The 72,089-nt window shown below is 36.6% G+C and overlaps 4 protein-coding genes and 2 long non-coding RNA genes across 7 annotated transcripts in view; all 6 read right to left on the bottom strand.

Moving 5' to 3' along the window:
• LOC113310222 overlaps nt 1–12,421 on the bottom strand; it is a 23,438-nt gene extending 11,017 nt beyond the window's left edge. Inside the window, exons 1-7 of one of the 2 annotated variants that reach the window (XR_003341024.1) lie at nt 12,316–12,421; nt 12,169–12,215; nt 11,843–11,961; nt 11,567–11,651; nt 11,174–11,265; nt 10,596–10,681; nt 10,340–10,404 (exon numbers count right to left, since the gene is read on the bottom strand). This is a non-coding gene — a long non-coding RNA (uncharacterized LOC113310222). Of the gene's footprint in view, nt 1–10,085; nt 10,405–10,595; nt 10,682–11,173; nt 11,266–11,566; nt 11,652–11,842; nt 11,962–12,168; nt 12,216–12,315 lie in introns of those variants that run through there. The other variant, XR_003341023.1, reaches the window with a different exon arrangement.
• A 10,006-nt stretch (nt 12,422–22,427) lies between these two features.
• Nucleotides 22,428–23,816, bottom strand: LOC113311160. Its single transcript, XM_026560011.1, has one exon. The coding sequence runs from the start codon at nt 23,814–23,816 to the stop codon at nt 22,428–22,430; it is 1,389 nt and encodes a 462-aa protein (XP_026415796.1).
• A 2,942-nt stretch (nt 23,817–26,758) lies between these two features.
• Nucleotides 26,759–29,078, bottom strand: LOC113308163. Its single transcript, XR_003339547.1, has 7 exons — nt 28,987–29,078; nt 28,839–28,885; nt 28,513–28,631; nt 28,238–28,322; nt 27,847–27,938; nt 27,269–27,354; nt 26,759–27,077 (listed from the first exon to the last, which is right to left on the bottom strand). It is a non-coding gene; the product is annotated as an uncharacterized LOC113308163 (long non-coding RNA).
• Nucleotides 29,079–36,566: 7,488 nt separating this feature from the next.
• Nucleotides 36,567–38,387, bottom strand: LOC113311158. Its single transcript, XM_026560010.1, has 3 exons — nt 38,139–38,387; nt 37,481–38,035; nt 36,567–37,118 (listed from the first exon to the last, which is right to left on the bottom strand). The coding sequence occupies exons 1-3, from the start codon at nt 38,385–38,387 to the stop codon at nt 36,567–36,569; spliced, it is 1,356 nt and encodes a 451-aa protein (XP_026415795.1).
• Nucleotides 38,388–39,931: 1,544 nt separating this feature from the next.
• LOC113311157 lies at nt 39,932–41,320 on the bottom strand. Its single transcript, XM_026560009.1, has one exon. It carries the CDS (start codon nt 41,318–41,320, stop codon nt 39,932–39,934), a length of 1,389 nt encoding a protein of 462 aa, XP_026415794.1.
• Nucleotides 41,321–55,032: 13,712 nt separating this feature from the next.
• Nucleotides 55,033–56,923, bottom strand: LOC113313583 (protein INVOLVED IN DE NOVO 2-like). Its single transcript, XM_026562374.1, has 4 exons — nt 56,795–56,923; nt 55,817–56,419; nt 55,569–55,712; nt 55,033–55,420 (listed from the first exon to the last, which is right to left on the bottom strand). Exons 2-3 carry the CDS (start codon nt 56,388–56,390, stop codon nt 55,585–55,587), a joined length of 702 nt encoding a protein of 233 aa, XP_026418159.1. The 5' UTR covers nt 56,391–56,419; nt 56,795–56,923; the 3' UTR covers nt 55,033–55,420; nt 55,569–55,584.
• Nucleotides 56,924–72,089: the final 15,166 nt, after the last annotated feature.

Raw genomic sequence — 72,089 nt, 5'->3', positions numbered from 1 at the left:
AACCAAACGGAATAGGGACCAAAATGCTTAACGGAATAAGGAGAGTTTGGTTAATAAATCCGAATATGGACTGAAATGCCTAACAGAATAATGACTTAAAATTAATAATATGTGAAATTGTTTATTTACAGAAATGCCATTTTTATAAAAATGTTGACAAATATTTTCAAACTTCATATCTTCCAAATGGTACGTCGGATTTTTGTGAATTTCATATATTTGGAAAGCTCTTGAAATCACATAAACAACAAGTATAAACAACTATATCAAATTTTTACTTTTTAATATATTTGTAGTTCTCAAAAAAAAAAGCTATAATTTAAAGGTAAATTGAAAGAGCCTATACACTTTTTACATGTTGCCAATATGATGCTCAAATACTTCATTGATATACTATAAAATTACTTATAAATATTAGTTTCGGATACAAAATATTTCCTCTATTTCATTAAAAATGATATTTTAATTTTTTCGCTTTTACCTAATAAAACCAAATTTAAAAATAAAATGAAAGTACTTCTTTTCAGAAATGGAAGGAAAAATTAAGAAAAAGTAATGTTGTCGACGTGCATCACACGTGCTCACTACTTGTATATATAAACACTATTCCTTAATTGATTTTTTGTTGGTTTTTGGATGACGTATATGACTAATTTTACGGTGTATGTATAGACATTATTTTGGCTTGAAACTAAACGAAACTATGGAACATGATTGAAATGCCGGGAAAAAAAATTACACGAGTCATACATCAGACACGGGTTATTTCTAATATAACGATGATCCAACTAATACAAGGGTTTCTCAGGATAAAATGTACGACATGTTTCCTCCCTGTAATGATGAATTTAAATGCTTAATTTAGAAAGAGTAGAAATGAGTGTGGAATCTTATATGTTGTTGTTCCTCGTGTTTATGGTAACGAGTAATTTTATGAGGTTATTTGATATCAAACTAAATTATCATAATGTTGTTGTTCTTCTGCTGCATTCTTAGCTTTGGACTAGTGCATTCATTCATAGTAAGGATATTCTGTCAATACTTTTCACGATCAATTTTAAATATTGGATTATATGATAAAAAAAATTTTAAGTGTTTATCGACTATGCACTCAACTTGCATGCATGTGCGTCAATTTGACTTCATTAGTGCTTTGTCCTTTTTACATTAGCAAATTAGTGTTTAGGTCGTGAATTTTGGGTTCATTTTGAGTTTGAGTCCTCACTTTGTTCTTTGATGGTTTTGGATCGTTTGACCGTTAGTGGACCAGTCAACAATTACAAATTATGATCAGTAAATTGAAGAATTTCCAGTAGGTCTACATAACCCTAATTAGGCTAGCGATAGCCAACTGTTAATATCGATTAGAATTGAGACGTTAACCAAGTTGAGGATAGATGGACGGTAATTCTGTAAATAAGTAGTCCACATACTCAACAGTTGACTGGTCAACTAACAGTCAAACGATCCAAAACCGTCAACGGACAAACTTAGGACCCATATTCAAAATGATACCAAAATTGACGACCCAAAAATCAGCTCTTTTACATTTAATATACTTGCATATGTAACTGAATATTGTGTGGATTCCATATAATTGCTGGTAGACTGCATAAGTGGGTTAAATGAACGGATAGAGCTAAGAGCTGCTTGGGTGGTAGACTTAATGTTCCTTGCACGGAGGTTGTTAGCGTACTATAAAAAATCTTCGTCTCATAATAAGTTATCCTTTCACTTCGCCCAGTGTAGATGAATCAACGAATTCATATTCTCTTTTAGGTTTGCGATTTCTCACGTATGGTCAATAGTAGCATGGTAAACCTTTAATAGATTTTCAGAATTATGTTTCTATACCTTCCCAAGAGTTATTGGGTTTCATTTACTCTCCCTCTGTTTCAAAAAGATAGTCTGTTTTGACAAAATATTAAGGAGACCATAATATTTTACTTGACTACCCTTAATTATTTACCTATTTTATGTTAATAAAAATGCAAGTATTAAAAACTGCCTAAAATTGTTAAAGGGATTGTAAATAGGAAATAAAAAAAAATCGAATTTATGGATTACAAACTCTTTGTTGAATTTAATTCTTGGAGCCAAATATATTGTGTTTTAAAATGAATGAAAGATATATTTGTTTCCTTAATTGTATAAATTTCTTTAATATTTTGGGTTAGGTCCCATTAATATGCATTTATGAATATAAAAAATTAAAGGCTATATAGAGAGTTTATTCGAAAAAAAACGCCTATAAACAGAAGTTGGACTTTGTGAGTGAGAGCATACGTTGCCAGCGAATGAGCAGCTTTATTTGCTGGTTTCGGGACAAAGCTGTAAGCACCACTGTTGTTTAGGGCGGTCATCTTGTGGATGATATCATCCTTTAGACTCCAGATTCTCCATGAGATTTTCCGCAGTTCTCCTTTTAGGCTCTTCACGACGATCTGGCTATCTCATTCTATCAAAATGTTGTTCAAATTCAGCCGTGATGCTAAGTCAACAACTAGATGAAATCCAGTAGCTTCTACAAAAATAACTGAGTCTGATCTTCCCAGCAGGTACCAGCACCGTGACAGTGACCAGTGTGGTCTCTAGCAACCGCTGCGCGCAAAAGCTCCATCTCTCCAAGCAGCATTGACGTTGATCTTGATGGTGGGGTGGTCCGGAGGAGTCCAGGTTACGTTGGTCGGTACAACTGCAGTCTGGTGGTTGCTTTCCATCCCATTAAGTTCTTCATCCCCATTGTAGTTGTGATAGATATTGAACCAGTAAAGGGCTATTGTCAGAGCATCATGAACATTCATGTTCTTTTGATCAAAAACTTTTGCATTGCGGCATTTCCAAATGTCCCAACAGATGGCCATTCCTAGAGCAAGAGAAGAGTTGTTGTCGTTTGCACTGAAAAGGGATTCCATGAGACTTGTGAGGGCCAATTGATTGCTCTCTTGAAGACGGAGGCCGAGAGGAGAGGCGAACCATACAGCTTGGGCGAAGCTGCAGTGATGTAAAATTTGTTTTACTGACTCTTCATCATTATTGCATATGCTGCAAATGGTTGAAACTCCGTCGATGGATCTGCCGATTCTCTAAGACACGGCCAAACCTTTGTGTATAGATCTCCATAGGAACGTCTTTATTTTTGGGGCAACAGTCTTTACTGCCGAAAATTTCTTCCAAGGGAAGATATTTTCACCAGATTTAGAAGTCTCTCCTTGGTGTTCTTGGACCTTTTTCTAGAAAGACTGTGGTGTGAAATCACCATGGTTAGTGAACTTCCAAATCAGTTTGTCATCAGAATGAGGATTGGGGGTGATTTTTTTGATCTGATTGCAGGCATACTGATCTATGACGTTCTGGAGAACCGTTAGGTTCCATTGGCCTGTTGAGCTATCAATTAGATCACTTACCTTCTTGTGCTTGTTATTTCCATCTACAAGCTTCTCTGGCACAAAACCTGGAAGAGTATGAACCCATGGATCTGAAAAAATATTGATAGATTGCCCGTTCCCCACGAGCCAGATGCAGCATTTCTTCCGTTGTTCTCTATTGTCAAGCATTGCGTCCCAAGTTGTTGAACAGTTAGTTATCTTCTTTACCTCCCAGAAGGAACTGTCCCTTAGGTATTTCGCACGCAGAATTTGAGCCCATAATGCATCTTGTTCTTTAAGGAACCTCCAAACAAGCTTGGCTACAAGAGCTAAGTTAAGATCATAAAGAGATCGTAATCCCAAACCTCCCTTCTCTTTTGCAGATTGAACCACTCCCAATTTAAGTGATGCATTTTTCTCTTCTTCCTGTCGTGACCCCGCCAAAAATTCCCGAATATCTGTGTCAACTTGTTTAAGACGGTTTTTGGTATCATTTTCGTGGCCATGTAGAAAACTGGGATGAGTGAAAGTACTGACCGAATGAGCACTGTACGACCAGCATGGGATAAATTGTTCTTTCTTCTTCCTGCAAGAGCTGTATCAAATTTGTCAATGAGGAAGTTAAAGTTTGATATCTTGTTTCCTTGTTGCCGTATATGAACTCCGAGATATTTCTCCTCTTTTTGCATTATCTTAACCCCCAATTGTTGAATGATCTCTTCTACATAAGTATTTGAGACACTTTTACTGAAGTGAATGGAGCTTTTTGAGTAATTAACCAGCTGGCCTGAGATGTGGTTATACTGTTGTAAGACTAAGGTGATAGAGTTTATTATTTTAGTATCAGTATTGCCAAAGAGCATCACGTCATCTGCGAACATTATATGTGAGACGCTTGGAGCCCATCTATTGATCTTGTAGCCGCTGTAGATCCCTTCATCTTCCATTTTATTGATAATGCCTGAAAAAAATTGAGCACAAATGATAAATAAGTATGGCGAAAGAGGGAAGCCCTGCCTTATGCTTCTCTCCCAGACGAAAAATCCTTCAGGCTGGCCATTACGGATTATTGAGAAGGAAACGGTTTTCCCACAGCTCATAATGGGGTCATGTGCCCTATCTGTGATTCCAAAATTCGAGAGAGATTTATTCAAGAAATGCCAATCTACTATGTCATATGCTTTGCTCATGTCCAGTTTCAGTGGAAAGGACCCTTGAGAAGTGTTGGAGTTGTCCATGGAGTGAAATAGTTCTTTGGCCACCACAATATTGTCTATGATCTGTCTCCCAGGTACAAAGGCCGACTGGTTCTTTTCGATGAGGTTTTCAAGGAATGGACTGAGCCTGTTTGTGATAATCTTTGTGACCACCTTGTAGAGAACGTTGCAGAGAGCAATTGGCCTGTAATCTGCAGCAGTTTAAGCGTGTTTCTTTTTGGGAATCAACGCTAGATACATGTGATTTAAACCGGGAGGGATAGTCGAGTATCTGAAACAATCTTGGATTAGATGCACTACACCCAGTGTGATACCCTTTATTCTGGCGAAACAGAAACCTACAAAAATTACGATGGCGTCTTCACAGGTAGCAATGCTTACAACTTGAGGTACGAGACAGAGGAAAAAGCTCTCTGATGCGCAAGTGCTATAAAAATACTATGATAATAAGTGATTGTATACTCTCTCTATATATACCAATATTGTGTATCGTGTGCCTGTTTGTAGTCTTTAAATTAAGAGAGGATCTGATGTTTGTGGTTTATTTTTTCAACGTAGTTTAGGTTTTAATTCTTTCTGATTTGTAGTTTTGTTTTTTCAATATTTTTATTTCCTCATGCATATAATATTGTAGAACCAATTATACGTTGGTAAGTGCCTTTACAAAAACTCTTATTTCACAAAGGATCATTTCCACCGATAGAAATGGGGGTTTCATCAACATTTAACATGTAAGCTTATATTGAGTTTTAAAAGCTTACTTGGAAAGCAGCCTAGGTCCATCTATTACTTAATTTATTTACATTAATCAAACAAATAACACCAACGGTAACACATGAAGGATTAAAAATCAAATCTTCCCAATCCTTTTTCGGGTTCTTGCCATTTCTAATGAAGTTTTGAACCAAAAATGCAATTTCTTGAGGATTCGACTAATGATTGTTCGTTATTTTTGGGTCACTCGACTTTATAAGGGTTGGCAAAAGTCATCCATCAAAGCACATGTTCAAAACACTGATAGAATAAAAGAATACATACATGCCCCTTTTCGTAAGGAAAACGATTGCATTTAGCATATGCAATAAGCCTTTTAAACCTTTTTTAGAGGACGAGTGAAGTCTCGTGAGGGTTTTCTAGTGACGTTAAATACCCACAAACATCAGATCCGCTCTTAATTTAAAGACTACAAACAGGCACACGATACACAATACTGGTATATATATAGAGAGAGTATACAATCACTTATTATCATAGTATTTTTATAGGACTCGCGCATCAAAGAGCTTTTTCCTCTGTCTCATACCTCAAGTTGTAAGCATTGCTACCTGTGAAGACGCCATCGTAATTTTTGTAGGTTTCTGTTTCGCCAGAATAAAGGGTATCACACTGGGTGTATGAGAAGGGCACGTCGCATTTTCCTTTTGTAGCTAGGAGGCTCACCTTCACACTTGTATGAGGGGACATTAACTGAATAAACAGTCTCAGCTAACCTTGTAGTTGTAGTAGTTGATGCATATTGAAGGCCTACGGTAATGGAACCTGAAACTTCGATCCCTTCATTAATGATTTCAGGTATGCCGGCTTCGATGGAAAATCCTCCACCCAGCGTCAACGAAGCACTGAAATTCCAACCCCAAGTCCGGGTGTCTTCATAAGAAAGCTTTAAAGCAATGGTATCCTCGAGGTTGGTCTGGTTTACAACTTCTCCTGATGCCACTTTTACATCCATCTCGTCATAGATCCTACCGTCCGTCTCACGAAATTGGACGTTATAGATACTCCTTGACAGCACAGCTTCTTCCACCTCGAAACGCGCTTCCCGATTGATGGTGGGCACATCAGCTTTGAGATAGTACTTGTCTCCGTCCTTGACGCTCCTGCAGAATTTGTTGTTAGCCAAGCATCGGAGAGCGATGATGTGGTCGGCGACTCTAATCGGCTGAAACAAGTTAGCACTACTGGAACTCTTGGAAGCCCGGATGCAACTATCATCATCTTGATGCCAGTAGTTGTCTGTCAAATTTGATTTTAAGTGGATGCTTCCGTCGCGAGTGGTAACGATCTGTTGCCCCACTGTTGGATATCCAACATCTTTAATGGAAACTGACGAAAATCCGACGCGATAATCATCACAAGTGTGGACTTCTAGGCACTGTCCGTCATTTCTCTTGAACGCAACATGCTTTGGAAGTACCATCAATGATTCCCAGTTGACAACATTAAAATATGATGGCTCCCCATCGCATGGGCGAACTTTTATGCAATTTTGACCAGCTTCATATACAATCACCTGTCTATCAAGGTAGGCATGTTTAAACTGAACTCTCCCATCACTGTTAAAAATGGGCTCAAACAATGTACATGACGGATCGGTTTTATCTTCCACCGGCACTGTTGCCCTTGGAGAGATCCGGTCACCGTTATCATTATCTAATAGAACCAGGTACTTGTTGTTGTAGCAGCATCTTATGTGGACCAGACCTTTGTCGTTGTCATCCATCTTGTCGGGCATCTCGGCCTCGAATTTGGTGCACGGACTCACGACTTCCTCACCTGTGCATTTGGTATCGGGCTTGTTTTCATCATCTCCCTTCTCGTGCCTCAGATACTTTGAAACATCAACCGATTCAAGTGCAAAGAACCATGGCAACTCCATCACCATTGTCATGTTTTGTTTTTGTTTTTGTTTTTTTCTTTTCTTTTCTTTTCTCGCAAAACAAAATACAAGTACAACTCGAGAGTGCACTAAGTAAGATGTTTGTAGTTAGCTAACCTTACAGATGAGTTCCCATTTATATAGAAAAAACAAGAGCAAGAGCCTCAATATTGTGACCCTACTGAGTCAGGGATCACTAGGAAAAAAAATATTCTCCCACCCGGAATTATTGAAATTATGGACAAGGCGTACCAAACATGTAAAAATGGGATTGGTTCACATTCTTTCCTCGTCTGGCAAGGCATTCCAAAGTGAAGCCCAACAGTGACCTCCTTTGCTAAAGAAGAGAGATTCTAAATGAAAGCCAGATAGTGACCTCGAAGGAACGATTTTTTGGGACCATAGTTTTTTTTGGGACCATGGTTTTATTTTGGGTAAAGACATTAGAAATAAATATAGGTCACCCCTTATCTAGATATTTATATTAATACCTAAATTACCCTCCTGATTAATTTTGGGTGATGATTAGTTAGTGTTAATAATAGTTAGTGTAATGATTAGCGAGATGATTAAGTTAAAGATAATTAGTGAGATTAAAAAATCAGATGGTCTTTTTTTAAAGAAGTAGAATTATTGAGAGAATAAAGTTAGAGAAGCTGAAGAAGGAAAACATGAAAAACGATGGATTTTACCAACCACAACCGGAGGAAGGGTATTTGGATACCCAGATAGGCGTCAAATTTAGATAATGTTGGTTGAATTGCTCCAAACTTTCAAAAAAAATGAATTTTTTTATGTAGATTTGGGCCAGTTCGGTTACCATATGTCAAGAACATGTAATCGAACACACCTGAAAGTGTAGTTTGGTTACGTTTTCCAAACACGCAGGTTACCGAACTCGCTCATTAATGGAGGTTTTGGTCGTACAGTGTAATGCTCGGTTACCTAGGATAAAATGGTAGGTAACCGAACTTTGAACTTAACAATTTATTTGGGTACATCTTGTGTGTTCGGTTAGTTCGCAAACTTCAGCGCAACCAAGTTCCCAACCGAACTGCAGGTTAAAAGTAACCTAGTGTTAGAAGTTCGATTAGTTCGCAAACTTCAACATATTTTGCAAATCAACCAAACTGGGCTTATATATGCATATATGCAATTAGGAAAACGTTCGGTTAATACGAAATTTATTTCTTGGAGAATTAGGTAGAGTTCGGTTACGAAGTTTCAAAGGTAGAGTTCGGTTACAAAGAAAACTTAACATTTTGCGAACGAACCGAACTTGTGGACTTCTCATTATTTTCGTAAACTAAAGTTCGGTGATATCCTTATTTTGCGAAGGAACAGAACTTATGGACTTGTGTTGTTCTAATACAAGGAGTTCGGTTAAAAGTATTTTTTTGTGAATCAACCGAACTCTAAGTTCGGTTAAGAAAAAATTAATTCTTGATAACCGAACTTTTCTCTGAAAAAAAACCCTCCATTAAACTTCTCTGCAACTTCCATTTTTAATTCATTTTAATGATTACTTCTCATTTATTCAACCAAAAACGAATGACAATTAATTGGTTTGTGAGAATATCTTTATTATGTTTTAAATTAATTGGTTTGTGTGAATATATATATATAGTGGTGGTGGTGGTTGGTGGTGGTGGTGGTAATCGGAGGTGGTAGTGGTACTCGGTGGTTGGTGGTGGTGATAATCGAAGGAGGTGGTGGTGGTAATCGGCGGTGATGGTGGTTGGTGGTGGTGATAATCGGAGGTGGTGGTGGTGGTAATCGGCGATGGTGGGAGGTGGTGGTTATATATATAGGTGGTTATTGGGTTGGTTTTACATTAAATTAGGTTAAGGGTAGATTAATCATTTTAATGCTTTAGGACATCCCTTATAACTATAGGGTAGGTGGCCTAATAGGATCATTGTCCCCAAAAAAACCATGGTCCCAAAAAATCGTTCTTTACTAAAGAAGAGAAATTCTAAATTAAAGCCCAATAGTGACCTCCTTTACTAAAGAAGAGACCGAGACATGCCAAATTAAAGCCCAACAGTTACCTTACCTCAATGCTTAAACAAAGAATCATTTTATTATGATGAGATGATTATATGAATACCCCGTTATGACTCGCCTCATCTCCTTTTATTTTTGAAAATTCTTTGCGCATATAGCAAGTACATGTCGACATGGCATCAGACATTCATTCAAAGCAACTCTACGTTATTTTTTTTTGACGACTGGACCAAGATATCCAATCTTCTTAGAATACCTGATAAACTCTGGAGTGGCTACCTCATCCATACCTGTTGGAGTGTAAGTGAAATTAGTTATTGCGGGAGTATCCATATGGAAAAATTAAACCCTCAACATTCATAAACAACGAATGTTTCGTGTAATTGGTGGACATCTATAATACAAAACATAACGAGATTTGGAGGTTTTGACGTTCGGATAACATTTTGAGAGATAAATATTATTTGGTTATTTTATTACGATGAGATGATTGTATGAATACCCCGTTATGACTCGCCTCCTCTTCTTTTACTTTTGAAAATTGAGATTTGCTGAAATGCCTGTATGGCTAAATCAGAAATAATCTGACTACATCAAGGTCAAGTCAAGTCAAGTCAAATGGAAGTCAAGCCGAAGTAAAAAAAAAAAAAACCAAGCTGAAATTCAAATGGAACTTAAAATTTAACTCAAATAGAGAATTCAACATTCATTCATTTTATCCATTGGATTTAAAATTACACAAAAAAGGATTACAATTCTGAGTTCCGAACAATACTTGTCAAGCTAGCTAATAAGTTCTAATTAAGGTGTACTCCATACATGGCTTCATCTCAAGCCCTGAGTTCAGAACAATACACAAGCCCTAGTTAGCTAATAAGAAAACACTTTCCCTAGTGTCACAATCTAGAGCAGCTTCAGCTGAACTCATGTTCCCCACCATACACTTTTCTAGATGCAGAACCAGACACAAGATACTTAAAGCATACAGATGGGGGCATAACGTAAACATGTGAAAAATCAGGTGCGCTCTCTAAGTAAATGCAAGTTGCTTGCCTAGACTAAATATACAAAAATAGGTAAAATAAAAATACCCTTCTTTCAGAGTCAAAATAGTTGTGTGAATATCATCTTCAAGCTCCATATCATCAGTGTGTACCTACAATGAGAAGAAAACTTAAACAACTTAGTAAGGCTTGGATCCACGTGATGCTTGTCAAAAAATTTCCTAGTTAACCATAGAACCATAAAAATACATAATGCCTGTCAAAAATACTGCAATTCATTAGAGCAATTGCTCTATGCGATTTCCAACTTCAAATCAACAAACAATTTTATCCAATCAATTACCTCTTCTCAAGAAATGTCTTAGTATTAGAGACATTTTCACCCATTGCTGATGTTTTCCATGAAAATTATGAACCTGATGGATCCACCTAACGCATGACACAAACAAACTCAAAAGATGGTTCGAACAACACAAAAGTAATGACAAGAAAACCACACGTCAAGGAGGTATCAATACTTTGTATAATCTGTAATACTGTTGCGCCTGCTTCCTAATTTTATAAACCAAAACTCGATAATCGTGACCCATCCCTGAAACCAAAACCGAATGCACTTAGGCAAGAAAGAGCATTTGATTACAGCATATTGAAGATAGTAAAGCAACAGACAAACATTCCCCGTTGAATGGAAATGCCAGTTTTAACTAGTTTGTTGTAGCTCTAAATTGACATTAAAATATACATGTGCTCTGTTATAAGCATATATGAGACTCCCAAAAGATAGTTATGTAAACTCCTGCAGTACCCTTAAAATGCAGTAAATAAGTAAATACAACTGAGTTCTAATTTACACACGAAAAACTAATGAAAGATGAGAGTAATTATTGTAAAAGAAAACTTGCTTAATCCAGGTTTTCAAACCTCTCAAACAATGTGAGTCATCCCAGCCTTGTATCCTAGAAATGCAGTCAATCTACATGGCTTTGATGAATCATCCTTGGGGAAGGACTTCACTGCACACAAACATCATCAAACTGTGAGGAACAAAGTACTACAATTCCATGAACAACATGAAATCAAAAAAGATAAAGACCGAGACCATCCCTAGCTTGACATGGAAGAATAGTAATAACACAAGTAATGAAACAGATACGCATAAGGTTTCCACCATAAACAGTTTTGTTTCTTAAACCTCCAAAGATTATCATGGCAGCAAAAAATAATCAAAAGTGAATTACTGCAGCGTTGACAAGTTACTCTATTCAATTTCAAGAACGCAATGAACAAACTAAAAAGATTAGGGAAAACAAAAACCTTTTCCTCTGTGGCGTGCAGCCCTTTTCCCAGGAAGAAATCCCAACGAACCATGTCTTGGGTGCTCAAACTTACGGTGAGACATCTGCAGAGCATGTTTATTTTAATACAGGGATCTTGTTTCTTAAGCTTTATGTAAATATACTTGACCAACAAATAGATACATCATCATCACAGAAAATTCCAAAATAAATAATAGAAAAAAAAATTAGAACACACATGTAGGCATCAATCATAAATCACCCTTATCTCATCTGGAGATACTCTTGTTCTTACCCCAAATACACAAAGAAGAAAATTTAATGGCTGCACGGAGAGAAACCCTGATGGAATATCCAGTCAAACCAACGTGTTTGAAACAACGAAGATGAGCGCATCCATTCATCCAATAACACCTAGATGAGAAGCAGGGTCACCACTCAATTAGTAACACTACATGAAAAACAGATCAAACCCATAACATTACTCAAATTACAATTCCTCAATTCACCTTCATCCACAAACGTATAACCCAAAATAACAAATTTCAACATTCCATTCACAAAACCCATGTGTAACTCCCTATTGATTGAAGAATCAATTAAGAAAATTGAACAAATTACCTCATCGTTCCATTAGATTGTTTCTGAAAGCAAATAATATTCAACACCTGCAAAGAAAAATCACAAATACCAACCTGCATATAAAAATCTAGGGTTTCAAAATTCAAAAGCAAATCTAATGGAAGAGAGAAATAAAAATAATTATACTTCGATTTCAGATGTGGAAGTTGGAATAATCGGATTCTTCGTTGTTTCGATCTTAATTAACTTCTGCACTAGGAAGATGTTTTACTCTTTTTTTTACATGATATAACTTCCATCTGCAAAACACACACACATTAAAAACCTTAAAATCTAATTTATCAAAAATAACGTAAAAAAAAAACCATTGAAGTAAAGGCCCTATTTCTATTAGATCTTGGACGAACATCTCCATTAGCACTACCTTGACGCAATCTCAATCCCTTGAGGTTTCCACAAATTGAACTTCTAATGACTTCAACATCATCCTCATCAGGAAACGCCTAAATCCCAAATTGATAAATCCCTAGATTATAGCAAACTAACATCACGAAAGATAGAAAAAATGTACAGGGAAATCTTCTACATGACAATTCTTAGCTGATTTAAACCCAAGAAGATTTCCCCATACATTAATTTCTAAATCGAAAAAGTTTCTTCATACTAATTCAATTAATTTCTAAATCGAAAAATTTCTTCATACTGATTCAATTAGAGGAACCTCGAAATTAAAGGTTTCAGAGTTTCACCAGTAATAATATGATTTAATCATGGTGGGAGCTTTGTTCTTCGATTAATCTTTGTGAGAAAGCTGGGGTTTTTAGTTGTCTTCAAATGAGAAGATACAATACAAGAGAGAGACGAGAGAGATGCGAAGGTGAGGGAGAGAGAAAAAGATATGAGGTGGGGGTGAAGAGATAAGGTTTTTCTTTCGTCTAGCGGCTCACTTCAGATTGATTAATCGTGGCCATACGTAGCGTGGGCCCAACAATTCTGACACAGAACTGCCAGATCTGCATCGTAGTTTAGGGTCTCTGAATTGGAGGGCAAAATGGTAAATATATTTAGTTATTCAGAGACGGCTAAATAGGCTCTCGGATTTTTTCCGTATTTTTACCATATCAGAGACCGCTTTGTTTGGTCAACAGTCCGACTACCGTTAATGAGGGTCTCTGACGTGGGTGGTATACCACTCATTTTCCACTAGTGTTAAGCTTTGCTTGATCGAGCCAAAAAAAATTATTATCAAGTTTTGTTTAATTTGGTGTGTAATGCCTAATTCAAAGGATTATAGGGCTATCTAGTATCCTATCAAAATTGTTCTACTTCCTTTGGCGGTTTACAATGGAAGCGAGCAGACAAATATCAATGGCCAACCTTACAGAAGATCTAATCATCGAAATTCTCTTATGCCTACCATTAAAATCCATCGTAAGATTCAGGTGCGTATCCAAGTCATGGTATCAGTTACTAATTTAATAAAATAAAAATATCTAAAAATATCTATACTAGTTTTAAGATGCAACATTATTTTTCTTTTATTTTGTAAAAAATAGAAAAAAAAAAGAAAAAAGATGCAACATTATTATGATACTAGAAAGGGAAATATCAAACTCCCTCTCACAACAGCGGAATCTGGGTTTAATAAACACCCATTTGAAAAGGACTTCCATGAAGATATTCAAATTTTGGGCAGCTGTAATGGTTTGATTTCTGCACGCTACCTTGGTCATAAAGTAATTTTGGGCAAAGACATTAGAAGTAAATCTAGGTCACCCCTTATCTAGATATTTATCTTAATACCTAAATTATCCTCCTGATTAATTTTGGGTGATGATTAGTTAGTGTTAATAGTAGTTAGTGTAATGATTAGTGAGATGATTAAGTTAAAGATAATTAGTGAGATTAAAAAATCAGATGGTTTTTTTTTTAAAGAAGTAGAATTATTGAGAGAGTAAAGTTAGAGAAGATGAAGAAGGAAAACATGAAAAACGATGGATTTTACCAACCACAACTGGAGGAAGGGTATTTGGGTACCCAGGTAGGCTTCAAACTTAGATAATGTTGTTTGAATTGCTCCAAACTTTCAAAAAAAATGAAATTTTTTATGTAGATTTGGGCCAGTTCAGTTACCATATGTCAAGAACATGTAACCGAACACAACTGAAAGTGTAGTTCGGTTACGTTTTCCAAACACGCAGGTTACCGAACTCGCTCGTTAATGGAGGTTTTGGTCGTACAGTGTAATGTTCGGTTACCTAGGATAAAATGGTAGGTAACCGAACTTTGAACTTAACAATTTATTTGGGTACATCTTGTGTGTACGGTTAGTTCGCAAACTTCAACGCAACCAAGTTCCCAACCGAACTGCAGGTTAAAAGTAACCTAGTGTTAGAAGTTCGGTTGGTTCGCAAACTACAACATATTTTGCGAATCAACCGAACTGGGCTTATATATGCATATATGCAATTAGGAAACCGTTCAGTTACTACGAAATTTATTTCTTGGCGAATTAGGTAGAGTTCGGTTACGAAGTTTCAAAGGTAGAGTTCGGTTACAAAGAAAACTTAACATTTTTGGGAACGAACCGAACTTGTGAATTTCTCATTATTTTCGTAAACTAAAGTTCGGTGATATCCTTATCTTGCGAAGGAACCGAACTTATGGACTTGTGTTGTTCTAATACAAGGAGTTCGGTTAAAAGTATTTTTTTGCGAATCAACTGAACTCTGAGTTTGGTTAAGAAAAAAATTAATTCTCGATAACCGAACTTTTCTTTGAAAAAACAAACCCTCCATTAAACCTCTGTGCAACTTCCATTTTCAACTCATTTTAATGATTACTTCTCATTTATTCAACCAAAAACGAATGACAAGTAATAGGTGTGTGAGAATATCTTTGTTAATATTTTAAATTAAGCTATATATATATATATAAATATTGATGGTGGTTGGTGGTGGTGGTAATCGGTGGTTGGTGGTGGTGGTAATCGGAGGTGGTGGTGGTGGTAATCGGCGGTGGTGGTGGTGGTAATCGGTAGTTGTTATTGGTGGTGGTGGTAATCAGAGATGGTGGGAGGTGGTGGTGGGAGGAGGTGGTGGTTATATATATATATATATAGGTGGTTATTGGGTTGGTTTTAAATTAAATTAGGTTAAAAGTAGGTTAGTCATTTCAATACTTTAGGACACCCTTTATAACTATAGGTGGCCTAATAGGGCCATGGTTCCCAAAAAACCATGGTCCCAAAAAACCGTTCTTTACTAAACAGAGAAATTCTAAATTAAAGCCCAATAGTGACCTCCTTTACTAAAGAAGAGACTGAGACATGCCAAATTAAAGCCCAACAGTTACCTTACCTCAATGCTTAAACAAAGAATCATTTTATTATGATGAGATGATTATATGAATACCCCGTTATGACTCGCCTCATCTCCTTTTACTTTTGAAAATTCTTTGCCCATATAGCAAGTAGATGTCGGCATGGCATCAGACATTCATTCAAAGAAACCCGTTTTGAGGCATATTGAATTTTTTTGAGGCATACTTACTTATTATCACATCTAGGGTGGTTTTATAAGGGGTGTCTAAAGGTAGTGCAATTACCTATATATCCTTAAACGAACTAGTTACTAAAGTTCCATTATCCTCAAAAACCTAAAATCAAAAATCAAAATAACGTTTAAACTTGAACATCTTGGACTCCAGTTCAATCAAGAAATCAATCATCAAACGAAACACAATCGAAGTGAGCGATGTTGGGAGTGCGAAATCCAAATCTCAATTACTCTTAGATGTATTTTAGAATGCATTTGTAACAAACTCATCTTGTTTTTGATTGATGTTTGATCGATAAAATATGATTACAAAGATAAAATTAGGGTTTTCAGAAGATCAGTTTGGCTGATCTTGGAATATCAATTTTGAGTCGAATCTAGTATATCATTTAGAGAAATACTATGTTCGGCTAATGCGATTTTTCTAGATTTTGTTCGAATCAACCGAACCTAAATTCGTTAAATACAAAGTGAAGTTCGGCTGATAACTTGTCAGCTGAACCTCTGCTTTTTGAAAATACACCTGGGTTCGGCTAACAACGATTTTGTTCGAATCAGCCGAACCTAAATTCAGGAGTTACAGAGTAAAGTTTGTCTGATAACTTGTCAGTTGAACCTCTGTGTTTCGAAAATATACCTAGGTTCGGCTGACAAGTTGTTAGCCGAACCTAAGTATATATACCAAAAACAGGGGTTCGGCTGACAAGTTATCAGCCGAACCGTTCATCTGGTTAGTAGATCTGGGTTTTAAAAAATTCAATTTTTTGACAGATTCAACTTATAAAAAGGACACTAAACCTTATATAAAAGTCTACCTCCGATTTGAATCACACATTTTGGTCACTTCTAATCACTAAAATCTTAACACCCAAGTTTTATTTCACTTCTTCTTCTTTTTCCTCCCAAAAATCTCAACTCTCTCACATAAATTTGATTTCTCTACTAGTTTACCACTAATAAGTTAATTTTTAATCAATTCTTAAAATTCCTAATTAATCAAATTTAATCATAATCATTAACTCTAATTATGTAAGGATAATTACGCCATTATCAAGGAGTGGATAAGGGGTGATGTTATTTTTTATTTAGTGACCCTATTTTGACATTATTTAGTATGCCTCAAAAAAATTCAATATGCCACAAAACAGGTTTCCATTCAAAGCAACTCTACGTTATTTGTTTTTGACGACTGGACCAAGATATCCAGTCTTCTTAGAATACCTGATAAACTCTGGAGTATGGGCTGCCTCATCCATACCTGTTGCAGTGTAATTGAAATTAATTATTGTGGGAGTAGCCATAGGGAATAATTAAACCCTCAACTTTCATAAACAACGAATATTTCATGTAATTGGTGGACATCTATATTACAAAACATAACGAGATTTGGAGGTCTTGACGTTCGGATAAAATTTTGAGAGATAAATGTTATATTTGATTCTTTCAATCTCATCCTAGCCAAAGTTAACCTCTTTTATTGTGAATTCAAATTTATTAACTTTAATCAATAGATCACATATATAGTTTAAGATATTTAAAATTAAAATTAAAAAAAAAACATTTATAATTGGATTTAGTGGTGGTGAGGTGAATCAAACAGGATGACGCAAGTGAGATATATATATTTATAAATATATCTCCCCTTCTTTAATACAAGCAAGCTAAATCAAAAATCCTTACCCATTTTTGGTTCACCTAATGGAATTTGGTTAACCAAACGGAATAGGGACCAAAATGCTTAACGGAATAAGGAGAGTTTGGTTAATAAATCCGAATATGGACTGAAATGCCTAACAGAATAATGACTTAAAATTAATAATATGTGAAATTGTTTATTTACAGAAATGCCATTTTTATAAAAATGTTGACAAATATTTTCAAACTTCATATCTTCCAAATGGTACGTCGGATTTTTGTGAATTTTATATATTTGGAAAGCTCTTGAAATCACATAAACAACAAGTATAAACAACTATATCAAATTTTTACTTTTTAATATATTTGTAGTTCTCAAAAAAAAAGCTATAATTTAAAGGTAAATTGAAAGAGCCTATACACTTTTTACATGTTGCCAATATGATGCTCAAATACTTCATTGATATACTATAAAATTACTTATAAATATTAGTTTCGGATACAAAATATTTCCTCTATTTCATTAAAAATGATATTTTAATTTTTTCGCTTTTACCTAATAAAACCAAATTTAAAAATAAAATGAAAGTACTTCTTTTCAGAAATGGAAGGAAAAATTAAGAAAAAGTAATGTTGTCGACGTGCATCACACGTGCTCACTACTTGTATATATAAACACTATTCCTTAATTGATTTTTTGTTGGTTTTTGGATGACGTATATGACTAATTTTACGGTGTATGTATAGACATTATTTTGGCTTGAAACTAAACGAAACTATGGAACATGATTGAAATGCCGGGAAAAAAAATTACACGAGTCATACATCAGACACGGGTTATTTCTAATATAACGATGATCCAACTAATACAAGGGTTTCTCAGGATAAAATGTACGACATGTTTCCTCCCTGTAATGATGAATTTAAATGCTTAATTTAGAAAGAGTAGAAATGAGTGTGGAATCTTATATGTTGTTGTTCCTCGTGTTTATGGTAACGAGTAATTTTATGAGGTTATTTGATATCAAACTAAATTATCATAATGTTGTTGTTCTTCTGCTGCATTCTTAGCTTTGGACTAGTGCATTCATTCATAGTAAGGATATTCTGTCAATACTTTTCACGATCAATTTTAAATATTGGATTATATGATAAAAAAAAATTTTAAGTGTTTATCGACTATGCACTCAACTTGCATGCATGTGCGTCAATTTGACTTCATTAGTGCTTTGTCCTTTTTACATTAGCAAATTAGTGTTTAGGTCGTGAATTTTGGGTTCATTTTGAGTTTGAGTCCTCACTTTGTTCTTTGATGGTTTTGGATCGTTTGACCGTTAGTGGACCAGTCAACAATTACAAATTATGATCAGTAAATTGAAGAATTTCCAGTAGGTCTACATAACCCTAATTAGGCTAGCGATAGCCAACTGTTAATATCGATTAGAATTGAGACGTTAACCAAGTTGAGGATAGATGGACGGTAATTCTGTAAATAAGTAGTCCACATACTCAACAGTTGACTGGTCAACTAACAGTCAAACGATCCAAAACCGTCAACGGACAAACTTAGGACCCATATTCAAAATGATACCAAAATTGACGACCCAAAAATCAGCTCTTTTACATTTAATATACTTGCATATGTAACTGAATATTGTGTGGATTCCATATAATTGCTGGTAGACTGCATAAGTGGGTTAAATGAACGGATAGAGCTAAGAGCTGCTTGGGTGGTAGACTTAATGTTCCTTGCACGGAGGTTGTTAGCGTACTATAAAAAATCTTCGTCTCATAATAAGTTATCCTTTCACTTCGCCCAGTGTAGATGAATCAACGAATTCATATTCTCTTTTAGGTTTGCGATTTCTCACGTATGGTCAATAGTAGCATGGTAAACCTTTATATAGATTTTCAGAATTATGTTTCTATACCTTCCCAAGAGTTATTGGGTTTCATTTACTCTCCCTCTGTTTCAAAAAGATAGTCTGTTTTGACAAAATATTAAGGAGACCATAATATTTTACTTGACTACCCTTAATTATTTACCTATTTTATGTTAATAAAAATGCAAGTATTAAAAACTGCCTAAAATTGTTAAAGGGATTGTAAATAGGAAATAAAAAAAAATCGAATTTATGGATTACAAACTCTTTGTTGAATTTAATTCTTGGAGCCAAATATATTGTGTTTTAAAATGAATGAAAGATATATTTGTTTCCTTAATTGTATAAATTTCTTTAATATTTTGGGTTAGGTCCCATTAATATGCATTTATGAATATAAAAAATTAAAGGCTATATAGAGAGTTTATTGGAAAAAAACGCCTATAAACAGAAGTTGGACTTTGTGAGTGAGAGCATACGTTGCCAGCGAATGAGCAGCTTTATTTGCTGGTTTCGGGACAAAGCTGTAAGCACCACTGTTGTTTAGGGCGGTCATCTTGTGGATGATATCATCCTTTAGACTCCAGATTCTCCATGAGATTTTCCGCAGTTCTCCTTTTAGGCTCTTCACGACGATCTGGCTATCTCATTCTATCAAAATGTTGTTCAAATTCAGCCGTGATGCTAAGTCAACAACTAGATGAAATCCAGTAGCTTCTACAAAAATAACTGAGTCTGATCTTCCCAGCAGGTACCAACACTGTGACAGTGACCAGTGTGGTCTCTAGCAACCGCTGCGCAAGCAAAAGCTCCATCTCTCCAAGCAGCATTGACGTTGATCTTGATGGTGGGGTGGTCCGGAGGAGTCCAGGTTACGTTGGTCGGTACAACTGCAGTCTGGTGGTTGCTTTCCATCCCATTAAGTTCTTCATCCCCATTGTAGTTGTGATAGATATTGAACCAGTAAAGGGCTATTGTCAGAGCATCATGAACATTCATGTTCTTTTGATCAAAAACTTTTGCATTGCGGCATTTCCAAATGTCCCAACAGATGGCCATTCCTAGAGCAAGAGAAGAGTTGTTGTCGTTTGCACTGAAAAGGGATTCCATGAGACTTGTGAGGGCCAATTGATTGCTCTTTTGAAGACGGAGGCCGAGAGGAGAGGCGAACCATACAGCTTGGGCGAAGCTGCAGTGATGTAAAATTTGTTTTACTGACTCTTCATCATTATTGCATATGCTGCAAATGGTTGAAACTCCGTCGATGGATCTGCCGATTCTCTAAGACACGGCCAAACCTTTGTGTATAGATCTCCATAGGAACGTCTTTATTTTTGGGGCAACAGTCTTTACTGCCGAAAATTTCTTCCAAGGGAAGATATTTTCACCAGATTTAGAAGTCTCTCCTTGGTGTTCTTGGACCTTTTTCTAGAAAGACTGTGGTGTGAAATCACCATGGTTAGTGAACTTCCAAATCAGTTTGTCATCAGAATGAGGATTGGGGGTGATTTTTTTGATCTGATTGCAGGCATACTGATCTATGACGTTCTGGAGAACCGTTAGGTTCCATTGGCCTGTTGAGCTATCAATTAGATCACTTACCTTCTTGTGCTTGTTATTTCCATCTACAAGCTTCTCTGGCACAAAACCTGGAAGAGTATGAACCCATGGATCTGAAAAAATATTGATAGATTGCCCGTTCCCCACGAGCCAGATGCAGCATTTCTTCCGTTGTTCTCTATTGTCAAGCATTGTGTCCCAAGTTGTTGAACAGTTAGTTATCTTCTTTACCTCCTAGAAGGAACTGTCCCTTAGGTATTTCGCACGCAGAATTTGAGCCCATAATGCATCTTGTTCTTTAAGGAACCTCCAAACAAGCTTGGCTACAAGAGCTAAGTTAAGATCATAAAGAGATCGTAATCCCAAACCTCCCTTCTCTTTTGCAGATTGAACCACTCCCAATTTAAGTGATGCATTTTTCTCTTCTTCCTGTCGTGACCCCGCCAAAAATTCCCGAATATCTGTGTCAACTTGTTTAAGACGGTTTTTGGTATCATTTTCGTGGCCATGTAGAAAACTGGGATGAGTGAAAGTACTGACCGAATGAGCACTGTACGACCAGCATGGGATAAATTGTTCTTTCTTCTTCCTGCAAGAGCTGTATCAAATTTGTCAATGAGGAAGTTAAAGTTTGATATCTTGTTTCCTTGTTGCCGTATATGAACTCCGAGATATTTCTCCTCTTTTTGCATTATCTTAACCCCCAATTGTTGAATGATCTCTTCTACATAAGTATTTGAGACACTTTTACTGAAGTGAATGGAGCTTTTTGAGTAATTAACCAGCTGGCCTGAAATGTGGTAATACTGTTGTAAGACTAAGGTGATAGAGTTTATTATTTTAGTATCAGTATTGCCAAAGAGCATCACGTCATCTGCGAACATTATATGTGAGACGCTTGGAGCCCATCTATTGATCTTGTAGCCGCTGTAGATCCCTTCATCTTCTTAGGTTTTAATTCTTTCTGATTTGTAGTTTTGTTTTTTCAATATTTTTATTTCCTCATGCATATAATATTGTAGAACCAATTATACGTTGGTAAGTGCCTTTACAAAAACTCTTATTTCACAAAGGATCATTTCCACCGATAGAAATGGGGGTTTCATCAACATTTAACATGTAAGCTTATATTGAGTTTTAAAAGCTTACTTGGAAAGCAGCCTAGGTCCATCTATTACTTAATTTATTTACATTAATCAAACAAATAACACCAACGGTAACACATGAAGGATTAAAAATCAAATCTTCCCAATCCTTTTTCGGGTTCTTGCCATTTCTAATGAAGTTTTGAACCAAAAATGCAATTTCTTGAGGATTCGACTAATGATTGTTCGTTATTTTTGGGTCACTCGACTTTATAAGGGTTGGCAAAAGTCATCCATCAAAGCACATGTTCAAAACACTGATAGAATAAAAGAATACATACATGCCCCTTTTCGTAAGGAAAACGATTGCATTTAGCATATGCAATAAGCCTTTTAAACCTTTTTTAGAGGACGAGTGAAGTCTCGTGAGGGTTTTCTAGTGACGTTAAATACCCACAAACATCAGATCCGCTCTTAATTTAAAGACTACAAACAGGCACACGATACACAATACTGGTATATATATAGAGAGAGTATACAATCACTTATTATCATAGTATTTTTATAGGACTCGCGCATCAAAGAGCTTTTTCCTCTGTCTCATACCTCAAGTTGTAAGCATTGCTACCTGTGAAGACGCCATCGTAATTTTTGTAGGTTTCTGTTTCGCCAGAATAAAGGGTATCACACTGGGTGTATGAGAAGGGCACGTCGCATTTTCCTTTTGTAGCTAGGAGGCTCACCTTCACACTTGTATGAGGGCGGACATTAACTGAATAAACAGTCTCAGCTAACCTTGTAGTTGTAGTAGTTGATGCATATTGAAGGCCTACGGTAATGGAACCTGAAACTTCGATCCCTTCATTAATGATTTCAGGTATGCCGGCTTCGATGGAAAATCCTCCACCCAGCGTCAACGAAGCACTGAAATTCCAACCCCAAGTCCGGGTGTCTTCATAAGAAAGCTTTAAAGCAATGGTATCCTCGAGGTTGGTCTGGTTTACAACTTCTCCTGATGCCACTTTTACATCCATCTCGTCATAGATCCTACCGTCCGTCTCACGAAATTGGACGTTATAGATACTCCTTGACAGCACAGCTTCTTCCACCTCGAAACGCGCTTCCCGATTGATGGTGGGCACATCAGCTTTGAGATAGTACTTGTCTCCGTCCTTGACGCTCCTGCAGAATTTGTTGTTAGCCAAGCATCGGAGAGCGATGATGTGGTCGGCGACTCTAATCGGCTGAAACAAGTTAGCACTACTGGAACTCTTGGAAGCCCGGATGCAACTATCATCATCTTGATGCCAGTAGTTGTCTGTCAAATTTGATTTTAAGTGGATGCTTCCGTCGCGAGTGGTAACGATCTGTTGCCCCACTGTTGGATATCCAACATCTTTAATGGAAACTGACGAAAATCCGACGCGATAATCATCACAAGTGTGGACTTCTAGGCACTGTCCGTCATTTCTCTTGAACGCAACATGCTTTGGAAGTACCATCAATGATTCCCAGTTGACAACATTAAAATATGATGGCTCCCCATCGCATGGGCGAACTTTTATGCAATTTTGACCAGCTTCATATACAATCACCTGTCTATCAAGGTAGGCATGTTTAAACTGAACTCTCCCATCACTGTTAAAAATGGGCTCAAACAATGTACATGACGGATCGGTTTTATCTTCCACCGGCACTGTTGCCCTTGGAGAGATCCGGTCACCGTTATCATTATCTAATAGAACCAGGTACTTGTTGTTGTAGCAGCATCTTATGTGGACCAGACCTTTGTCGTTGTCATCCATCTTGTCGGGCATCTCGGCCTCGAATTTGGTGCACGGACTCACGACTTCCTCACCTGTGCATTTGGTATCGGGCTTGTTTTCATCATCTCCCTTCTCGTGCCTCAGATACTTTGAAACATCAACCGATTCAAGTGCAAAGAACCATGGCAACTCCATCACCATTGTCATGTTTTGTTTTTGTTTTTGTTTTTTTCTTTTCTTTTCTTTTCTCGCAAAACAAAATACAAGTACAACTCGAGAGTGCACTAAGTAAGATGTTTGTAGTTAGCTAACCTTACAGATGAGTTCCCATTTATATAGAAAAAACAAGAGCAAGAGCCTCAATATTGTGACCCTACTGAGTCAGGGATCACTAGGAAAAAAAATATTCTCCCACCCGGAATTATTGAAATTATGGACAAGGCGTACCAAACATGTAAAAATGGGATTGGTTCACATTCTTTCCTCGTCTGGCAAGGCATTCCAAAGTGAAGCCCAACAGTGACCTCCTTTGCTAAAGAAGAGAGATTCTAAATGAAAGCCAGATAGTGACCTCGAAGGAACGATTTTTTGGGACCATAGTTTTTTTTGGGACCATGGTTTTATTTTGGGTAAAGACATTAGAAATAAATATAGGTCACCCCTTATCTAGATATTTATATTAATACCTAAATTACCCTCCTGATTAATTTTGGGTGATGATTAGTTAGTGTTAATAATAGTTAGTGTAATGATTAGCGAGATGATTAAGTTAAAGATAATTAGTGAGATTAAAAAAATCAGATGGTCTTTTTTTAAAGAAGTAGAATTATTGAGAGAATAAAGTTAGAGAAGCTGAAGAAGGAAAACATGAAAAACGATGGATTTTACCAACCACAACCGGAGGAAGGGTATTTGGATACCCAGATAGGCGTCAAATTTAGATAATGTTGGTTGAATTGCTCCAAACTTTCAAAAAAAATGAATTTTTTTATGTAGATTTGGGCCAGTTCGGTTACCATATGTCAAGAACATGTAATCGAACACACCTGAAAGTGTAGTTTGGTTACGTTTTCCAAACACGCAGGTTACCGAACTCGCTCATTAATGGAGGTTTTGGTCGTACAGTGTAATGCTCGGTTACCTAGGATAAAATGGTAGGTAACCGAACTTTGAACTTAACAATTTATTTGGGTACATCTTGTGTGTTCGGTTAGTTCGCAAACTTCAGCGCAACCAAGTTCCCAACCGAACTGCAGGTTAAAAGTAACCTAGTGTTAGAAGTTCGATTAGTTCGCAAACTTCAACATATTTTGCAAATCAACCAAACTGGGCTTATATATATGCATATATGCAATTAGGAAAACGTTCGGTTAATACGAAATTTATTTCTTGGAGAATTAGGTAGAGTTCGGTTACGAAGTTTCAAAGGTAGAGTTCGGTTACAAAGAAAACTTAACATTTTGCGAACGAACCGAACTTGTGGACTTCTCATTATTTTCGTAAACTAAAGTTCGGTGATATCCTTATTTTGCGAAGGAACAGAACTTATGGACTTGTGTTGTTCTAATACAAGGAGTTCGGTTAAAAGTATTTTTTTGTGAATCAACCGAACTCTAAGTTCGGTTAAGAAAAAATTAATTCTTGATAACCGAACTTTTCTCTGAAAAAAAACCCTCCATTAAACTTCTCTGCAACTTCCATTTTTAATTCATTTTAATGATTACTTCTCATTTATTCAACCAAAAACGAATGACAATTAATTGGTTTGTGAGAATATCTTTATTATGTTTTAAATTAATTGGTTTGTGTGAATATATATATAGTGGTGGTGGTGGTGGTGGTGGTGGTGGTGTGGTTATCGGTGGTGATAAGGAGGTGGTAGTGGTAATCGGTGGTTGGTGGTGGTGATAATCGAGGGTGGTGGTGGTGGTGGGTAATCGGCGGTGATGGTGGTTGGTGGTGGTGATAATCGGAGGTGGTGGGGTGGCGGTGGTGTGGTTGGGGGTGGTGGGGGGTGGTGGTGGGGGGTCGGCGGTGGGTTGGGGTGGGGTGGTGGTGGGGTGGTGGGGTGGTAATCGGCGATGGTGGGAGGTGGTGGTTATATATAGGTGGTTATTGGGTTGGTTTTACATTAAATTAGGTTAAGGGTAGATTAATCATTTTAATGCTTTAGGACATCCCTTATAACTATAGGGTAGGTGGCCTAATAGGATCATTGTCCCCAAAAAAAACCATGGTCCCAAAAAATCGTTCTTTACTAAAGAAGAGAAATTCTAAATTAAAGCCCAATAGTGACCTCCTTTACTAAAGAAGAGACCGAGACATGCCAAATTAAAGCCCAACAGTTACCTTACCTCAATGCTTAAACAAAGAATCATTTTATTATGATGAGATGATTATATGAATACCCCGTTATGACTCGCCTCATCTCCTTTTATTTTTGAAAATTCTTTGCGCATATAGCAAGTACATGTCGACATGGCATCAGACATTCATTCAAAGCAACTCTACGTTATTTTTTTTGACGACTGGACCAAGATATCCAATCTTCTTAGAATACCTGATAAACTCTGGAGTGGCTACCTCATCCATACCTGTTGGAGTGTAAGTGAAATTAGTTATTGCGGGAGTATCCATATGGAAAAATTAAACCCTCAACATTCATAAACAACGAATGTTTCGTGTAATTGGTGGACATCTATAATACAAAACATAACGAGATTTGGAGGTTTTGACGTTCGGATAACATTTTGAGAGATAAATATTATATTTGGTTATTTTATTACGATGAGATGATTGTATGAATACCCCGTTATGACTCGCCTCCTCTTCTTTTACTTTTGAAAATTGAGATTTGCTGAAATGCCTGTATGGCTAAATCAGAAATAATCTGACTACATCAAGGTCAAGTCAAGTCAAGTCAAATGGAAGTCAAGCCGAAGTAAAAAAAAAAAAAACCAAGCTGAAATTCAAATGGAACTTAAAATTTAACTCAAATAGAGAATTCAACATTCATTCATTTTATCCATTGGATTTAAAATTACACAAAAAAGGATTACAATTCTGAGTTCCGAACAATACTTGTCAAGCTAGCTAATAAGTTCTAATTAAGGTGTACTCCATACATGGCTTCATCTCAAGCCCTGAGTTCAGAACAATACACAAGCCCTAGTTAGCTAATAAGAAAACACTTTCCCTAGTGTCACAATCTAGAGCAGCTTCAGCTGAACTCATGTTCCCCACCATACACTTTTCTAGATGCAGAACCAGACACAAGATACTTAAAGCATACAGATGGGGGCATAACGTAAACATGTGAAAAATCAGGTGCGCTCTCTAAGTAAATGCAAGTTGCTTGCCTAGACTAAATATACAAAAATAGGTAAAATAAAAATACCCTTCTTTCAGAGTCAAAATAGTTGTGTGAATATCATCTTCAAGCTCCATATCATCAGTGTGTACCTACAATGAGAAGAAAACTTAAACAACTTAGTAAGGCTTGGATCCACGTGATGCTTGTCAAAAAATTTCCTAGTTAACCATAGAACCATAAAAATACATAATGCCTGTCAAAAATACTGCAATTCATTAGAGCAATTGCTCTATGCGATTTCCAACTTCAAATCAACAAACAATTTTATCCAATCAATTACCTCTTCTCAAGAAATGTCTTAGTATTAGAGACATTTTCACCCATTGCTGATGTTTTCCATGAAAATTATGAACCTGATGGATCCACCTAACGCATGACACAAACAAACTCAAAAGATGGTTCGAACAACACAAAAGTAATGACAAGAAAACCACACGTCAAGGAGGTATCAATACTTTGTATAATCTGTAATACTGTTGCGCCTGCTTCCTAATTTTATAAACCAAAACTCGATAATCGTGACCCATCCCTGAAACCAAAACCGAATGCACTTAGGCAAGAAAGAGCATTTGATTACAGCATATTGAAGATAGTAAAGCAACAGACAAACATTCCCCGTTGAATGGAAATGCCAGTTTTAACTAGTTTGTTGTAGCTCTAAATTGACATTAAAATATACATGTGCTCTGTTATAAGCATATATGAGACTCCCAAAAGATAGTTATGTAAACTCCTGCAGTACCCTTAAAATGCAGTAAATAAGTAAATACAACTGAGTTCTAATTTACACACGAAAAACTAATGAAAGATGAGAGTAATTATTGTAAAAGAAAACTTGCTTAATCCAGGTTTTCAAACCTCTCAAACAATGTGAGTCATCCCAGCCTTGTATCCTAGAAATGCAGTCAATCTACATGGCTTTGATGAATCATCCTTGGGGAAGGACTTCACTGCACAAACATCATCAAACTGTGAGGAACAAAGTACTACAATTCCATGAACAACATGAAATCAAAAAAGATAAAGACCGAGACCATCCCTAGCTTGACATGGAAGAATAGTAATAACACAAGTAATGAAACAGATACGCATAAGGTTTCCACCATAAACAGTTTTGTTTCTTAAACCTCCAAAGATTATCATGGCAGCAAAAAATAATCAAAAGTGAATTACTGCAGCGTTGACAAGTTACTCTATTCAATTTCAAGAACGCAATGAACAAACTAAAAAGATTAGGGAAAACAAAAACCTTTTCCTCTGTGGCGTGCAGCCCTTTTCCCAGGAAGAAATCCCAACGAACCATGTCTTGGGTGCTCAAACTTACGGTGAGACATCTGCAGAGCATGTTTATTTTAATACAGGGATCTTGTTTCTTAAGCTTTATGTAAATATACTTGACCAACAAATAGATACATCATCATCACAGAAAATTCCAAAATAAATAATAGAAAAAAAAATTAGAAACACATGTAGGCATCAATCATAAATCACCCTTATCTCATCTGGAGATACTCTTGTTCTTACCCCAAATACACAAAGAAGAAAATTTAATGGCTGCACGGAGAGAAACCCTGATGGAATATCCAGTCAAACCAACGTGTTTGAAACAACGAAGATGAGCGCATCCATTCATCCAATAACACCTAGATGAGAAGCAGGGTCACCACTCAATTAGTAACACTACATGAAAAACAGATCAAACCCATAACATTACTCAAATTACAATTCCTCAATTCACCTTCATCCACAAACGTATAACCCAAAATAACAAATTTCAACATTCCATTCACAAAACCCATGTGTAACTCCCTATTGATTGAAGAATCAATTAAGAAAATTGAACAAATTACCTCATCGTTCCATTAGATTGTTTCTGAAAGCAAATAATATTCAACACCTGCAAAGAAAAATCACAAATACCAACCTGCATATAAAAATCTAGGGTTTCAAAATTCAAAAAGCAAATCTAATGGAAGAGAGAAATAAAAATAATTATACTTCGATTTCAGATGTGGAAGTTGGAATAATCGGATTCTTCGTTGTTTCGATCTTAATTAACTTCTGCACTAGGAAGATGTTTTACTCTTTTTTTACATGATATAACTTCCATCTGCAAAACACACACACATTAAAAACCTTAAAATCTAATTGATCAAAAATAACGTAAAAAAAAAACCATTGAAGTAAAGGCCCTATTTCTATTAGATCTTGGACGAACATCTCCATTAGCACTACCTTGACGCAATCTCAATCCCTTGAGGTTTCCACAAATTGAACTTCTAATGACTTCAACATCATCCTCATCAGGAAACGCCTAAATCCCAAATTGATAAATCCCTAGATTATAGCAAACTAACATCACGAAAGATAGAAAAAATGTACAGGGAAATCTTCTACATGACAATTCTTAGCTGATTTAAACCCAAGAAGATTTCCCCATACATTAATTTCTAAATCGAAAAAGTTTCTTCATACTAATTCAATTAATTTCTAAATCGAAAAATTTCTTCATACTGATTCAATTAGAGGAACCTCGAAATTAAAGGTTTCAGAGTTTCACCAGTAATAATATGATTTAATCATGGTGGGAGCTTTGTTCTTCGATTAATCTTTGTGAGAAAGCTGGGGTTTTTAGTTGTCTTCAAATGAGAAGATACAATACAAGAGAGACGAGAGAGATGCGAAGGTGAGGGAGAGAGAAAAAGATGAGGTGGGGGTGAAGAGATAAGGTTTTTCTTTCGTCTAGCGGCTCACTTCAGATTGATTAATCGTGGCCATACGTAGCGTGGGCCCAACAATTCTGACACAGAACTGCCAGATCTGCATCGTAGTTTAGGGTCTCTGAATTGGAGGGCAAAATGGTAAATATATTTAGTTATTCAGAGACGGCTAAATAGGCTCTCGGATTTTTTCCGTATTTTTACCATATCAGAGACCGCTTTGTTTGGTCAACAGTCCGACTACCGTTAATGAGGGTCTCTGACGTGGGTGGTATACCACTCATTTTCCACTAGTGTTAAGCTTTGCTTGATCGAGCCAAAAAAATTATTATCAAGTTTTGTTTAATTTGGTGTGTAATGCCTAATTCAAAGGATTATAGGGCTATCTAGTATCCTATCAAAATTGTTCTACTTCCTTTGGCGGTTTACAATGGAAGCGAGCAGACAAATATCAATGGCCAACCTTACAGAAGATCTAATCATCGAAATTCTCTTATGCCTACCATTAAAATCCATCGTAAGATTCAGGTGCGTATCCAAGTCATGGTATCAGTTACTAATTTAATAAAATAAAAATATCTAAAAATATCTATACTAGTTTTAAGATGCAACATTATTTTTCTTTTATTTTGTATAGAAAAAAAAAAAAAAAAGAAAAAGATGCAACATTATTATGATACTAGAAAGGGAAATATCAAACTCCCTCTCACAACAGCGGAATCTGGGTTTAATAAACACCCATTTGAAAAGGACTTCCATGAAGATATTCAAATTTTGGGCAGCTGTAATGGTTTGATTTCTGCACGCTACCTTGGTCATAAAGTAATTTTGGGCAAAGACATTAGAAGTAAATCTAGGTCACCCCTTATCTAGATATTTATCTTAATACCTAAATTATCCTCCTGATTAATTTTGGGTGATGATTAGTTAGTGTTAATAGTAGTTAGTGTAATGATTAGTGAGATGATTAAGTTAAAGATAATTAGTGAGATTAAAAAATCAGATGGTTTTTTTTTTAAAGAAGTAGAATTATTGAGAGAGTAAAGTTAGAGAAGATGAAGAAGGAAAACATGAAAAACGATGGATTTTACCAACCACAACTGGAGGAAGGGTATTTGGGTACCCAGGTAGGCTTCAAACTTAGATAATGTTGTTTGAATTGCTCCAAACTTTCAAAAAAAATGAAATTTTTTATGTAGATTTGGGCCAGTTCAGTTACCATATGTCAAGAACATGTAACCGAACACAACTGAAAGTGTAGTTCGGTTACGTTTTCCAAACACGCAGGTTACCGAACTCGCTCGTTAATGGAGGTTTTGGTCGTACAGTGTAATGTTCGGTTACCTAGGATAAAATGGTAGGTAACCGAACTTTGAACTTAACAATTTATTTGGGTACATCTTGTGTGTACGGTTAGTTCGCAAACTTCAACGCAACCAAGTTCCCAACCGAACTGCAGGTTAAAAGTAACCTAGTGTTAGAAGTTCGGTTGGTTCGCAAACTACAACATATTTTGCGAATCAACCGAACTGGGCTTATATATGCATATATGCAATTAGGAAACCGTTCAGTTACTACGAAATTTATTTCTTGGCGAATTAGGTAGAGTTCGGTTACGAAGTTTCAAAGGTAGAGTTCGGTTACAAAGAAAACTTAACATTTTTGGGAACGAACCGAACTTGTGAACTTCTCATTATTTTCGTAAACTAAAGTTCGGTGATATCCTTATCTTGCGAAGGAACCGAACTTATGGACTTGTGTTGTTCTAATACAAGGAGTTCGGTTAAAAGTATTTTTTTGCGAATCAACTGAACTCTGAGTTTGGTTAAGAAAAAAATTAATTCTCGATAACCGAACTTTTCTTTGAAAAAACAAACCCTCCATTAAACCTCTGTGCAACTTCCATTTTCAACTCATTTTAATGATTACTTCTCATTTATTCAACCAAAAACGAATGACAAGTAATAGGTGTGTGAGAATATCTTTGTTAATATTTTAAATTAAGCTATATATATATATATAAATATATTGATGGTGGTTGGTGGTGGTGGTAATCGGTGGTTGGTGGTGGTGATAATCGGAGGTGGTGGTGGTGGTAATCGGCGGTGGTGGTGGTGGTAATCGGTAGTTGTTATTGGTGGTGGTGGTAATCAGAGATGGTGGGAGGTGGTGGTGGGAGGAGGTGGTGGTTATATATATATATATATAGGTGGTTATTGGGTTGGTTTTAAATTAAATTAGGTTAAAAGTAGGTTAGTCATTTCAATACTTTAGGACACCCTTTATAACTATAGGGTAGGTGGCCTAATAGGGCCATGGTTCCCAAAAAAACCATGGTCCCAAAAAACCGTTCTTTACTAAACAAGAGAAATTCTAAATTAAAGCCCAATAGTGACCTCCTTTACTAAAGAAGAGACTGAGACATGCCAAATTAAAGCCCAACAGTTACCTTACCTCAATGCTTAAACAAAGAATCATTTTATTATGATGAGATGATTATATGAATACCCCGTTATGACTCGCCTCATCTCCTTTTACTTTTGAAAATTCTTTGCCCATATAGCAAGTAGATGTCGGCATGGCATCAGACATTCATTCAAAGAAACCCGTTTTGAGGCATATTGAATTTTTTTGAGGCATACTTACTTATTATCACATCTAGGGTGGTTTTATAAGGGGTGTCTAAAGGTAGTGCAATTACCTATATATCCTTAAACGAACTAGTTACTAAAGTTCCATTATCCTCAAAAACCTAAAATCAAAAATCAAAATAACGTTTAAACTTGAACATCTTGGACTCCAGTTCAATCAAGAAATCAATCAATCAAACGAAACACGAATCGAAGTGAGCGATGTTGGAGTGCGAAATCCAAATCTCAATTACTCTTAGATGTATTTTAGAATGCATTTGTAACAAACTCATCTTGTTTTTGATTGATGTTTGATCGATAAAATATGATTACAAAGATAAAATTAGGGTTTTCAGAAGATCAGTTTGGCTGATCTTGGAATATCAATTTTGAGTCGAATCTAGTATATCATTTAGAGAAATACTATGTTCGGCTAATGCGATTTTTCTAGATTTTGTTCGAATCAACCGAACCTAAATTCGTTAAATACAAAGTGAAGTTCGGCTGATAACTTGTCAGCTGAACCTCTGCTTTTTGAAAATACACCTGGGTTCGGCTAACAACGATTTTGTTCGAATCAGCCGAACCTAAATTCAGGAGTTACAGAGTAAAGTTTGTCTGATAACTTGTCAGTTGAACCTCTGTGTTTCGAAAATATACCTAGGTTCGGCTGACAAGTTGTTAGCCGAACCTAAGTATATATACCAAAAACAGGGGTTCGGCTGACAAGTTATCAGCCGAACCGTTCATCTGGTTAGTAGATCTGGGTTTTAAAAAATTCAATTTTTTGACAGATTCAACTTATAAAAAGGACACTAAACCTTATATAAAAGTCTACCTCCGATTTGAATCACACATTTTGGTCACTTCTAATCACTAAAATCTTAACACCCAAGTTTTATTTCACTTCTTCTTTTTTCCTCCCAAAAATCTCAACTCTCTCACATAAATTTGATTTCTCTACTAGTTTACCACTAATAAGTTAATTTTTAATCAATTCTTAAAATTCCTAATTAATCAAATTTAATCATAATCATTAACTCTAATTATGTAAGGATAATTACGCCATTATCAAGGAGTGGATAAGGGGTGATGTTATTTTTTATTTAGTGACCCTATTTTGACATTATTTAGTATGCCTCAAAAAAATTCAATATGCCACAAAACAGGTTTCCATTCAAAGCAACTCTACGTTATTTGTTTTTGACGACTGGACCAAGATATCCAGTCTTCTTAGAATACCTGATAAACTCTGGAGTATGGGCTGCCTCATCCATACCTGTTGCAGTGTAATTGAAATTAATTATTGTGGGAGTAGCCATAGGGAATAATTAAACCCTCAACTTTCATAAACAACGAATATTTCATGTAATTGGTGGACATCTATATTACAAAACATAACGAGATTTGGAGGTCTTGACGTTCGGATAAAATTTTGAGAGATAAATGTTATATTTGATTCTTTCAATCTCATCCTAGCCAAAGTTAACCTCTTTTATTGTGAATTCAAATTTATTAACTTTAATCAATAGATCACATATATAGTTTAAGATATTTAAAATTAAAATTAAAAAAAAAACATTTATAATTGGATTTAGTGGTGGTGAGGTGAATCAAACAGGATGACGCAAGTGAGATATATATATTTATAAATATATCTCCCCTTCTTTAATACAAGCAAGCTAAATCAAAAATCCTTACCCATTTTTGGTTCACCTAATGGAATTTGGTTAACCAAACGGAATAGGGACCAAAATGCTTAACGGAATAAGGAGAGTTTGGTTAATAAATCCGAATATGGACTGAAATGCCTAACAGAATAATGACTTAAAATTAATAATATGTGAAATTGTTTATTTACAGAAATGCCATTTTTATAAAAATGTTGACAAATATTTTCAAACTTCATATCTTCCAAATGGTACGTCGGATTTTTGTGAATTTTATATATTTGGAAAGCTCTTGAAATCACATAAACAACAAGTATAAACAACTATATCAAATTTTTACTTTTTAATATATTTGTAGTTCTCAAAAAAAAAGCTATAATTTAAAGGTAAATTGAAAGAGCCTATACACTTTTTACATGTTGCCAATATGATGCTCAAATACTTCATTGATATACTATAAAATTACTTATAAATATTAGTTTCGGATACAAAATATTTCCTCTATTTCATTAAAAATGATATTTTAATTTTTTCGCTTTTACCTAATAAAACCAAATTTAAAAATAAAATGAAAGTACTTCTTTTCAGAAATGGAAGGAAAAATTAAGAAAAAGTAATGTTGTCGACGTGCATCACACGTGCTCACTACTTGTATATATAAACACTATTCCTTAATTGATTTTTTGTTGGTTTTTGGATGACGTATATGACTAATTTTACGGTGTATGTATAGACATTATTTTGGCTTGAAACTAAACGAAACTATGGAACATGATTGAAATGCCGGGAAAAAAAATTACACGAGTCATACATCAGACACGGGTTATTTCTAATATAACGATGATCCAACTAATACAAGGGTTTCTCAGGATAAAATGTACGACATGTTTCCTCCCTGTAATGATGAATTTAAATGCTTAATTTAGAAAGAGTAGAAATGAGTGTGGAATCTTATATGTTGTTGTTCCTCGTGTTTATGGTAACGAGTAATTTTATGAGGTTATTTGATATCAAACTAAATTATCATAATGTTGTTGTTCTTCTGCTGCATTCTTAGCTTTGGACTAGTGCATTCATTCATAGTAAGGATATTCTGTCAATACTTTTCACGATCAATTTTAAATATTGGATTATATGATAAAAAAAATTTTAAGTGTTTATCGACTATGCACTCAACTTGCATGCATGTGCGTCAATTTGACTTCATTAGTGCTTTGTCCTTTTTACATTAGCAAATTAGTGTTTAGGTCGTGAATTTTGGGTTCATTTTGAGTTTGAGTCCTCACTTTGTTCTTTGATGGTTTTGGATCGTTTGACCGTTAGTGGACCAGTCAACAATTACAAATTATGATCAGTAAATTGAAGAATTTCCAGTAGGTCTACATAACCCTAATTAGGCTAGCGATAGCCAACTGTTAATATCGATTAGAATTGAGACGTTAACCAAGTTGAGGATAGATGGACGGTAATTCTGTAAATAAGTAGTCCACATACTCAACAGTTGACTGGTCAACTAACAGTCAAACGATCCAAAACCGTCAACGGACAAACTTAGGACCCATATTCAAAATGATACCAAAATTGACGACCCAAAAATCAGCTCTTTTACATTTAATATACTTGCATATGTAACTGAATATTGTGTGGATTCCATATAATTGCTGGTAGACTGCATAAGTGGGTTAAATGAACGGATAGAGCTAAGAGCTGCTTGGGTGGTAGACTTAATGTTCCTTGCACGGAGGTTGTTAGCGTACTATAAAAAATCTTCGTCTCATAATAAGTTATCCTTTCACTTCGCCCAGTGTAGATGAATCAACGAATTCATATTCTCTTTTAGGTTTGCGATTTCTCACGTATGGTCAATAGTAGCATGGTAAACCTTTATATAGATTTTCAGAATTATGTTTCTATACCTTCCCAAGAGTTATTGGGTTTCATTTACTCTCCCTCTGTTTCAAAAAGATAGTCTGTTTTGACAAAATATTAAGGAGACCATAATATTTTACTTGACTACCCTTAATTATTTACCTATTTTATGTTAATAAAAATGCAAGTATTAAAAACTGCCTAAAATTGTTAAAGGGATTGTAAATAGGAAATAAAAAAAAATCGAATTTATGGATTACAAACTCTTTGTTGAATTTAATTCTTGGAGCCAAATATATTGTGTTTTAAAATGAATGAAAGATATATTTGTTTCCTTAATTGTATAAATTTCTTTAATATTTTGGGTTAGGTCCCATTAATATGCATTTATGAATATAAAAAATTAAAGGCTATATAGAGAGTTTATTCGAAAAAAAACGCCTATAAACAGAAGTTGGACTTTGTGAGTGAGAGCATACGTTGCCAGCGAATGAGCAGCTTTATTTGCTGGTTTCGGGACAAAGCTGTAAGCACCACTGTTGTTTAGGGCGGTCATCTTGTGGATGATATCATCCTTTAGACTCCAGATTCTCCATGAGATTTTCCGCAGTTCTCCTTTTAGGCTCTTCACGACGATCTGGCTATCTCATTCTATCAAAATGTTGTTCAAATTCAGCCGTGATGCTAAGTCAACAACTAGATGAAATCCAGTAGCTTCTACAAAAATAACTGAGTCTGATCTTCCCAGCAGGTACCAGCACGTGACAGTGACCAGTGTGGTCTCTAGCAACCGCTGCGCAAGCAAAAGCTCCATCTCTCCAAGCAGCATTGACGTTGATCTTGATGGTGGGGTGGTCCGGAGGAGTCCAGGTTACGTTGGTCGGTACAACTGCAGTCTGGTGGTTGCTTTCCATCCCATTAAGTTCTTCATCCCCATTGTAGTTGTGATAGATATTGAACCAGTAAAGGGCTATTGTCAGAGCATCATGAACATTCATGTTCTTTTGATCAAAAACTTTTGCATTGCGGCATTTCCAAATGTCCCAACAGATGGCCATTCCTAGAGCAAGAGAAGAGTTGTTGTCGTTTGCACTGAAAAGGGATTCCATGAGACTTGTGAGGGCCAATTGATTGCTCTCTTGAAGACGGAGGCCGAGAGGAGAGGCGAACCATACAGCTTGGGCGAAGCTGCAGTGATGTAAAATTTGTTTTACTGACTCTTCATCATTATTGCATATGTGCTGCAAATGGTTGAAACTCCGTCGATGGATCTGCCGATTCTCTAAGACACGGCCAAACCTTTGTGTATAGATCTCCATAGGAACGTCTTTATTTTTGGGGCAACAGTCTTTACTGCCGAAAATTTCTTCCAAGGGAAGATATTTTCACCAGATTTAGAAGTCTCTCCTTGGTGTTCTTGGACCTTTTTCTAGAAAGACTGTGGTGTGAAATCACCATGGTTAGTGAACTTCCAAATCAGTTTGTCATCAGAATGAGGATTGGGGGTGATTTTTTTGATCTGATTGCAGGCATACTGATCTATGACGTTCTGGAGAACCGTTAGGTTCCATTGGCCTGTTGAGCTATCAATTAGATCACTTACCTTCTTGTGCTTGTTATTTCCATCTACAAGCTTCTCTGGCACAAAACCTGGAAGAGTATGAACCCATGGATCTGAAAAAATATTGATAGATTGCCCGTTCCCCACGAGCCAGATGCAGCATTTCTTCCGTTGTTCTCTATTGTCAAGCATTGCGTCCCAAGTTGTTGAACAGTTAGTTATCTTCTTTACCTCCCAGAAGGAACTGTCCCTTAGGTATTTCGCACGCAGAATTTGAGCCCATAATGCATCTTGTTCTTTAAGGAACCTCCAAACAAGCTTGGCTACAAGAGCTAAGTTAAGATCATAAAGAGATCGTAATCCCAAACCTCCCTTCTCTTTTGCAGATTGAACCACTCCCAATTTAAGTGATGCATTTTTCTCTTCTTCCTGTCGTGACCCCGCCAAAAATTCCCGAATATCTGTGTCAACTTGTTTAAGACGGTTTTTGGTATCATTTTCGTGGCCATGTAGAAAACTGGGATGAGTGAAAGTACTGACCGAATGAGCACTGTACGACCAGCATGGGATAAATTTTCTTTCTTCTTCCTGCAAGAGCTGTATCAAATTTGTCAATGAGGAAGTTAAAGTTTGATATCTTGTTTCCTTGTTGCCGTATATGAACTCCGAGATATTTCTCCTCTTTTTGCATTATCTTAACCCCCAATTGTTGAATGATCTCTTCTACATAAGTATTTGAGACACTTTTACTGAAGTGAATGGAGCTTTTTGAGTAATTAACCAGCTGGCCTGAGATGTGGTTATACTGTTGTAAGACTAAGGTGATAGAGTTTATTATTTTAGTATCAGTATTGCCAAAGAGCATCACGTCATCTGCGAACATTATATGTGAGACGCTTGGAGCCCATCTATTGATCTTGTAGCCGCTGTAGATCCCTTCATCTTCCATTTTATTGATAATGCCTGAAAAAAATTGAGCACAAATGATAAATAAGTATGGCGAAAGAGGGAAGCCCTGCCTTATGCTTCTCTCCCAGACGAAAAATCCTTCAGGCTGGCCATTACGGATTATTGAGAAGGAAACGGTTTTCCCACAGCTCATAATGGGGTCATGTGCCCTATCTGTGATTCCAAAATTCGAGAGAGATTTATTCAAGAAATGCCAATCTACTATGTCATATGCTTTGCTCATGTCCAGTTTCAGTGGAAAGGACCCTTGAGAAGTGTTGGAGTTGTCCATGGAGTGAAATAGTTCTTTGGCCACCACAATATTGTCTATGATCTGTCTCCCAGGTACAAAGGCCGACTGGTTCTTTTCGATGAGGTTTTCAAGGAATGGACTGAGCCTGTTTGTGATAATCTTTGTGACCACCTTGTAGAGAACGTTGCAGAGAGCAATTGGCCTGTAATCTGCAGCAGTTTAAGCGTGTTTCTTTTTGGGAATCAACGCTAGATACATGTGATTTAAACCGGGAGGGATAGTCGAGTATCTGAAACAATCTTGGATTAGATGCACTACACCCAGTGTGATACCCTTTATTCTGGCGAAACAGAAACCTACAAAAATTACGATGGCGTCTTCACAGGTAGCAATGCTTACAACTTGAGGTACGAGACAGAGGAAAAAGCTCTCTGATGCGCAAGTGCTATAAAAATACTATGATAATAAGTGATTGTATACTCTCTCTATATATACCAATATTGTGTATCGTGTGCCTGTTTGTAGTCTTTAAATTAAGAGAGGATCTGATGTTTGTGGTTTATTTTTTCAACGTAGTTTAGGTTTTAATTCTTTCTGATTTGTAGTTTTGTTTTTTCAATATTTTTATTTCCTCATGCATATAATATTGTAGAACCAATTATACGTTGGTAAGTGCCTTTACAAAAACTCTTATTTCACAAAGGATCATTTCCACCGATAGAAATGGGGGTTTCATCAACATTTAACATGTAAGCTTATATGAGTTTTAAAAGCTTACTTGGAAAGCAGCCTAGGTCCATCTATTACTTAATTTATTTACATTAATCAAACAAATAACACCAACGGTAACACATGAAGGATTAAAAATCAAATCTTCCCAATCCTTTTTCGGGTTCTTGCCATTTCTAATGAAGTTTTGAACCAAAAATGCAATTTCTTGAGGATTCGACTAATGATTGTTCGTTATTTTTGGGTCACTCGACTTTATAAGGGTTGGCAAAAGTCATCCATCAAAGCACATGTTCAAAACACTGATAGAATAAAAGAATACATACATGCCCCTTTTCGTAAGGAAAACGATTGCATTTAGCATATGCAATAAGCCTTTTAAACCTTTTTTAGAGGACGAGTGAAGTCTCGTGAGGGTTTTCTAGTGACGTTAAATACCCACAAACATCAGATCCGCTCTTAATTTAAAGACTACAAACAGGCACCCGATACACAATACTGGTATATATATAGAGAGAGTATACAATCACTTATTATCATAGTATTTTTATAGGACTCGCGCATCAAAGAGCTTTTTCCTCTGTCTCATACCTCAAGTTGTAAGCATTGCTACCTGTGAAGACGCCATCGTAATTTTTGTAGGTTTCTGTTTCGCCAGAATAAAGGGTATCACACTGGGTGTATGAGAAGGGCACGTCGCATTTTCCTTTTGTAGCTAGGAGGCTCACCTTCACACTTGTATGAGGGAGGACATTAACTGAATAAACAGTCTCAGCTAACCTTGTAGTTGTAGTAGTTGATGCATATTGAAGGCCTACGGTAATGGAACCTGAAACTTCGATCCCTTCATTAATGATTTCAGGTATGCCGGCTTCGATGGAAAATCCTCCACCCAGCGTCAACGAAGCACTGAAATTCCAACCCCAAGTCCGGGTGTCTTCATAAGAAAGCTTTAAAGCAATGGTATCCTCGAGGTTGGTCTGGTTTACAACTTCTCCTGATGCCACTTTTACATCCATCTCGTCATAGATCCTACCGTCCGTCTCACGAAATTGGACGTTATAGATACTCCTTGACAGCACAGCTTCTTCCACCTCGAAACGCGCTTCCCGATTGATGGTGGGCACATCAGCTTTGAGATAGTACTTGTCTCCGTCCTTGACGCTCCTGCAGAATTTGTTGTTAGCCAAGCATCGGAGAGCGATGATGTGGTCGGCGACTCTAATCGGCTGAAACAAGTTAGCACTACTGGAACTCTTGGAAGCCCGGATGCAACTATCATCATCTTGATGCCAGTAGTTGTCTGTCAAATTTGATTTTAAGTGGATGCTTCCGTCGCGAGTGGTAACGATCTGTTGCCCCACTGTTGGATATCCAACATCTTTAATGGAAACTGACGAAAATCCGACGCGATAATCATCACAAGTGTGGACTTCTAGGCACTGTCCGTCATTTCTCTTGAACGCAACATGCTTTGGAAGTACCATCAATGATTCCCAGTTGACAACATTAAAATATGATGGCTCCCCATCGCATGGGCGAACTTTTATGCAATTTTGACCAGCTTCATATACAATCACCTGTCTATCAAGGTAGGCATGTTTAAACTGAACTCTCCCATCACTGTTAAAAATGGGCTCAAACAATGTACATGACGGATCGGTTTTATCTTCCACCGGCACTGTTGCCCTTGGAGAGATCCGGTCACCGTTATCATTATCTAATAGAACCAGGTACTTGTTGTTGTAGCAGCATCTTATGTGGACCAGACCTTTGTCGTTGTCATCCATCTTGTCGGGCATCTCGGCCTCGAATTTGGTGCACGGACTCACGACTTCCTCACCTGTGCATTTGGTATCGGGCTTGTTTTCATCATCTCCCTTCTCGTGCCTCAGATACTTTGAAACATCAACCGATTCAAGTGCAAAGAACCTTGGCAACTCCATCACCATTGTCATGTTGTTTAGTTTTTGTTTTTTTCTTTTCTTTTCTCGCAAAACAAAATACAAGTACAACTCGAGAGTGCACTAAGTAAGATGTTTGTAGTTAGCTAACCTTACAGATGAGTTCCCATTTATATAGAAAAAACAAGAGAAAGAGCCTCAATATTGTGACCCTACTGAGTCAGCAATCACTAGGAAAAAAAAGTATTCTCCCACCCGGAATTACTTGGAATTATGGACTAAGGCGTACCAAACATGTAAAAATGGGATTGGTTCACATTCTTTCCTCGTCTGGCAAGGCATTCCAAAGTGAAGCCCAACAGTGACCTCCTTTACTAAAGAAGAGAAATTCTAAATTAAAGCCCAATAGTGACCTCCTTTACTAAAGAAGGAACGAATTTTTGGGGACCATGGTTTTTTTGGGGGAAGTTTTATTTTGGGTAAAGACATTCGAAGTAAATCTAGGTCTTCCTGATTAATTTTGGGTGATGATTAGTTAGTGTTAACAATAATTAGTGTAATGGATTAGTGAGATGATTAAGTTAAAGATAATTAGTGAGATTAAAAAATCAGATGGTTTTTTTTAAAAGAAGTGAAATTATTGAGAGAATAAAGTTAGAGAAGCTGAAGAAGGAAAACATGAAAAACGATGGATTTTACCAACCACAACCGGAGGAAGGGTATTTGGGTACCCAGGTAGGCTTCAAACTTAGATAATGTTGGTTGAATTGCTCCAAAATTTCAAAAAAAATGAATTTTTTTATGTAGATTTGGGCCAGTTCGGTTACCATATGTCAAGAACATGTAACCGAACACACTTGCAAGTGTAGTTTGGTTACGTTTTCCAAACACGCAGGTTACCGAACTCGCTCATTAATGGAGGTTTTGGTCGTACAGTGTAATGCTCGGTTACCTAGGATAAAATGGTAGGTAACCGAACTTTGAACTTAACAATTTATTTGGGTACATCTTGTGTGTTCGGTTAGTTCGCAAACATCAACGCAACCAAGTTCCCAACCGAACTGCAGATTAAAAGTAACCTAGTGTTAGAAGTTCGATTAGTTCGCAAACTTCGACATATTTTGCGAATCAACCGAACTGGGCTTATATATGCATTCATGCAATTAGGCTAACGTTCGGTTAATACGAAATTTATTTCTTGGCGAATTAGGTAGAGTTCGGTTACGAAGTTTCAAAGGTAGAGTTCGGTTACAAAGAAAACTTGACATTTTTGCTCACGAACCGAACTTGTGGACTTCTCATTATTTTCGTAAACTAAAGTTCGGTGATATCCTTATTTTGCGAAGGAACAGAACTTATGGACTTGTGTTGTTCTAATAAAAGGAGTTCGGTTAAAAGTATTTTTTTGTGAATCAACCGAACTCTAAGTTCGGTTAAGAAAAAATTAATTCTCGATAACCGAACTTTTCTTTGAAAAAAAAACCCTCCATTAATCTATCTGCAACTTCCATTTTCAACTCATTTTAATGATTACTTCTCATTTATTCAACCAAAAACGAATGACAAGTAATAGGTTTGTGAGAATATCTTTGTTAATGTTTTAAATTAAGCTATATATATATATATATATATATATATATATATATTGGTGATGGTTGGTGGTGGTGGTGGTAATCGGTGGTTGGTGGTGGTGATAATCGGAGGTGGTGGTGGTGGTAATCGGCGGTGGTGGGCGGTGGTGGTGGTGATAATCGATGGTTGTTATTGGTGGTGGTGGTAATCGACGATGGTGGGAGGAGGTGGTGGTTATATATATATATAGGTGGTTATTGGGTTGGTTTTAAATTAAATTAGGTTAAGGATAGGTTAGTCATTTCAATGTTTTAGGACATCCCTTATAACTATAGGGTAGGTGACCTAATAGAACCATGGTCCCCAAAAAATCGTTCTTTACTAAAGAAAAGAAATTCTAAATTAAAGCCCAATAATGACCTCCTTTACTAAAGAAGAGACTGAGACATGCCAAATTAAAGCCCAACAGTTACCTTACCTTATGGCTTAAACAAAGAATCATTTTATTATGATGAGATGATTGTATGAATACTCCGTTATGACTCGCCTCATCTTCTTTTACTTTTGAAAATTCTTTGCGCATATAGCAAGCACATGTCGGCATGGCATCAGACATTCATTCAAAGCAACTCTACGTTATTTGTTTTTGACGACTGGACCAAGATATCCCATCTTCTTAGAATACCTGATAAACTCTGGAGTGGCTACCTCATCCATACCTGTTGGAGTGTAAGTGGAATTAATTATTGCGGGAGTAGCCATATGGAAAAATTAAACCCTCAACTTTCATAAACAACGAATGTTTCGTGTAATTGGTGGACATCTATAATACAAAACATAACGAGATTTGGAGGTTTTGACGTTGGGATAAGATTTTGAGAGATAAATGTTATATCTGATTCTTTTAGTCTCATCCAAGCCAAAGATAGTTGTCCTTTTTATGACCTCTTTTAGTTGAAATTTATTAAAATTTAATCAATAGATCACATAGATCAAGATATTTAAAAAAGAAAAAAAAACATTTATAACTGGATTTAGTGGTGGCGAGGTGAATGAAACAGGACGACGCAGGTGAGATATATATATTTATAAATCAACAACATAAAAACTCAATCCCATCGTTCGCTCGAGAATAAAAGTGGCACTGGCGGAGCTTACCCTCATTCCAATTGGATGGTGAGCGTAAGCACGCGCTCTCGTTGGCTCAGAAAAAAACCATTCGGATTCGTCGGATGAAATTTTATGAAATATGATGCCTTGATCTGACAAGGTGCAGTGTAGATCGGGTAGGTGGTTGGTACACACCTGGCGGACAGTCCTCATTTTTTGTTATGCCAGCCACTGGATGGTCAAGATGTGTTTTTGGACTGCTGAGAATTTATTTTGTACTCTTAGACATGGGTTACATATTATTTTAAAATCTGTTTTGTTGAATTTTTGATTCACTCAGATCGTCGAAATTGTTCTTTCCATACATATTTGATTCCTAGAAATATTAGAAATACTGGATATTTTTTGGACAAAAAATGTTGCCGTGGCTATTATAGAAAACTACATTTATCCAGTCTGGTGCGTTAATTCCCCTTTATTACATGGCCACATCTATAATTCCTAAAAGAGTGCTTCATACATTGAACCAAACAATGAGAAATCTGGTGGGGACACACCAAGGAGGAGAGGAACATGCATTATGTTAACTGGAATTGGTTCATTGTTAGCAAAGAAAACGGTGGTTTAGGTTTGAGGTCACTTGAACACTTGAATATGGCACTTGTGGCGAAATTAGCATGGAAATTCTCTATTGACCCTTCTACATTATGGGAGAGGGGATTCTTTTTTGTAGCAGAAAATATTTAAAGAATGGTTGTTTGTGGATAGTCGGAAATGGAGAAAATATTAAGGTCTAGACCGACCCTTGGATCCCAACTTTACCAGGTCATGTTCCTCCCACTCGTCTAGTAAATCCTGTTGCAGTTACTTCTGTAAAAGATCTTATGCATAATGATGTGCCTTCTTGAAATCACGGCCTGGTTCGTCAACTGTTTGATCCATATGTTGCTGAGCATATTCTCGCCATCCCAATTCGTTCAGTGACTGTTGCTGATAAATTAATATGGAGCTTAACTGAACATGGAAACTTCACCGCCACTTCTTTTCAAAAAATGATGGTTGACCTCAATGGAGAATCTTCTGCAAGTAATGACACTCCCTGGTGCAAGTTTTGGTCGGTAAAATCTCTCGCTCCAAAAATAAACATGTTTTTATGGAGCACTAGTGGAAAATTGGATTTTTCTAACTCACATCCCGATCCTCAATGGCGGTCAATGGACTGCGGACCGGTCAAGACGGTTGAAAAATTCTTTAGCAGCTAAACACGGTCGTTGAATAACAATTTTTTATTACTATATTAATCCTCTTCAACTGCCGATATTGACCGCTGAGCTTAGATGATTCCGTTGTTCGATTTTCTCGAGATTGAGTCCGCTCACTGACGTACGGCTGTAATTTAAGTATCTTCTCTCCACATTAAAACTTAAAGAAAATTATTTCTTTATCTCTATTTATTTTTCTTCTCTCCCACCTCCTCATCTCTATCCTACCTCTCTTTGCTTTTTCTCTGGAAGTTTAATGGAGATCGAGTCTGTTCATTGGCTTCCTCTCTCACCTCTTCATTATGTCGACCTCCATCGTCTTCTTACAATATCTACAGATCCGTAAGGAAGAGTAAAAGTCAATACCCTCTAACAAATAATAGATTCCAATGGTAATTTGTTCTTTCCATAAAATTCTTTTCGCGATTAATTGGGTAATTATCTATGAATCATTCTTCTTCATCATATTCAATAGATCTTTCATTGTAATATCTTTATTTTGTGATAGATCACTACACCATTTTAAGGTATTAGCAACATACCACACTTGTTGCTAAATGGGGTCGCAATAGGCTTTTCCGTTGCTAAACACGGTGTCGCATTTTTTAGCAACGACATAAGCTCTGTTGCTAATCACGATCAGCAACGTCACTTACGCCGTTGCTAAATTTATTTTAGAAACAATATATTATTGTTGTTAATCTGTTGCTAATTGCAGGAATAACCTTATCCGGAACTAGATACTGTTGGTTTTGGTTCTAATTAATAAGTTCCGGTTCTAATTTAGCAAAAGAGCACCGACGTTGCTAATTTCTTGAAACCACAAAAAACAGGTTATGTTTATGTTTATTGACCTAGTCAAAATCCATTTCCCCCTACATTTCCCCCCTGCAATTACCCAGTTCCCCATATTCAACATCCAAACAGATATACAAACTACAATGGCGATACAAAACTGTATTGTTGAGAATCTTGTTGAGAATCACCACTAGATAATATTATCAAAGAAAGGAATTCTTCAATTGATACAAATCTACACAAGTAAATTTACTGAATCCAAAATTTTGTGACTCACATACAATATTCGATCTATGTTGATGTTCATAAATGGTTGGGTAACCTAGTTTGTGTCAACTGACAGAGTCATTGAAAAATAGGGAAAGAAAGACTAAAATATCACCAGAAGTATCACGAGACTCCTCTTGCTTAACCAATTTCCTTAGCAAATCATACGTAAATTCAGTTGCTGCTAAAATATCACGGGAGTACTGCTTTTTGACTTAAGCCCAAATACCTGCAGAATAACCTATTTGATGTTTCAGTACTGAGGTCACAAACAAAAGACTAAACCCTAGATTTTGTATAATCTGGAGAGACAAATCAAAACCATGTAGGCTTAGAAAACTTTAAAGTTCCATTTCAGTTCACTTATCCAAATGTAGTAATGATAACCAGGAGCCTTGAAAATGTAGTTAGTTCAGAGAGACAAGTTGGAGAATGTGAGAACAATAATACACTCCAAAAATCCAGCCTCAATACCATACAATCGCACAAGCAAATAGTATCACGTACGTTCAAAATTGTTTACCTAATCCTAAAGAATAGCCACAATCGAAGGGTTTGGTGTGAATTTTTAAGCAGCATTTAGTAAAAGCCCATAATGTATGGTAGTTTCTAAAAATAAGATAGTGAACACCATGGATATATATACTAGTGAATGAAATGATTGATCAAAGTAAGAAATCCAAAATGAACAAAACTACATATCTAGGAAATTCCCACACACCATATGCACACCATATGCACGACAAAAAAGAAATCCATTAAAAGAATCACACAAATTCAATATAACTTGTTGTAAACTCAATTTCACACCAAGAGAATCTTATCAAATGTTTTAAAGAAAAATAAACTCCAACACTTGAAGTCTTCGAGAAAAAAAAACTGAAATACAAATAAATGAAGTACCTTCTAATGCAAAGCAGTTCTCATTGGCTAGAGCATATAAATTATAGATGCTGCATCTTGTATGATAAAATGGAGATAGGGTCGTCCAGATTTATATGTTGATGCAACCTTTTCATAGATCCACTTGTGATAACAAGGCTTTTGCAGTGACCACACGTACAAAGGAAAAATATGTGTATAAGGTTTCATGGACCACACCTGCAAAGGAAAAAAAATGTGTATAAGGTTTCATGGGATAATCCGAGAAATGGTTAGAGAAGAAAGAAGCAAGATCATGCTTTTATTTGAGTTGTCTGGATATCATAGCAGGTTCAGCAAGGAAACAACATTTAACACCACTATCAATCAACTTTCTTGCAAGGACAGTGGCATATTCAGCCATACTACTATACTAAGCACCTTGTGAAAATACAAGGAGCGGGTGACATTCAATTGTAGGAGTACGCGCAAATACTACACTTTCCCCGTCTCCATATAGGTTAGAATTGTGAGCATTACCTGTCATCAATTAAATAAATAGATTAGTAGGTGGAGACTGAAGCTGTCTGTTTCATGTGAAGAGTAATTCCATAAGAATGATAGTGGATAAAAAAGAAGTTCGATAATCCATCATTAATTTCTTCACAGCAAACCCATCTCTGCCTTAGGTTATGTTGTTAAACCCTAGATAATGGGGACATGCATGGGAAAAGAAAAATAATGAGGGGAAATATGAGGTTAAGTGAAATACCTAACAGTTGGAATATGGATAGGTTCAATGCACATAAATCATGGTGATGCGACAAACAAAATCATGCTGACTAGAAACAGGAAAGGCCATATCATTGCTTACTTGAAACTGGGGCAGCTTTGGTGTGCTCTTTTTTCGAAGCGGCAACGTAGGAGCTTCGAGAACTTCAAAAAAGGAAGAAACAAAATGGCTCATGAGGAGATGCACGGACTAGCTGTAGCTTTCATTAAAGTCTAGCTCCTTGGAAAAGATATCTTGTCACCACACTTCAATTTGGCTATTGTAATATCTTTCTCCATGTGATCATAAAATATAAGCCCTGCAAATAAATAAGATCGTCACATGAGAAACAGAACAATTTTAAGTTAATTTCAGAGGGGAACCACGTCATTGTATGTTTCCAACCAAAACAAGGATGTTAACTGAACATTATGTTTCATCATGGAACTTTAATGTTTACTGCTTTCAAATTTATTGAACTATGCAGAGAAATAATTAGGAAAGAAAAGAGAAATCAGTGCCAGTGGCGGGATTCATGCTTTAGAGATTGAAAGTAAATAGTACCTCTGCATCTCTCATCTAAAGCAGATAGCTCTGTATCTGGAGCCATATCCATGTCTGAGTGAGTAGAGGTAGATTCTGGGTCATCCATGTCTGGAACAGGTGCTTGCACCATCTCTACCCATATAAAGCCCTAACCATAATTTTGCTACAAAGGCTGCAACCATAAAATTTTATCAAACCTAAAAATCACTACACCTTCAAAATCTGCATAAAGAAGAAAACTATAACAATCATGAGTAATTCATCAGTTCTACAAGATATACACATCACATAATAGAGACCTTAAACTGGTCCCGAATTAAAGCACTCAGTTTGAAACCATGAAGACCATTCTAAATTCCTGGTATATTTATTGCACCCCTAGGCCAGGAAAGTTTCAACCAACAAATTAAAGACATTAATACAATCATTTTGGCTCTTCTTGGTAATTTTCCAACAACCGTGAAAACGTAATTTTTCAACAACCATGAAAACAACCCTTATTAGGGTTGAACAACATAACCTAAACTAGGTGCTTTTCTTGTTCCCAATAAAAAAAACATCCACTCCAATCAGAAAAATACATCAATGACAGCGACCACGGTCTTTTATTTCTCCTCCGATTCACCCTTGATCTCTTTCTTCAGAAAATGAAACCCTAAAATCGTATTAGAAAGCCTAAAATCGAAATAGAAAGAAGAAATCGAAAAAACAGATTCACTGATGAAACCCTAAAATCGATAAACTCAAATCAAAAAAATAAAATCAAAATCCCTAAATCGAAGAATACAGATTCACAGATGAAACTCTGAAATCAAAATCTCTAAAATTGTAAAACCCTAAAATCCATAAATTGAAACGAAAAGATTATTACAACATAAAACCTAGTCGGATTTCCGCAGAAACTGCTAGCAGTTGATTTCAGTTGGTTTAGATTTAGTTTATTGGGTTTTTCGGAGCTGCAGTTCCAGAACGAAAGAGAGGAGGTTACAGAATGAAAGAGAGGCGATGAACCTTCTGTGGCTGAGAAATGACCAGGGAAAATCGAAGAAGGAAAGATTAGATATACTCCCTCTGTTCCACTTTAGATCATGTGTTTGGAGTTTTCACGCAGATTAAGGAATGGAGAGAAATATGAAGGAATGGAGAGAAATATGAAAATTTTCCACCAATACCCTTAAGAAAAGTCTTCAAGCATTAATTGTTATTAGTGCATTTAAAAATAAATTTAAAGTTTCAAGAAAAAATATAAGGGTGTAGTTGGTAGTATTTTAGAAAAATATGAAAACCTTCAAGTATTGTGGAACAAAAAAATAACCCTAAAACATCATTTAAAATGGAACGGAGGGAGTAAGTATGAAGGGTGGAAATAAAAAAGAGAAGACATGACCAAACTTTGACTTGGGCGTAAAAACAAGTCAAAATGTTCCCGACCACACTTGTGCTTCACATGCATGAACACCTAGCGGTTTTTATTCGCAAAAGAAATGTCGCGGTTGCGAAATTAACAACAACAATGTGTCGTTGCAACAAATATTAGCAAAGGAAATTTCTCAACGGCGCTAGTGTTGTTGCTACTCTGGGTTGCTAAATCCTTAAAATGGTGCGGTGCATCTCTATTTTGCAATATGATTTTCTACTGTATTTTCTTGTAATTGATCGTTATTTTTTAATGAGTTAGGGTTTTATACTTTAATGGAAGAATTGATATATTATTGTAATTGGGTTTTGGTTATTTTGCTAATTTCAGGGATTCACCAAAAGAAGAAGAAGTATCAACTGATTTACCAACAAGAAGGTAATTTAATGGTTTTTCTATGATTACTTCAATTCCTTACTTTTGATTTCGATGTAACATCGTTCGCTTTTGTTTTCAATTTTGGGTTTTTTTTATGAAACATGAAACCTAGGATTTTAGTTTGGGTTTTTTAATTTGATTTTGTCTATGTTTCACAAACAGCAGCTGGCTTAAGCTGATCTGTTTTGTGTTTGTTTTGATTTTTTTGGCTGAGATTTTTAGGGATTTATTTGATGATATGTGTTGGTGATGATTTGGGTATTGTAGGGTTAGCGAATGCAAAGACATTTTTAGTTCAATATGGAAAATATTTAGGTGTTGTTCTTTCTGCTACTAAGACTAACTAACAGAAGACCCCTTCAAGAGCGGTGCACAAAACCGTCATGAAGAAGGAATTCAGTAGAAGGGCCAAGGTTGTTGCCAACTAGGTAATTTAACAAACCCTTCTCTTATTTATCAGATTTTCTAATAGATTTTTGTGATGGATACATGGATAACTTGATATTATAGCCACTTTGACAGCACTGGTCGTGTGTTACGCAAGGGCGTGCAATGCGATATTGGGGGTACATCATATTACAAGACCTTAGTTTTAGTCGAAAGTGTAAGAATATAATACCTTATTGGTTCTCCCATTTGGTTAAGACTTGAGAATCTTTTTTACGTTAGTTATTACTTTGTTTAATCCGTTTACATTGGGATTTTTTTTTTTGTAGAAGAGATAACATTACGATCTCTCCACTATTTGCTTATCAGAATTAAGAAATGGCGCGGAATACACCAGAATAGACAAACCCATCTTTTACCCATGTCCTTGCCCATAAAGGAGCTTGAATATTGTGTTGTCAATAGAACTGTTTAGCATGTAATTTTGACTTGTAGTGACAATTTACATGTGCTTGTATTATTTGCAATTTTCTTTTTCTCAAGGTCCAGCTCCACCCATCCCATATCTACCACATATCTTTCAAGGCCGCGGGAAGAAGCAAGAACTCCCGTATCTTCAGAGTCATTTCATTCAAGATGTGAACATTCCATATGGAACCATGGTTACCCCATTAACTTAATTCACTTAAATGTGGCATTGGGTCAATAAAGGGATGATTCCATGGCCCTGCAGATCACAACTGGCATGAAATTACAGATACCGGTTTACTACTAAAGGTTTAGTTTCTACGCAAGTGATGTGAGCTTTTCTTTTAGGCTTATGTTTTTGCATATTGATTATAAAGAATAGTTTTTGATTCATCCTTATCCAGTCGTATATTTTCAAAATCATGATATATCTTTTTTTCTTTCATTCTTATTATGTTTCTCTTCTTTGGGATTTGCATGTATGTAGGTGTAACTTGTATGTTAGAACATAAATCTAATTCTAAGTGCGTCTAAAAAACATCAGATTTAGGGAACTGTCAATCTGATTCTGAGTGAATCATGTTTCTTACAATTTGTTTTCTATGTTGAAGTGGGAACCGTCAATAGTGAAGTCTAATTGTGATACCATATTAGCTTCATTTACAAAAGCATTTTTCATGTGTTCAGTTGACATATATGCTTAGGGTTAAAGTATGAGTTTCATATTTTGATGAGTAAGCTTGAATTTGAATAATTAAGTAGTGGGTTTTAACATTCTACTTGTCGTGTTGGTAGTAAAAGGTGAGGATAAAGAAGAAGTTGAACCAGTTGCAGGAGATATGAAGATGTCCAAGTGTCAAAGAGCAAGAAACCAACGCACTTTGCAGATTAGATATGCGATGTTTTAGACTTCATAATGTGTTACCTGGGCAGCAGATTATTTGGTGTCGATGCCAATTTTTATTTACAATTTTAAGCATATCATGTTTATGTTTTAACTTTCGAGGTAGCTCGTTTGAAAGACTTAAACTATTAGTAAGTTAAGACTTAAACTATTAGTTTCCTAACTATGAAGCAATTAAATCAATCTACTGATTGTGAAACATCATTAACATTAAATTTCACAACAATTTGTCTCTCTCTATATATATTAGTTGGTCCTTTAACTAGTCTTTTCTTTTAAAACGTAGAGGATAAAAGAAACGGGAATCTGAATGATCAATCAAATGGTTCAAGTCTGGTTATTGTAGTCTAGCAATACTCATATTTTTACTTACCATTTAATTTAACTGCAGGCGTTTCTCGAGCTGGGTGAATTGTTAATTGCAACTAATCCAGGAGTTGTGTTAGATTCCTTCAAAACTGTAAGTATATGCTTTTGTTATTCTTTTATTTTACTTCCCTGGGGTGATAAAGAGCATTTACTTTTGGTGGCTTACCATCACAGTTGATTCAAGGATCCCAAATGTGGTAAAGAGACTTCTATAATGTAACTAAAGGAAAAGCAACATTAAATAATTCTTATATGTTCAAATTACCAGGAATGGGAGGATAGGATGCGTAACAACGGGTCACTTTTTATGTTGGTCTGTACCTATAGTGATAGGTTGCATAGAAATTGGTTACTAGTTATGCTAGTTTGTATGTGTAACCAGAGTTAAGGTTCCGCTTGATACTAAATTTGTGTGAAGATTTTGGGTTATTGCCGAGGGTGATTTTGTCGGACCGATAGAAATACATTAAATCGGTCCTAGTTAATGAGCTAACTACGATTTTTGCTCTCCTCTGATCTCCCTTTTGCTCTTTTTGTTCTCCCTTTAACAAAAATCCTCCCCAATTATACCTTCACATACATAGTCATCATCCGTTGCCACCCACCCATAAAGATTATGATGATACGGGTAGTATGTTTGAAGGATGGGTTTTTTTTGTTTATGGGTCATGGACCTATATCCACAAGTATTATTGTGTCCATCTTAAATTTAGCCTGTGTGGATTTACCCTAGACTATCTTTCTTTTCTTCAGCTTGGTTCAAGCTCATTTTCATCTGATTAATGGAACTGTTAAGTTATTTGTTTAGTGCCATTGATTGTTGATTAACTCTTGGATGTCACTATCGTCGTGTTTGCTCCTGTATTGGAGTGTTTATCGTTACTTAAACCGGAAAGGATTCTCGGCGTGGTCAATTATTTTCAATTGCTTCCGCTGTGCCATATCAGATTAGCAGAACTCTTGATGTTAAAGTTGTTTGTCAATGTCATGATATCGGAACCCTTCCTTTTTTCAATGACCCTTGGTTTCAAATGCTCTCCCAACACATTGCAATAGTATGTTCGACCAATTGGTTATTTGTTTTGTCGAAAATGACTAAAACGCTTTTGGAATGATCTTGAGAATCCCATAAAGACTGAACTATCCAAGGGTCATGCCTTTCCAGCTGGTTCTTTATCATACACCCAATTTCTTTAATGTAACTCGGGTCGGGACTACTTCCGAATGTTTCTTAAATATAAGCGCACGACCATATACAACCTTGCCTTTAAATTATAGTAACATGTATATCGCAAGTTCCGAGTTCAAAAACTCATTGGAATTACATCTCTTCCTTGCTCTCAAAATAAGTAGCTTTCCATCGTTTGGAATTACTGTGACCTTGGCATTAATATTCACTGATTCATTGGAATTACAGTTTACATGGCTTCAGTAAAAGAAAAAGTTACTAGAGATGATTTCTTCACCGGCTGTTGACAGACCCGAGTGATGTGATCAGTGGGGGATACTTTAGATCATTTTTTTAAAAGGAAATCCCAACCAAAATACACGACCAAAACAGAATGGCATAGACATACTAATGTAGCTTGCAACAGAACCATGCACAGGCCTAATTCCAACCTTAGACAATTGCAATACAGAAAAATTAAATTTGGACAAGACAATAAGAGGATACAAAATGGTAGCAACAATATAAAGCTTACTCAAATAAGATATACGTATTTAGGACCAGATATACATGCATCAAGATAGCGCACACTTCATTAATGTAAGCCGTGACACCAACTTCGTGTTCTTGTTCATGTTTGTTCGTGTTCTTCTTCTTCTACGCCGTTCTCATCATTAACACTGAGGTCGATACAACTATCATCAAGAACACCTCCACCAAAAATTTCTTCCTTCAACTCATCCACTTCTATCTTTAGTATATTGTTCTTTTCATTCACAAGTTCCATATTACGCTGCTGTTCAGTCGCAGTTTTTATCAGCTTCTCGACTTCTAACCGAGGCACACTTTTCTCATGTTCATTCTTCTTCATTTGGATTGTTTCATCTTGAACATCAAAATCCGAAGTAGGAGACTCCAAGAATGTTTTACTTTTTCCGCTCCTTGGTTCCATTTTGATCTGTTTTGAAGTGTTTCAAGCAAGACTTATTTCACTTTACTTAGTTTCTTTAGTGTCAGAATACGGAGCAACATGCATGTTTCGAGTACCAAACTGGGAAGATTCATGGGAAAATCATGCATCCCCTCAAATCATTTCCTATCGCTTAAAATTCATGGTCTAGTTACACCAAAGTCAAAGAATTTCTAGTGGTCTTGCTTCTGTCATCAATACTCTCATAGTCTCATGGCAGCAGCGCATAAATGCTCCCTACCAAGATATTGAACTAGCATCTCCAACAAAATAATTCATAGTGTCTTTTGACATTTGACATGTCTTTGTAGAAAATTACTGAATGGTATTGGTGACATCTTGAAGAGACTCTTAGATTCCTAGTATAGTACAGTCAAACCGTTTGACTTTTAATTTAATGCAATTGCAAGGCTGAGAAAAATAAAAATACTACGCAACATGTATCAATGAATAACACTCAGATTTTTCAATAACAATGTAAAAGAGAATAAATAGTGTGCTGTTGAGTTCCTTCCCAAATTAGGCCTAGCCCATAGTTTACCTCCCATGACTTTAAACATTGCAATTTTCAGATATTAACTTATCAACAGCAGACAACTGGATACAGAAATAAAAAATGCCAGACTTCGCGCAATCTGAGTATTCAACAGTGACAACCTAAACACGACGTAATTTTTAGAACAACGTACATAAGCATCAACATAGTGAACACTTCATCAATGTGAGCTAAGATATTTTATACTCATCTTTGAACTGTGTTGGACAACTGAATCAATGAACAAAAAAGGCAGAGAACAACAAAAAAAAAAGATACTAGACAACATGAATCAATGAACAACACTCGGGTTCTTCTAAGAGATGCGTCAATTTTCTAAGAGATGCGTCAATGTTGTCCCAACCTACAATTGCACAGCAAAAAAATATTATAATGATTTCCATATTTTTGGTATGATAGACAGGCTACATGGTTTATATAGATGTCCGGCTGCATACGAACATGATGAGGTAACTCATGAAGCCAAAAAACAGAATTTCAGTTCAATATACCTTGATTTCTCCAAAATTATTTTTTCACGGTTTCAATCTCAGCCTTGTGCTTTTCCAATTCTGATCTACAAAACTCGAGTTCCTTCCTTTGAGTATCTAATGCTGACTTCATCTCGTCGTGCTCCTGTTGCATCTCTCTTAACTCTGCCAAATACAAATCAAGCATGGATAAGTTATAGTACCATATAATCGCACATCACCAAAATGAAAATGAAAAAATATCTGGATCTCTTAATGAGCATATATACCATCGCTGTGTTTCCGCTCAAGTCTATCATTCTTATCCATCTGGTTCGAGAATCTTAAACTGGTCTCATTATACATGCACTCAATCTTTTTAAGTATCCGGTTTTTCTCCATGACCTCTTCATACAAAATTCCAGCAACTGTTTGGAGTTTCCCAAGTTGATGCAAGTATTCACCAATTACACCTTCAGTCATGTAGTCATCCTCTACTGCCATCCATCCATAAAGACGACTCGTCTTCTCACCTTCTCCAAACCAATCCTTCTTTCCGCGACCATTCAATTCAAACGATTTTGCCAAAGATGTTGCATAGTGGAAACCAGACAAGTCTTTCTTGAATCGGACAAAAAAACTTAACGAATGATCTTGTTGATTCCATAAAGGATGAACTTTTATATGTGTAAACCCATGTCCTAATACCAACTTGCTATGTAACCCCATCCCACATTCTTCGACATAATTCCTGTCATTACCCAAATCACTGGTACAAGGTTTCTTAATTATAACGGTCCAAGGATAAACAAACTCATCTTGATTCACATTCCCCACGAAAGGAAGCTCATCATGATCACCCATGTCTCAATTGCTTCCGAATTATACGATTCCTGAGATGAGGACAGTGATTGGATCAATACACCCACAATACTCTGAACAAACCAAACAAATAAAACCCAATTCGATTTCTAAGCAACAGCTAAAAAATCAATAAACTCGATTTGCTATAAATACACAATATTTTCGCCAAATTTACCATTTACTAAAGTACGATTTGCTATAAATACACCAAATGATTCCATTTATAACAAATAGCAGACAGATAAATATCATTCAAAGGAAATCAATCAACTTACTAATGGAGAATGTTAGGATTTTAACCCTAGAATTATAGGGTTGGTAGAGAGATTGAAATCAAAATTTGCCAAAACAATTCCATTTATAACTAACAACAAGAATATAAATATCAAGTGAAATCAACTTACTGATGGAGCTTAGTCTAGGGTTGGTACCCTAACAAAGAATTCCTAGCAGATCCAACAGAGAACTCCGGGACCAAATCGAAAACCCTAAATCTTCATATATTGGGGATTTTAGGGAAAAATGGTGGAAGAATAGAACTTCCTTTGAGGGCCTCTTACCCATTTTATTCGAGGGGGATTGTTTGGATTATTCCCAACTAAGGTCGTGGGATAAGGGATGTCTTAGTGCACTACAAGAAAACTTGACACTGGATAAGCGGTGTCCTAATGTTTTCATTTTGCAAGTGTGTTGTGTGGATTGTGGTAGACTCTGAACTGGTGCCGGTATGAACAACAAGTTGTCAACTACGCAAATAAGGGTTGGTCTAACCAAATAAGTGAAACCCTAGTTGCAGTAAGAGTTTTGACACCATGTATTCAAGTTTTCTAACGAAGGAAATTGGCTTACTGAATAAAAGGAAAATGAATTTGCTTTATACTGTATCCGAAGTAGAATTCAGTATACATTTCGCAGAAGTGAACCACATAAAAAAGACTACAACAAAACTTCATGTTATGATTTTTCGATTTGACCAGACTAATCAAAGTTACAACTCTTGAGCCAGCTGCCTCTCTCAGAGGTTAACATATTTCACCTCTTTGCTCAGTTTTTTTATTCCCTCCTTCAATGTTGCCTTCCTGCTCTCTTTAAAATTCCATAGCTCTGGAGTTGTATTAGTCACGGTTGCGCCATAATCTACCGTCTCCATAATAACAGTTTTTACAGCATTTGCGACTGCATCACCCAAATCGCTCTTCAACTTTCTAAATCTCTCATCCTTGTCACTAAAGACAATCTGCACCAGTGCAGTTTTAACAATTAAAGGAGATACATGTTTAGAGAAGAAAAATATGGTATCCAGTGCAATATCTATATGCATAAGAAATCCTTTGGACAATGTCTTGCAAAATAGTGACTACGTGTAGTTGCAATTAAGCTAAACATTAGGGATGTTTCGAAAAGACGAATAAAATATAGGGATATTTAGACTTTGGGTCCTAACTTTGTGACCAGGTTTGAGTTTGGGTCTTGAGGAAATTTTAATTAGAGTTTGGGTCCTGGACCGTAGTTGACCGTTTTTACCGTTATCTAATTTTAACAAATTTATATTTATTTGTATATAAGTAATTTCTACATTTTCTTCTTCATTTATTTATTATTCATAAAAATCTTATTTTCATTACACGCTGATCTTCTTGTATTTGCTCAAAGCAATCACTTTGAACCTTCCTACTGATCATCCTCCGACCCACCACTAAAAATATCAGTTACCACCGCCCAAATCAACTAGCAATACCATCATCACCATTCGATTAGACCCATCAACTCCAACAGTTGGACTGTCGTCATTAAGGAGATTTCTTTTTAGAATTTCTTCATACACTTGTTGGGTGTAAATTGATGTTGGCAAAGATGCGATTACTTTGTTTTTATGACCTTTGTTATATTTCCTTCCCTGCAGAGAATCCAAAATTCGGCAACTACCCAACAACAATAATAACACATAAACTCTAAATCACTCATCAATCACCATCATTAATCACCTAAAATGACAACAGATCAATCTTTTCTTTGCCAAAATTGAAACCAAGCTAGGGAAACCAAAGTATTTTAAGATATCTTGGATTTAAGTCAATTATATTGTCTGTAGTTTGTGTTTTCTGAATAAATGGTTGAATTGAAGAGATTTAGACATAGCGATCTTTTTTGTGACACAACATCATCTTGCATAATTTGTTTATGGAATCATGGATAAAAAGAGAGCGATAGATTTTTACGAGAAGTACCACGGTATGTCAATTTCAAAAGTAATGAGATAGCGGCGGTGTTGTGGTAAGTTGAAGAAGATGAATAAAATGAGGGGCAATGGTGGTCGCTGACTCGCTGCCATGGATAGAAGATGAAGATAAAGAAAATGGCAAAGTTGGTAAATAAATAGAAATCAAAATTTCGGTTGGTCTTTTCCATATTTAACCAGCTAAGGTAACTTGTCAAGATAGTCAACCATGGTCCTGGACCCAAACTCTAATTAAAATTTTCTCAAGACCCAAACTCAAGTCCGGTCACAAAGTTGGGACCCAAAATCTAATATCCCTTAAAATATATACCTTGTACTGATCATAGCCAACCTGTATCAAATTGAACGGCTTCCAATTTGGATCCTGTAAGTATTCTTTCCACTGGTTGCAAAGCTGGTGACCTCTAATTTCTGCTTCTCCAGCGCCAAAATTCCACTTTGCAGCCTCTATAAAAGGTTTACAATCAAGCTCCCCTAGATTCTTCAAGCGGACAGAAGCACGATCCCCAAGCAAATCAAGCTTATTCAATGCCTTCGGAAAAACGTCAACGTATATAGGTTAGACCATAGCCTTATTTTGACATCAACCCTGACCTAAACTGAATGAAAATATGAAATCCTTCTGCAGCCCATCCTGCTAGTTGACATTGCCTAGACGCTAGCTAGATGTATATATATATAGAGAGAGAGAGAGAAAGAAAGAGATAGATAGATATTACATTGATTAGTTCCTCTTGAGCTTCCTGTAACTCTTCATTGCTTTTACGTTCCTTCAATTCAAGAATCTGATTTACTGCCGCAAGCCTGTTATTTTCTGATTCACTAGATTCTAGTTGGGATGCGCAGTCATTCAAAGCCTTCTGCATCTTTCCCGCTTCGAAAAAACAAAACCAAACAATAGTGAATAAGTAATTGTGTGCAATTATATATATGGATCTTATGTCTATCAAACCGATATGCATATTTAAATGTATTCTGCAAAATAAATCTAGATGTCTCAAATTATAATTTCATAAATACCTTCAGCATTTTCCTCATATAACGCTTTGTTTTCGGCCTGCATGTTTAAGAATTTGGAAACAAGATCACTGACATAATCTTTCAGTTGGTACTCATCTCGAGCAGTCAATTCATCAACGGGCATTAACACTCCGTTCTTCTTCAAAAACTTCCCAATAATATCCTCTGCATGGTAATCATCACCACGGGCAACCCAGCCGTAGATATTCGACACACACGTTCCTCATTTGATGTATAACCAACCTTCCCACGACAATTGCTTTCAAAAGCTCTTGCTAAAGAACTCGCCTTAAGAAACCCAAATACGTTACCAAGGAACATCACTACAGCATTTACAGAGTGATTACCATGTCTCCATAGTGGACAGACCTTCACAGGGTTAATTCCATTGCGTATAAAGTGATCTTTTATACAAGCCCCACTTTCTCCTACAGATATCCCATCCCTCAGTTCAGTAGGGATGTTGGTAATGATAACCATTGGTGGAAAAACTATTATCTCACCACCACTGTCAGTGGTAGGCACTTTGTATCGGTCAGCTGGAAACTCCAACTGAGCCGAAACAGGGGCTAAATCTTTCTCTAAAAATCTTGCTAAGACCAAGTGATTTGCTCGCAGCTTGATAGTACACCTGAAATCCGGCTTTGCGATGCCATGCTTGCCGACATCAGATGCGTGTTGCAACAGATCCCAGTAGCACTTATAAACCTTGTGTTTTTTCCTGTAACAAAGGGGACATTTAAAAGTTCCATCAGAGAGTTTCAATTCATACTCACCACCACCTCTCAGTTTTTGGTACACAAATTCCATGTAATCCTGATAGACACACTCTTTAATCTGACAAATGTTGTCAGAGTAACGAACATCTGTACAATCTGAGATGAAATGAATCTCTAGATTGTAGGAACCCATTATTCCACTTTGATTAAAACTCAAAAAAAGAACTCTCACAATTTTGTAGAATGAAATATTGCAGTGGTTGAAGTATGTTGATCCAAGATCTCTATCTCTCCATTAATACTATATTCTGCTGTGAATATATGTCAAGTAATTAACCCATCCTTCTTGTCGACAGATTCTAGAGTATCCATCATAGTTATCCCCTTTGAACGAATTCGTTGAACATGTTACGAACTAATTTGGTAAGAACAATTAATGATTGACAGATAAGGAAAATTAATGATTGACAGATGAGGAAAAAATGGTAAGAACAATTAATGACTGACAGTTAAGGAAAAAAATCGGAATAAGAAGAATAAAATGGGAAGAGACTAATTGTTGGATCATTCATAGAAATAAATATGAGGATATTGTCATCAATATGAATCGGCTGTCATCATCAACATAAATTAGATACCGTCATTAACAAGGTTCATGAACTTTGCATCGGCTTTTAACAATAAAAAAATAAAAATGCAACTTGATAAAACTTTGCTTCCAGTAGCACCGGTACAATGTTTGGAAAAAAGTATTAGTATGGTCGCAACATATCTGCAATGGTCGATCATAATACTAAAGATTCACAAAATATGAAAACTGAATCTGCTAAGCAATAGGAATTTATGTACTTAACTGCGGTTCTGTTCACTTATTGCGCTTAGAATATCCGCTGTTAGTCTTTTCAGTTGCGGAAAATGTATGTAAATTCCCAGGTCATATCAAGTCCAAAGCTAGCATTAGAGTAGTATATGCCTACTGCTTGTAACTGGTTAATTACTTAGGTTCTGATACTGGATCATACAAATCCATTGTTCCTTGTTTATGCGCTGCAGTGCCATCCAACAATAATAACTAATTCAAAAAGCTGAGCGGATTTGTAAAGGCTAATTTATGCGCAGTAATCAGCCAATTAAGTCCCATAATTAAACAACAAAAAGCGGCATATGCACAATCGTAGCAAAGCAAATAATCTTTCTGATTTCATGAACTCATAAATTTCATAACCGGAAAACAAAAATGTAATTCTGGTTAGGAGCAGAATACCCATTCATCACACAACATATCTTAATTAGTTTTACTTAGTGTTCTACATCTCTAATTCGTGTTTTTTGTTGTATCAATTCCTCAAAACAAACATGAGACCCTTCTCCACAAACACAAATAAACTCAAACTTACTTATAATGAAGCCAAAAAAAGTAACACCAACAAGCTCAGGTTCTTCTTCTGAAGGTTTGACTGTGATCATACTCCGATATTTAAGGCAATATGTTTCCTGACAGATGCATAAATTAGATACCTTCCCAAACCTTTGTGGCCGTCGTTTATGACGCGGTGGTAACATCGAAACCCTTGACAAATTTTGCTTCAGATGTGTAAACTGGTTTGTTTTCCGCCAGTCAAAATCTCGCGCAAGAGAGAATTAAGGGGGATGAAAAAGGGCCTATCGAAGAAGCTAAAGTGATTGTGGAAATTGAATAAACAGCCCCATTTCTTTAATAGAGATTTGAGAGATCAATAGAGGAGAACGATTGAGGACCCTTCTACATTATGCTGCATTTACAAGACGCCTCTGGGGTGACAAATACATAATTAGCTGTAAGACTAGATAAATACTCAAGAGAAACAAATGAACATTAGTAACAAAACGAAAACAAAATTTAAACAATCAGCTGGTAATTCAGTAACTTGCTTAGTATCAACTAGTTAGGTATTTATATTGACTAAGACATATTAGATAAATTACTATCGGCATACGCTTGCTGTTTCTCTTGATTATTTAGTTAGCGAATAGTATATGGAGAAGCATTCATGCTGACTATGACATAGGCGAGATGCATCTATTATACGATGTGCAGAATGGTGGTACTGATGATCTAAGCACACAAGTTTTAATGCACGACATAGAATGTAGGAATTGCGTACTTAAAGTAAGAAAAATTATGGGCATGTAAGCCGTACTGCCACATTGGACTTACTTTTGCAAGAATTTGTATGCACACTTAGCAATTGAATTACGTGGGGTGATTTTCTTACCGCAATCCGATCGCGGTTCCTTTTGCAATCCGATCGCGCCGCTTTGTGCCTTCAAATCTGCATGCGTTTCTCTCAACCAATCAAACTCATGGGGTGATTTTCCTAGCGCAACCAGATTGCGGTTCCGATTGGGACATTTTGTGCTTTCAAATCTGTATGCGTTTCTCTCAACCAATCAAACTCATGGGGTGATTTTCCTAGCATAAGCAGATTGAGGTTCCCTTTGCAATCCGATTGCGCCGTTATACTGGTAAATCTGCTTTGAAATAAGATTACACAACCATCACATCACTTTTAGGAATAAGTTCATAATTGTAAGGGAAAGAAAGTGCAATAAGGAGGCTACAACGGCGAGCAAGTAAACAAGCGACAGACAAAAACCGAAAACACAATGTCACGAAGGGTTGTAGAGACAGACACAAGGGCCAAACTGGTGTAGGATGTTAGTACTGGAAACGGAAGAAACCACACACAGATAAAACTTCTCAATGGAAGAGTATGATTATTCAAAGTCTGTCCTCTTCTTCTTCAGACGAGGCCATATATAGGCCTTATTAGGCTTAATGAAAATATCTTCTATGATTAATGCAAATAAAAGGAAATCTACCCAAATATGATATCATGCAAGATATCTCTTATTTCTTAAAAAAAATAACAAACATGCAGATATTCCTGCATGGTTAACGAATATTCTTTCGTTGATCTCTTCCTTCCAAATAAGATTCTGCCATATCTTGCACTACATCATTCTCCCCGGGAAAGAGGAAATTCGCCCTCGAATTAGGCAGGTTAGGAAGATCATCATCGGACAAGTCGCCGTGGTAGGGAATGAGATGACGCACATTGAACACATCAGCCGTATGAATATGACTGGGAAGCTTCAGACGATATGCATTAGGGTTGATTTTCTCAATAATCTCAAAAGGACCAATCTTACGAGGGCCCAATTTGTTTTAAGTACCAGTGGTGAAACGTTCCTTAATAAGCACAGCCCAAATGAAATCACCTACCTCAAATTCCACGTGACGACGATGTTTATCAGCGGCCATTTTATACTTAGTGGATGACGCCACCAGATTTTGTGCAGCAGCGTCATGGAGTTGTTGCAAGTGCTGCACCAACTCATCAGCAGTGGCATGCATGCGTTGGAGATCTGGTACAGGCGCCAGATCGAGGGATGAGCGTGGATTAAAGCCACATACCACCTGGAAAGGACTAAATCCGGTGCTTTTGTGAATAGCTCTGTTGAAGGCAAACTCTGCTTGAAACAAATGCTTGTCCCATTTTCTAGGGTGAGAACCCACTAAACTACGAAGTAAATTCCCAAGAGAACGGTTGACAACCTCCGTCTGCCCATCCGTTTGTGGGTGATAAGCGCTGCTGAATTTCAACTCCGTACGCAACAACTTCCAAAGACACCTCCAAAAATGACTAAGAAATTTAGAATCACGGTCCGAGACAATGGATTCTGGAAGGCCATGGAGACGATACACATTTCTGAAAAATTGTAAGGCCACATTAACCGCATCCGTAGTCTTCTTGCAAGAGTTGAAATGCGTCATCTTGGAGAATCTGTCAACGACAACAAAAACAGAATCTAGTCCATGTTGAGTGCGAGGCAAACCCACAACAAAGTCCATACTAATATCAGTCCATGGTTTCGACGGAATTGGTAATGGCATATAAAGGCCGGCATTTGTAGAAGACCCCTTAGAAATCTGGCAGATATGACAACGAGAGACGAAACGTTGCACCTCCTTAAACAGACACGGCCAAAAATAGGATGTGGAAACCAACTGGAAGGTCTTGTCACGACCAAAGTGACCCTCATTGTGTAACTCCTGGATGATTTTCAAACGCCAACTACAGGAAGGGACGCAAAGTCGAGTTCCTTTAAAGAGAAAACTCTCCAACAACGTGAAGTGAGCATTAGTGCCAGCGTGCACAGTGTCCAGAATTGGGCCAAAATAGGGATCAGTCTTGTACAAATTAGCAAACAAGTCGAACCCCAAGAGATCTGTCCGCAGTGATGTGAGAAGACTCCGTCGACGACTAAGACCGTCAGCCACACGGTTCTGAGCACCAGCTTTGTGTTTGATGACGAATGTAAAATCCTGCAGATAACTAGCCCATTTAACTTGGCGTGCACTCATCTTGTCTTGATTACCTATGTGCTTGAGAGCATCGTGGTCAGTAAACAAAACAAAATCGGAATGAATGAGATAATGACTCCAGTGCTTAAGAGTCTGTATGATGGCATAAAATTCCAGTTCGTACGTGCTATAAGTACGCTTGGCTCCATTTAACTTTTCACTGAAGAAGGCGACCGGCTTACCTGTTTGGCTTAAGAATGCACCAATACCAACCTTAGAGGCGTCCGTGTGAACTTCATAATGAGGTCATGTGCCCTATCTGTGATTCCAATATTCGAGAGAGCTTTATTCAAGAAATGCCAATCTACTATGTCATATGCTTTCCTCATGTCCAGTTTTAGTGCAAAGGACCCTTGAGAAGTGTTGGAGTTGTCCATGGAGTGAAATAGTTCTTTGGCCACCAAAATATTTTATATGATTCCCAGGTACAAAGGCCGACTGGTTCTTTTCGATGAGGTTGTCAAGGAATGGACTGAGCCTGTTTGTGATAATCTTTGTGACCACCTTGTAGAGAACGTTGCAGAGAGAAATTGTCCTGTAATCTGCAGCAGTTTAAGCGTGTTTCTTTTTGGGAATCAGCGCCAGATACATGTGATTTAAACCGAGAGGGATAGTCAAGTATCTGATACAATCTTGGATTAGATGCACTACCTCTTGGCCTACAACTTAAATACCAATGCGAGAGGATACATGAGAATAGATTGAGACAATCAATATTAAAAATACCAATGCGAGAGGATTTGGATCAATCATTAAGCAAAGAAATTCTTAAGGAGATGGCAGAATTAAGAGAAATGGTGACTACAAAAACAAATGATGGAAGAAGACAACTAGAGGAAGAAGCGGAGGAAGCTGGAAAAACTCCATTTACAAAGGAAATTCAGAGAGCACCGATACCATCGAAGTGCAGTTTACCGGCATTTACAAGTATATTTGACGGAAGTGCATGTGGGATACAACATGTGAAAGATGATGCAAGATCATTATTGCAGGGGGAAAATAATGATGCAATAATGTGCAAATATTTTGCTGCAAGTTTAGCAGGTCAAGCTTTTAAGTGGTTTGAAGGACTACCTGTAGAATCCATTGATTCGTTTCATCACTTACAAAATGTCTTTCTGGGGAAATACATAAGTAATAATCTATCCAGACCGGGAATTGAGACAATATTCGGACTTCGCAGAAGAACAACTGAGAGTTTGCGTCATCTAACGACACGTTGGAGAACCATGTGTAGTGAAATGGGGAGACGAGTGGAAGAGCGACATCTTATTCTTGCATTCATTAATGCTCTCTTTGCAACAGATCTATTATATACCCAAATCTTCAGAATAAATGATACAACAACAATGTCGGAGTTGCGCGAATTTCAAGAAGAATATATAGCACTTGAGGAAAAGCAAAGAGATATGGAGTCTAACCCAGTCGTAATATTTGATTCGAAAGGTAGAAATACAAGTTTACTTCCGAGGATGACAAATGTTGTTGCGAGTACATCGCAAGGAAATCAGGGGAGGAATAATGCAGAGATGGAACAAAAGTTAGTGGCTATGGGCAGTGCATATCAATAAAAATTTGATAAAGAGTACAGAGACAAGCAACTTCAAAATCGTGGAGGTACTGATACAGTTCAACCAGGAAATTATGTAGGACAACAAACACATTATAACAAGAAAACTGGAAGAATAGTGTGGGAACAGATAACTTTGCCAAAGTTGAATACTACAGTGGATAAAGTATCGGAAGCCGCTCTCCTAATGGATGATATTCCAGAACCACATAATGTAGGCGAAGAGCCACTTCCAGGGCACAGGAGTAAAGAATTTTGTGTCTATCATAGATTCGATGGTCACACAACAAGCAATTGTAAAAATGTGAGGAAGATTATATTGCGAATGATTGAGTAAGGAAAGTTGGACCATTTCTTACTAAAACAACCAAGGAATTTACCACCACCACCGCCTCAAGGAAATACATATGCAAAGGAGAAAGACGGGAATACATTTGTAATTGAAGTGGGCACGAAGGCAAAGAATTTATATTGCAACTCGATCATACACTCGTTCAAAAACATTGAAGATTTTCATGATAACGTCTTAAGTCGAGTATATGCAAGAGATGCTGAAGGAAGGGAAATTCTTAACCTGGCAAAAATATCACCCTTGAAGGAATGGCAAAAACAGAAAATCTCGTTCAGCGCAGATGAAACACAAGGAGGAGGAGAATCACATGAGTGTCCACTGGTGGTGTGATTGGGAATTAATCCGAAGCCATTGGAAGAAGATGGGGAAGAAAGTGAGAGAAACACCTGGGCGATAAATAGAATACTTATAGATATTGGAAGTTATGTAGATATTCTGTTTTATCATACATATAAAACCATGGTGGAAGAGATGATGAGTTAATCCCTTCAACATACAAATTTATGGCTTTAATGGTTCTGCGAATAAACCAAAGGGAGAAGTGACTATGCGAATTCTTCTACAAAATTTACCAACAGATATCACATTCTGTGTAGTGGATGTCGAATCACCTTATAATGCTCTCATTGGAAGACCATGGCTGCATAGTATATTAGCTGTTGCATCAACATTTCATCAATGCATCAAGTTTCCTTTACCTCAGGGTGTTGGCATTATAAGAGGAGATACAGTCGAAAGTAAAACTTTCCAAGAAATTGATGTTGAAAAATACGAAGCAAGAGAATTCAAGCGACGAATTTGGAAAACATATGCGGTAGATATTCAAAGAGCAGAGAGACTGAAGGTTGATGCGGTGTACGAAGTTAGGGAAACAAGTATGCGAAGTGATGGAATAGATTCTTCTGCGAATAAAGAATGTTAATCAAGATTAACAACACAGTTTCTATGGAAAGAAAAGGCGTAGAGGCAAAATATCAAAATTAGAGGGTACAATGACTTTCGCACAAAGACAACTGAATGGTTATGCGAATGAATATTCTGGAAAACATACGCGAACTTAAGAAGATTCAAAAAGTATAGAAGATAAATGAGTAGAATGAAGTGTATCTGATTTTCTTTGAACAAGATGATTCGATAAAAGCATTTATGTACTAGAGTTGTACGAACTAAAAGATTGGAATGAGACATTTTAATTTCATATGGTAAGTCCATAATAAGAAAACAAAAAGAGAAATCTTTATAATAAGACCTTTATAAAAGGCTACAGAAAATGATATTTACTATCAGATTGGCTAGGAATCCGAATGTGGCGTGCACCCTATCTCGCTTATATGCAAGAGGAAATATAGTAAGACATATCGCACGTCATAATTGGAGAAACCTAGAAGGCATGACTCAAGGGAAGGCTACACCGACCCCAGAACTTGAGTTGTGGAGATTTGGGGTGAGAATAAAACGATAATGCCCATCCGGGAGAGATACCTTAAATTTCCAGTCTAAGATAATAATCTTAGATTTAGAGCCTAAGGTGAGAAAGGCTCTCCCAAAGAGTGCAGAAACTCGATCAGGGAGCCGAGGTACACGGTTGAGTCAAGAGTTCCCGGGACGTCTGGAGCGTACCTTGCCACTCTTGACAAGTCCTGACTCTGATGCACTCGGTCCAAAGAAACCCCACTTAGGGTGCAGTCTTGTAGCTGAAAGGTTACAAGACTGCGAAATCAACTGGTTGTTGAAAAACTGGATGGGAAGAGCCATAATCTTAACCTGATAGAGGTAAGCTTCCTTGAAGGGGCAACCAGGGGGAAGATAAGGACGACACCCTCCATTAGGGAGCTGAATTGTGTCAAAAGTCGTAAATGTCACGAGACTTTTAACTCATACGAGTATTAAGACTTGTGATACTTGTGCGAATTAACCTGAAGAGGAAATAATACAAGAAAACGATAAGACGAGATCAATGGCTCAATACACTACGGTGTAAAGACTGCCTGCGATTTCGTCGCACATAAACAGAGGCAGCGTAAGACCTTTACATAGGAAGGAAAAAATAAGACCTCATAGATAATACAAGAAAAGAAAAGAAATTATTCATGAAGTTCCGCATGTGCTCGCACCAAGAGAAGTTTATGATAGAGGATAACAATCACACTTGGTCTATCAAGATATGCCAAACAACAAGAGGCAAGAATGGGAATGCAAAGGAAGTGTTATTTGACCCATTTTGATAGTCTTATATGCATACGGAGAGGTCATAAATACGAAGCGAAGAAAAGAAGATTTTTATCAAAGAGATGAAAGCTGAATTTACAAGAATTTACAACAACAAAAATTACAACAAGAAGCGATCAATTTTCATCTTCCTCATTTGGTTTAGTTTCAGAATTACTAGTTTCTTCTTCGGAATCTTCTTCTGAATCTTCTTCTCCATCAGTAACTTGGATATCAGGAATGGGTACATTTTCAGGAATCATTGGAAAACTGTACTTTGACACAGGAATACCATTCTCCAGACAAACTCTTTTAACAGCAGCCTCACGAGAGCGATTAGCGTCGTTACTGTTGTTTTGGATTAAGTTGAACCAATTTTCCTTCAATTGCTGATACTTGGAGTTACGAGCGGATGATTCTTCTTCTTTAGCATCTAAGCCAGTTTCTAACTCTGCAATTATCTTTTGATACTCCTTCTCTTTCTCTGACAAGTAGCAACAAATGAGTTAAAATAACGGACAATTATTCTTAAAAGTATAAGCGAAAGAACAACAAATGATCTTCATAATTGGAAATAATGTCTGTGATCTGTGTGCGATGCTCAGTTTGAAGACTAACATTTACACCTAAATTATTTCTAGCATCGTTCAGAACTCTAGCATCCCAATTAAACTCAGCTTCACTTTCTATAAGGAGTTGAGATTGAATTAAGTTTCTTTCCTCGATAAGCATGTCCCTCTCACGAAAAGCTGAATCACGTTCTATTTTAAATTCAATAATAGATTCTTAAAAATGTTCTAGTGCCTTCGCACCCCTAAGAGACATTTCATCTTTTTCAATTGTTCTTCTTCGCCTCCAATACTTGAATTTCTTCCCTCTTCTCATAAAAACGTCGTTTAAAACTATTGGCAGAGGATAATGCACTTCTGTGGAATTGTCTAAGGGTAGTATATTTTAATTTTAACTCTTCCAAGCTAAGGTTTCAAATCCTCGAGTAGGGTAATTATTTAAAGAGGAATTGAGGTGCTCTAAAAGAATTTCATCATTGGGAAGATTAGCCGCTTCATCTGAAAAGTCATACAAGTCTGCGAAGATAACTAATTAAGAAGTGCGTATGATCGCCTAAAAAGGAGTGGGAAAATGTAAGTTACATACCAATGTTTCTTTCTCGGGTTTTGGGAATCAATCGAGAATTAGTTAAATTCTCATTTCTATGTTTTGTATTCTCGCTTGTAAGATTCGCTTTCGTATACGAAAGATTAGACTTCTCGTGTCTCAGTTTGGCATTCTCATTTTGCAACTTGCGAAGCTTTCTTTCATTGTCTAAAGAAATTGCATAAGATATGCGGGCATTCTGTGAATATAAAAGAAGCATTATAAATAAAAGAAGAAATATTAAGGAAAAGATAAAAGACAAATGTTGCAGAATATTACCAAGCCATTCATCGCAAATTGAAAATCTGGGTTTATCGCAGAGGAAGCTCCACGTAGAGATCGATCTTCCCAATTAGAAGCAGTACATATCTTTGAGACCATCTTGAAGGCACGCTCCATTTTATCATCCTCAAGAGTGGCAAAAGCATCTCCAGAAAAAATATCAGGTAACTTCTTCCAATATAAATCGATTGATATTTCTTCTTCAGAAACAAAAGTATCTTCATCTGAAGATTTCGAAATTGAGGAAGAATCATATATTGCACGCTTCCTAGAGACATCATCTTTTAATGAAGTTATCTTGGATACAGATTTTGAGGTGAGTTTCTTAGGAATGTTCTTGCCCTTGCCTAATGTTTTGTCATTCAAAGGATTCACCTACGCCAATAATAAAGATAAGAAACAGAGGCAACAATATTGTTAAAAATATAAAGTGTTTCTTACTTCCTTATTCTGCGAAGTTGATACCTTGCGCGAAGTATTGACCTTTTTGGCAGCCTGCGAAGCATAAGAAATAAGAAATAAGAAGGAAGGTTATGAAATTACAAATTGGATCAAGAGGATCACATACCGCTACTTTCTTTTCCTCATTTTCGAGTAATTTAACTTCCCAAGGTTGGTAAAGAGGGAAATCTTCGGGCAGAGGATTGTCAGAACAATCCTCAGCTTTACCAGATACAAAGGAACCTTCTAAGATGACATGGCAATTAAGCCAACTAGAATCATTGGATCTGCGAGCAGCTCGATTAGAATTTGAATTCAAGTCAACATCTCGCATAATTTTCTTATCTTCAGCGATACCATCTACTCGTCTTATGCGAACAGCCCATTTAGTTACGTTACTCTTCATAACAGTGACATAATAGTTATTAAAGAAATTATCAACGGTATACTCAGCGAGATCTATAATTTTATCACGATGATCCTCTTTTCGCACTTCATCAGGGTAAGAATTTCCAAAACCAGTTGCCCGACGAGCATACTCTAATGGTATCCTAACAACATCACCACTCAACTGAAATATTCCTCGTGTGAATCTATCATCGGTAAGAATTCTATAGAAGAGAGGAATCTCAGGGTTATATAGAGGAATTGGTAGAAATTGGAGTTGACCTTATGCAATGATGATTTTTCGATTATTCCATTGATCATATTTGATTATATCAAGGTTAAGTTTTGATGCGAAATTAGATGAAGGAGGAAGAGAAAGTTCATAACCCCTCTAATTGAATTCAGTTTTTAATCTGTTAAATTCAATCTCCATCTTTTTACTAGCGGGAGCCGTTGAAGAATGGGAATGAAGAGTATAAATGCAGAGAAGCTGAAGAAGAATAAAAAAAATAAAAGGAGTAAGGAAAAAGGTAGAAGAGAGTATATAGGAAAGCGCGACTCGTTTTTCGAGATTTATTCTCATTAATGCGAAGAATTAAACGGATAGGAACATACGGTTAAAAGGACGTGTCGGAAGATGAGTGGTTAAAAGGACATGCGTGCATAAAGAAAGCTTGAAATCAAGGAAATTGTCGGTAAATAAAACATAAAAGGATTAACATGTGCGATGACATAAGATGGAAGTTTCTCATATCGTTCACTTTGAAGAATAAGCGAAATGAGAAGAGGCAAAATGTAGGAGTAAAATATCGCACACGTTAGTAATCAAGCGAAGTAAAGAATACAATCTAAGCGAAGAGCATCGCACACAACAAAGTTGAGATGACGCACCAGATGATGTCAACAAAGTCACGAGTA

This window comes from Papaver somniferum, chromosome 9, assembly GCF_003573695.1.
Source record: "Papaver somniferum cultivar HN1 chromosome 9, ASM357369v1, whole genome shotgun sequence".
Classification (NCBI taxonomy): Eukaryota; Viridiplantae; Streptophyta; class Magnoliopsida; order Ranunculales; family Papaveraceae; genus Papaver; species Papaver somniferum.
This window is presented reverse-complemented; position numbering and strand designations above follow the sequence as displayed.

Bases quoted from the DNA above. Each gene is read 5' to 3' on its own strand.
- LOC113311160 (XM_026560011.1), bottom strand. From the start codon at position 23,816: ATGGTGATGGAGTTGCCATGGTTCTTTGCACTTGAATCGGTTGATGTT.
- LOC113311158 (XM_026560010.1), bottom strand. From the start codon at position 38,387: ATGGAAGATGAAGGGATCTACAGCGGCTACAAGATCAATAGATGGGCT. The intron at 38,036-38,138 runs GTTAAGATAATG...AATTTGATACAG, and splicing joins AGATCATTCAACAATTGGGG to CTCTTGCAGGAAGAAGAAAG. The intron at 37,119-37,480 runs GTAAGTGATCTA...AACCATTTGCAG, and splicing joins GAAATAACAAGCACAAGAAG to CACATATGCAATAATGATGA.
- LOC113311157 (XM_026560009.1), bottom strand. From the start codon at position 41,320: ATGGTGATGGAGTTGCCAAGGTTCTTTGCACTTGAATCGGTTGATGTT.
- LOC113313583 (XM_026562374.1), bottom strand. From the start codon at position 56,390: ATGGGTGATCATGATGAGCTTCCTTTCGTGGGGAATGTGAATCAAGAT. The intron at 55,713-55,816 runs GTATATATGCTC...TGTATTTGGCAG, and splicing joins TGAGCGGAAACACAGCGATG to AGTTAAGAGAGATGCAACAG.